At 32.8% G+C, this 70188-nt stretch overlaps 9 protein-coding genes and 1 pseudogene across 12 annotated transcripts; 8 read left to right on the top strand and 2 right to left on the bottom strand.

The window, feature by feature from the left end:
* Positions 1–13096: 13096 nt before the first annotated feature.
* Positions 13097–17578, top strand: LOC129321074 (methyl-CpG-binding domain-containing protein 11-like; annotated as a pseudogene).
* Positions 17579–18713: 1135 nt separating this feature from the next.
* On the top strand, positions 18714–21398 carry LOC129319293 (methyl-CpG-binding domain-containing protein 11-like). The gene is made up of 3 exons (XM_054964312.1): positions 18714–18778; positions 18908–19000; positions 20289–21398. Exons 2-3 carry the CDS (start codon positions 18914–18916, stop codon positions 20895–20897), a joined length of 696 nt encoding a protein of 231 aa, XP_054820287.1. The 5' UTR covers positions 18714–18778; positions 18908–18913; the 3' UTR covers positions 20898–21398.
* Positions 21399–21562: 164 nt separating this feature from the next.
* Positions 21563–23625, bottom strand: LOC129319294 (thylakoid lumenal 16.5 kDa protein, chloroplastic-like). The gene is made up of 4 exons (XM_054964313.1): positions 23101–23625; positions 22608–22747; positions 22002–22074; positions 21563–21790 (listed from the first exon to the last, which is right to left on the bottom strand). Exons 1-4 carry the CDS (start codon positions 23468–23470, stop codon positions 21681–21683), a joined length of 693 nt encoding a protein of 230 aa, XP_054820288.1. The 5' UTR covers positions 23471–23625; the 3' UTR covers positions 21563–21680.
* A 5754-nt stretch (positions 23626–29379) lies between these two features.
* On the top strand, positions 29380–33773 carry LOC129319862 (glucan endo-1,3-beta-glucosidase 14-like). Its single transcript, XM_054964952.1, has 4 exons — positions 29380–29551; positions 29698–29994; positions 30526–31556; positions 33474–33773. Exons 2-4 carry the CDS (start codon positions 29889–29891, stop codon positions 33555–33557), a joined length of 1221 nt encoding a protein of 406 aa, XP_054820927.1. The 5' UTR covers positions 29380–29551; positions 29698–29888; the 3' UTR covers positions 33558–33773.
* A 3106-nt stretch (positions 33774–36879) lies between these two features.
* LOC129320947 (blue copper protein-like) lies at positions 36880–38325 on the top strand. The gene is made up of 3 exons (XM_054966637.1): positions 36880–37132; positions 37222–37575; positions 37678–38325. The coding sequence occupies exons 1-3, from the start codon at positions 36883–36885 to the stop codon at positions 38031–38033; spliced, it is 960 nt and encodes a 319-aa protein (XP_054822612.1). The 5' UTR covers positions 36880–36882; the 3' UTR covers positions 38034–38325.
* Positions 38326–42561: 4236 nt separating this feature from the next.
* On the top strand, positions 42562–44064 carry LOC129319184 (cucumber peeling cupredoxin-like). The gene is made up of 2 exons (XM_054964174.1): positions 42562–42830; positions 43600–44064. Exons 1-2 carry the CDS (start codon positions 42650–42652, stop codon positions 43881–43883), a joined length of 465 nt encoding a protein of 154 aa, XP_054820149.1. The 5' UTR covers positions 42562–42649; the 3' UTR covers positions 43884–44064.
* A 1954-nt stretch (positions 44065–46018) lies between these two features.
* LOC129319719 (F-box/LRR-repeat protein At4g14103-like) lies at positions 46019–47775 on the top strand. Its single transcript, XM_054964799.1, has 3 exons — positions 46019–46966; positions 47113–47268; positions 47359–47775. Exons 1-3 carry the CDS (start codon positions 46019–46021, stop codon positions 47641–47643), a joined length of 1389 nt encoding a protein of 462 aa, XP_054820774.1. The 3' UTR covers positions 47644–47775.
* A 2316-nt stretch (positions 47776–50091) lies between these two features.
* On the top strand, positions 50092–51157 carry LOC129320804 (umecyanin-like). The gene is made up of 2 exons (XM_054966424.1): positions 50092–50396; positions 50667–51157. The coding sequence occupies exons 1-2, from the start codon at positions 50219–50221 to the stop codon at positions 50987–50989; spliced, it is 501 nt and encodes a 166-aa protein (XP_054822399.1). The 5' UTR covers positions 50092–50218; the 3' UTR covers positions 50990–51157.
* A 959-nt stretch (positions 51158–52116) lies between these two features.
* LOC129320805 (umecyanin-like) lies at positions 52117–53797 on the top strand. The gene is made up of 2 exons (XM_054966425.1): positions 52117–52360; positions 52667–53797. Exons 1-2 carry the CDS (start codon positions 52183–52185, stop codon positions 52978–52980), a joined length of 492 nt encoding a protein of 163 aa, XP_054822400.1. The 5' UTR covers positions 52117–52182; the 3' UTR covers positions 52981–53797.
* Positions 53798–53906: 109 nt separating this feature from the next.
* On the bottom strand, positions 53907–56805 carry LOC129320803 (uncharacterized). 4 transcript variants are annotated; one of them, XM_054966423.1, is made up of 5 exons: positions 56372–56617; positions 56156–56270; positions 55951–56065; positions 54871–55782; positions 53907–54257 (listed from the first exon to the last, which is right to left on the bottom strand). In XM_054966423.1, the coding sequence occupies exons 1-5, from the start codon at positions 56470–56472 to the stop codon at positions 54175–54177; spliced, it is 1326 nt and encodes a 441-aa protein (XP_054822398.1). In that variant the 5' UTR covers positions 56473–56617; the 3' UTR covers positions 53907–54174. The 4 variants fall into 4 exon arrangements, with proteins under 4 accessions (XP_054822398.1, XP_054822397.1, XP_054822395.1 ...); XM_054966422.1 differs by having other exon boundaries at positions 56156–56319; positions 56397–56617; XM_054966420.1 differs by having other exon boundaries at positions 56156–56805.
* Positions 56806–70188: the final 13383 nt, after the last annotated feature.

Genomic DNA, 70188 nt, shown 5'->3' with positions numbered 1-70188 from the left:
AAGCTAGCAAGTATATCTCTATCTTATTAACAAAAACATCCATTTAATATGCAAATATCAAGTTCTTGCATTATTTTACCCAAGTTCTACACTCAACCTAGTCCTCTCAAGCATTAATTAAGTGACCCCAACATCTAAATGGTAGTCAATCACTTAGAAGTATTAAGAAAAGAGTAAAATAAATACATATATATCATTAATCACAAAAAGAGACGAGAAACTTAGCGTTAATCCATATAAAGGTTTCAAATAATTTTAAAACAAATAGTTTAGCTACTCATAATCATTCACAAGTTACAAATATATAAAATAATTGGACCCATTTCAGATTACAAGATAGGAAAGGGAAGAAGAATAGAAAAACAAAAAAAAGAGCTCCAAATATTTTCAAAACTCCATTCCCTCACTTTAAGTACTTCTAATGCCCAAACCTTAACACATCTAAGCTCTAAATGTGTCTAAAAGTGAGAAGAATGCATACTGGATCAAGCTCTCAGCATATATATATATATATATCCTAACTAACTAATTTTGATAAATAAAATGCAGCATTTTTTTGACAGCAGTAAAAGTCGTGACTTTCTGAAGACTTTAACAGTTTTGAACTATTTTTGCAATTAACAAAATTTATCCTTTTTGTGCTTGATTTCTTCATCCAAAAGCCTTCCAAAAACATCAACAAAGTTTCAAAATTGCATCTAATCAAATCTTAAACCAAAATAATATGAAATTAGGTTAAAAATATTAAATTAAATATAAGAATACAAACTCAAAATAAAATGCACATTTTCCTAATTTGGGCAATAAAAACATATACAATTGAGCCAAAATAGATTAGAATCTAAAAAAATGTGATAAAATGATATAAAATTTTAAAGATTAATAGCTGTCTTATTCCTATCATTTCCTTTGAGTCAATATATTTCCTCTTTAGAGCAGAGCCTATTAAAGATGAGTCTATTGAATTTATTAATCTCCATATTTGCTTGGGAAGCAAACTTTGATTTACTAAAGATATAGGTCTAAGACCAAGCCTACCAAGATGTTTTGGCAAAAAAAAGAACATTTGTTTGCTAAGTGTATTCTTTTTCTACTGTTAGAAACTTCCCAAAATAAATCCATATGTTCAGCATCAATTATTTAACAAATAGCTTTAGGAAGCCTAATGCAAGATAATTGGTAGATATTAGTAGTAGAAAGCACAGACTTAATTAGTGTTAACCTAGAAGCTTAAGTCATAGAATGAATCTTTCAAGATGCAAGTCGTTTATCAATAGCCTCTAGAACCTGATTAAAAAGAATAGATTTGTCCTTGCCTAAGCCCACACACATACCCAAATACTTTCTAAGTCTTTCATCTAAATTAACACCAAAGAATTCAACCCATTAATTCTTCAAAATAGGATTAGTATTCAAGCTAACCACCAGAGAAGATTTGAAAAAATTAATTTCCTAGCCCGATAAATCACAATAGGTATAAAGAACCTCTTTGACACTAGCAAGGTTCCTTTTAGTGTATTTAAAGAAGAGAAGCAAGTCATCTATATAAAGGAGATGCAACATAGGCTTAGCTAAGTTGCAAATTTTTATACCTTTCTATTACCCCATGATTTGCTATTCAATAATTAAAGCAAACGTACATTAGCTACCATGATGTACAAATATGGGGAAAGCAGGTCACCTTATCTAATTCCTCTAGTTGGGACTATTCTTCTTAAGAGACAGCCATTGAATAGGAGATGATATTCCACTATAGAGATGCACTACTGAATTACATTAATTCATTTAGTAGGAAATTTCATTCTCATCATTAGATCATTAAGTAAAGTCTAGGAAAGTTTGTCAAAAGCTTTTGAAAAATCAAATTTAAGAGCTGCAAGCTTGGTTTTCCTGGGATAAGAATGATGAATTTGATGCATTAAATCCGAGGCTAAGAGAATATTATCTATATTAATCTATCTTTTAGAAATGCATTTTAAAAAGGCATAATCAGATGCTTCAAAATTTTCTTGAACATGTTGTAAAGACACTTAGAGAAAATCTTATATATGGTATTGTAAAGGCTAATTGGTCTAAGGTCTTTGAAAGACTGGATTTAATCTCCCTTAAGGATAAGAACAGTGTGAGTTTTATTGGCTGCTTTAATAAGAAATTCATAATTTTCAAATATGTTGAATCATAGCCATAATACTATTACCAATAGTAGACCTTTTTTTTTTAAAAAAAAAAGAAATCAGCATGAAACCCATTAGGACCAAGTAAGCTATTTTTAGGAAGATTGAAGATTGCCTGCTTAACTTTATCGACCAACAGTGGATGCATAAGGAGATTTTGATATTCATATGAAAGCTCAAGCAAGCAAAGATCATTCAACATTTGCAAAATGAAAGAAGGATGATATTATTAGTTGAAAAGAAGATTTTATTTAAAGAATGCCATTCTAATGCTTGAATTTCCTCTTGATTCGAGGTCTAAGAGCTATCAGACTTCATAATAGAGTTGATAAAATTTTCAACTTTTCTTCGATTCACTAATGAATGGAAAAATTAAGTATTGCATTCCCTTTCCACTGGCCACTTAACTATGACCTTCTTCCTCCAGAAGCTGTAATTACAATCATATAAGAACTCCAATTAATATTGTTTATCTAGTAACTCATTTGAGAGTTCCTTACAGTTATTGCTAACAAGATCATTTGAGAGCTTCAATGTCTCTTTCTCAAGTTCCTTGATTTTGTCAAGAGCGTAACCTACCTTGGGTTTACTTCAATTAGATTGAGTAGCCAAAGTACAACTAAGCTTCTTAATGACTTTAAAACTAGAAGAACTTGAACTTGGTAAAGACCAACATTGATTAATAATCTTCTTGTATTATTCAAAATTGTACACACATAGGTTTAAATCTCCTTATTTTTTGTTTTTTTCAGAGGTGGAGAATAAGATTGGAGTATGATGTGATGTGGTAATTCCAAGAGCTTGAACATTTGAGTAAGGACATGTATCAACCTATTCATTATTACACATGGCCATATCTACTTTCTCTCAAATGTTACCATTCCTCTTCTATTATTAAACCAAGTAAAATTAGGACTTGATTGGTGAATGGAAGTTAATTACTTGAGGAAGAGGCATTCATAAAAAAGATGAGCTCTACTAGTAGAGAGATTAGTACAATTCTTGTTAGGAAAGGATAATACTTGGTTAAAATCTCTAATTAGCAACCAAGGATTTGTGATGAAGGAAGATGAATTAGAAATTCATGACCATGAAATAGATCAATTTAGTGTGACAACGAGTCCATACATAAAAGAGACATCAATTTCATTCATCATGTTATAGCAATTAATTTTATAATGAATAATTGAAGGGGAACAATCGATAATAATGACATTAAAAGAGATGGATTAGGCCACAATATTACCCCCTTCCTTTCTAACTGCACTATAACCAACATTATTATTGAAACTAAACATAAAGAAAAGAACTAGCAACTTCAAATTGAATTTTAGTTTCAATAAGGAAGACAAAATTAGGCACATGATAATCCAAAAGCTGCTTTAAATGATGAACTATTATGATCTTCCTTAACCCATGGCAATTCCAACTAAGAACCTTCATATCCCTTTGGGAAGCTTTTTCTTGACCGCTTCCCTAACCATAACAGAAGTAGCAAAATTTTTCATAACTTTTCATCTTTTTCTTTATTTTCTCTAAAGTGATGGTCACCTCAAGCTGTCTTAGCCATGACTTTCTTGATTTTAAAATGAATTCTCTCATTAAATCTTGCTTTAAAGTACTTGGTAAGTAGAAAGATGCAAGTGATTCTTCTACTACCATTATTCTTCTTGATGAATTGGAGGCTATTCAAAGTTTTAGTTGGATCTCAACTATTATTAAACCTTCTTTACCCTAACAATTGACTAGTGCTTGGATTAATCTCTGTGATAGCCTTGAATGGCCTTTAGATGGTGTCAGCCTCTTTCTCCAGAGCTTCAATTCTCAAAATTATTATTGGCAACTTATACCATTAAACTTGCTAGCTTTTCATTTTGTTATGAAATGCAATCAGTGTCTATCTATCAACCTACCATATTGGACCCTTTACTTTTTCTTTTTCATCCAATTTAAAATGAACAAGATGGTTTATTTATCTCTCTAGAATTCACCCCTCGCTCCAACCACCTATACACCTACAAAATGATATCCACATCACCCCATCAACATCACTTAAAACTCACAATTTTCCTATTGCATCTGACTGACTCTCTAAAAATCTCTCACTTATCAATGCATCATCACTCATGGTTTCCCTTCTATCTAAAGTCCCTCCTTCTAAAATATCAATTCATGTGGAGAATTCATGATTTTTTCTAAAAAGGGTGGATCAAAAGGTAGGCTTGTAACGAGGATTTCCACAGAAGCATGAGTCAGAGGTTCCTCCACATGAATAGATATTCTAGAAAGAGGGACTTCATATAGAAAGGAAACCACAAGTGATGATGCACTAACAAGTAGGAGATTTTTAGAGAGTTGGTCAAATGCAATAGGGAAATTATGAATTTCAGGTGATATTGGTAGAGTGACATAGATATCATTTTATGGCGGTATAGGTGGTGGGAGTGAGGGGTAGATTCTAGAGGGATAAATAAACCATCTTATTTCTTTCTAATTGGATGAAGAAGTAAAAGCAAAGGGTCCACAATGGTAGGTCGACAGATGGAGATACTGACTGTATTTCACAACAAAATGAAAAGCTAGCAAGTTCGATAATATAAGTTACCAACAATAATTTTGAGAATTGAAGCTCTGGAGAAAGAGACTGACACCATCTAAAGGCCATTTAAGGCTATCATAGAGATTAATCCAAGCAATCATCAATTGTTGGGGCAAAGGAGATCTAATAATAGTTAGGATCTAAGTAAAACTCTGAATGGCCTTTAATTCATCAAGAAGAATAATGGTGGTAGAGGAATCGCTTACATCTTTTTGACTACCAAGTACTTTAAAGCAAGATTTGATGAGAGAATCTACTTCAAAATCAAGACAATTATGGCTAAGATATGTTCTTTTTCTTTTACCTTCCTCTAAAGCTCTGATATTTGTGGAAGTCAGACTGAAATAGGAGGCTCAGGAAGCATGATAGTAAAATAAACAAATTCATCATAAGTAACAAAATTGTCTTGTTTCAAGGTGCATTTGGCCATACTGTCCTTCAAATTATGAGGATTCAGTTGCTATTTAGTGATTATGAGAGGTCGTTAAAGTGGTAGAGGTAAAGGCATAGCAATATGATATAGGATATGGTTAATATGAGAGTTAATGGGTGGTTGTGGTAGATGTTATTTTGAGATAATATCAACAACATCAGGGTCTACGAATTTACTAATCATATAGTTAATTTCATCCCAGTTGATATGAGGATGTAGGGATTCATGCCAGAGGTTATGAAATAGAGGATAAGGGGTACGAGGAGGAGGATGATTGAGATCAAATCTATTAAAAGAGTTATCCAAGTTTGAAGATAAAGCTCCATACTTGAAAATGCAAGCTAGGTAATTTAAAAAAATGACATTTTCAAGCTTTACTTCATGGATGTGATGTGTAAGGTTGCCACGAAGATAAGCAACTCTTGTAATGACTCTAGTTCTGTGATTCCTGACCTAGTTAAACCATTGTCGAGCAGATAGACCAAGTTTAAAAACTCATGCAGATGATTGCCAAAATGGTATTCTAACCTATCATATATGAGGTTGAACCCTCTTAAAACTTGATAATTGGCTCTTATATGACATTGGGGTTTAATATGACTAATAGTGTAATAGAAACCATAAAGTCTAAAGGCACGCTCACAAAGGACTTTAACTTAAACTTTATCTCCATTCGTAAGAATAACATGAAGTCTTTGAAAAAGGGGCGAATGAGAATCAATCAAAACATGGACGTAAAAAAAATTCAAAAGAACTAGAATACATAGCAAATCCACATCTAAAGGCAGTGTTTCTAATGGCATCTCACCATACAGTTGCACTAGCACTAGTATGATATTCAAGGGGGAGATTCCAAAATTGGACCCAAAGAGGATAGCTTGCAACTCTTAGCATATATTTTTAAGAAAGATTCAGCAACTAAAAGTGATTGGTAGGAAAAGAGGTAAAATTTTGAGAAAAAGAAATTAGCGCATGCCAAGATCTGAATGAAGGATCAAATAATGAGCAAGGATAAACATCATCTAGCTGACAAAAGTGCCAATGAAAAACTATAAGTGAAGGATTAAGCATTATCAGCTGAGAAGAAACGAAGAGATAGAGCTTGGGAAGGATGAAGAAATTAAAGATGAGTATTAGTACCTTTAGAATAGGCTCAGAAAAAGATCAGACTTAGGCAAAATGAAAGGAAGAAGATCAAATATTATGATGAAATTGGAATATGAAAAATCAAAAAGACTCTTCTCTAAACTTAGAGAGAAGGAAGAGCACCTCTCACTAGACGTGAGAAAAAATCCCCCCTATGATAAATGTGTATGTGGGTGTGTGTCTGTGTGTGTATATATGGTCCTTTGAAACCAAAAGTGAAGGCTTTTTCAAAAGCAAAGGAGCGTGGCCTTTATTAGCCAGCTAGCTAATTGCTCAAGTTGTACCACTTTTTGTTTTGGGAAAAGCAGGTGTGGGAATGACTTGAAGGGCACGATGAACTTGCATGATTCTTCAAAACTTCTGCAACATCTTAACCAGCATATCGGTCGCAGATATATTTAATTCGATCTACCTACTTTTGCATGTTAAAACCCATACATGCATCTTCCTTTCCCTCCGTATTGTATATAATATATATCAAGATAATAAACCTACAGAGGAAATATAGCTAGCTAGATATACATATATATATATATATATATATATGGCCAATACACATGCGTGAGTGTCATGTGAAGGGTGTTCTAATCACACATGTATATAGCGATTCCATTTTACTCTCACGGACCAACAACGCTAGCTTTTCACTTGTTCAGACACACATGGTGCTTCTTTATCTGCACTTGTCTGTTAAGGATACACGCAACTCAAAGCTGGGTTCACGCTACGCTCTTTGTCCAAATGCAATTCTGGATTTTGGCGTTACTATTATAACTTTTGTGTGGGAGTCAGTTCATGAATATATATATATATATATATATATATGAAATCATTTTCAAAAACATCAATGTTAAAAATTAAGATCTAAATTAATGAAAATAAAACGGTAAATTAAATGTGACAAATAATTTTGTTTTTATATATTATATACATTAATATTAACATTGCATTTTACCCTTTTTTAAAAAATAATGAAAGCATTGTTACTTCTAATATGGAAATAATAAAGCATCCTATTAATTTATTTTTAAAATAATGAATAAGATGTATTGTTTATAAGTTTTGAATATTATGACTTATCCGTGCATAGCCTATTGCTTACTATCTAGTTTTTTAAGTAAAATTCAAGTGCAATTTTGGAAGTTTGGATTGTCTTCATTTTAAGTTGGTAATTATTTTGTTGAAAGCTAATTAGTTATTAGACCTGTGATTTGAGGTAAATTCACAAAGAGAGTGTAACTTTCAAATGACTGTTGATTCAACTGAACCTACCTTTTCTAATTTTAAATTTTTTTAAATAATGAATTCCATGATACCGTCTTCATGGAAGATTTTTTTGTTTTTGTTTTTGTTTTTAACATTCTCTTCCTTCCAACCCTCACCAATAAAATGCTTGACTAAGAAGGGGGCCTATCCGTTTGGTCAAAAAAATTAAAAAAAAGGGGCGCTTATCCACGAGAAATGAAAAAATTATTGGATTGGAATGGATTTTGTATTGGCTTTGATTGTCTCAGAGCCTATAGACCCAGTGTATCTGATGGGCCCATAAAGCCCAATTCTTATGTTTAGGCTTTTTCTTTTTGTGGCCCATTAATAAAAAATGGGGTTATATTTAAACTTGAAGTAATTTTTTCCGTGAAGTGGAACAAATTTATTATTAAAAACATAACTCAATCTTACCCGGGTTGCATCCTTTATACTTTATAGTCGAGATTCATGTATTTCTGTGCAAAAATTTTTATTTTTCTCATTTTATTAATTTTTTATAAAATATAAAAAAATCTTAAAAAAAACTCCAGCGAAATTTATAAATCTTAACTTTAGAGTATTTAAATGAGATTGTATGCCTCCTAAGAAAGATCAGGACTTCAAACTTTTTGATGGAAAGATCATACTAAGAAAAACAAGATTGATGTTATTTATATTTATAAATTAAAAATATTTTTTTCCATCAACCTCTATGTTGTGGCGGAAAAGTTTGCAAATAAGATCTTAGAGATATTTAGAGAGATGGACATGGATAGATTTTGAGTAGGATAGAAGCATTCAAGTATTTTTTTTTTTTTTAAATATTGAATTAGAAACAAGGGATTGGGCACAAAATACAATAAAAAAATCAAGAAAAAGAAGTTGAAGAGGAGAGGTCAAAAAGGTAAAGAACTGAATGGGGCTAGTCTTCGACCTAACTTGAAGTCTAATCTCTTTTATAAAAAGAACTCGATTAGGTAACTCATAATTCAGTCTGATTTAATGATAACTCAAAAATTAATAGGACCAAACTTGGTTCATATAATTAGAAGATTAGTCCTGTTACTTTGATATTCACTTAGCTTTTTTTTTCTCTATGAGAGATAATAATCTATTTTAACTTAACAAACTCAATTAAGATAATAAAATACTTATAATCATAATAAATTCATAATAATTTTTAACAACAAGAAAAAATATTCAATTGCAATCCAAGTGGTCTAGATTATTAAATTATTAGTCTGAGAGTACGACCATGTCAGGAACCAGATCTATTAAATTATTAAAAATTTTAAATTATTATTATTATTATTAGTATTATTATTATAAATAATTAATAAATTAATTATAATCATATTAAATAAATTTAATAGGATCAGACTGAATCAATTAGTCCATATGCTCAGTCTTTTATCCAGTTTGATCTAAAAAAAGAACCTAATCTTTTTAATTTTTTCAGTTTTAAAAAATCAGTTTTTAATAAGATGAGATGATACTAAACTTTCTTGGATCAAACTAGATCGAATAGATTGAACGGCTTCTACACAACCCTTAAAAAAAAAAAAGGTGTGACGTGGGGTTGTTTGACGGAGATTAATGGGGTTGTGGGGCCATGGAACTAAATTGTGTGGCTGGTTTCTTGCCTTCCAATTTCTGGCGTTTTCTCAAAACTTCTTGAAGTGTGTGATTTACTGCTTTATTATTATTATAGAATATTCCAGAAAGTGGACAAAAAAAAAAACGAACCTTTTCAATGATGTCCCCTTGATACTGTGAACCAATCAACTCTTTTTATTTTTTCCAAGTTTCTTTAGAAAGATGTGAATGGACCCATCTAATTTAATTTAATATTTTATAAATTTTTCGTATAAATGATCTGAAGTTTCCAATAGAAGCGGAATTAACAAGACCGGAGGATGAAACGTCCCAAAATCAAAGGCCATTTGTCTACTGGCATTTTAATTTTAATGGAAAAGGTTTCTTTTGTCTTTGCTTGAGCGCAAAAAAAGGGGGGTCCCATTATGTGGCTGGAAAAACAGGATGAACTTTTGAAGAATGTAAATTGAAAACAAAATGTATACATAATCATATTTGTATGATTAGAGAATAATACGTTATTAGACTCTTTAGGCGGATTTCTTTTTGTTTTCCCCCTAGTAAAAAGGCAGATCGCAAATATAAATTAATGATAAAGAGAAAAAAAATACTATGTTAAAGATAAAACACGAACATTAGGAGAAGAGAAAATAGCAGGGAAAGTCAAGCCATGTGGATCACATTTATGAACAGTATAGCTATTAAAGTTATCCAAAAGCTTTGCAATATCTGGATCCACAAGAAGTTAACGGCCAAAACAAAAGCAAGCACCCTTGTTGTACTTTATCCTCAAATTCCCAAAGCTATCAACCCTTTCAAAACAATTCAAAGAGAAGTTCTTGATCTAGATAGAGAGATGTTGCGAACACAATAGGCCCAAGAAAAGGTGTGGAGTAATAGCATGAGGTTTGCTGAAAAGCAACTAATCCAACTTTTATTACAGAGAGATAAAGAAATAGCAAGGTAAATTTTTTTCCTTTCCTGAAAAACATGCGTTTACATCTCCTAGTTGACCACATGAGCTTGGTTATGAGAGTAAGAGATAAAAATTCCTCCATAAGTTTTAAATTTATGTTTTTTTCTGTTGTGTCGATTGTTGTTCCACCTACATATAACTTTAAAAAATATGTACTACTCATTAAAATCCATAGCGATCTATTTGATAAGGGTTACCTTACCCGTATGTAAACCATGATTTCATCACATTTGTCACTAATATGGAATTGTTGAATCAAGCTTTTTTATATAATGAAGCACCGTTAAATGTAAATATAATTGATTTTTTTTTCGCAAGACTCAAAATGTTTACCTAACACTCGTTTAGTTGTTAAAATAATATGAATAAAATAAATTAAAGAAAAAAAAAATATAAAATAATCAAAATGACAACAAGAGATGAATCAATCATATTCATGAGAAAAGGGTAATTTAATTTATGAAATTGAGATTCATGAAATTTGTAAATGATACTGTGATTACCTCATTTTATGTTACATGATATTGAATTTCATTGTGTTTACCATGGGAGGATAATTTAGTGCTCATTTGGTTCGATGAATTAAAAGGAATGTAGTGGTAGGAAATAGAAAATAATGTAATGATGTGAAGATGATTTATATGAGTTTGTTTGATATGATATTAGGATTGGTAAAAATAAATTTATTTTTCATATTTAATTAAGTATGAATAAAAGTGAAAGAATGAATCTCAAATGGAAGGAATGCTCGCATTTAATGCTGAACCATGATTCAAATAGTATTGTTTTCATGTAATAAGATGATACCTATAAATAATAAAAAAATGAGAAAATAAAAATTTCCTTAAAAAAATAAAACTCGTTGCCTCCCCCTCTTTCTAACATCCTTTGCAAATAACCCATTTACCATTACCCCTTCATCCTCCACCCTCCACGTGCCACCAACAACATTTATAACAATCTTGTCCTCACCATGCTACGACAATCATGTTCAAAGGGAGAAACAAATCTAAAACAAGTTGGCAATTGGATTTGAAAAATATTATGAGAAGACAAGTGAGCAAGAAAGGTCAATAAAGCTTTGGGGTGCAAGTGATTGGAAAATATGCATGAACTACTAGATTTGCAAAAGACAAGTGAATGAGGTTCATATCACAGTTATGGTTCAAAAGCATCATTGGTGAAAGGTTTATAAGGGAGTGTCACCGACAGAGAAGTATTGTCAATAGAGTAGTATTGCCAACAAATGTTTGTTAAAGATGGCAAGCCGGGAGATAAGGAAGAGCCAAGTGAGGAGGAGAAGGTGAATGGTAACACGAGAGGAGGAAGAACTAAAGGTATGAGTATCTTTTAACATTGTGTAATCCAAATTACAAAGGTCAAGTGATGTACTCCCACTTACATCTTATGACGCAGCCATGGATCCTTCATGTAATGGCCTTTCTTTGACATTGGCCAGACAAGCACTATGAATAATGAAAATGCATCATATGTAATAATGATTTGAAGTATCTAATTGTTCTCTACAAACAACAAAAAGCATTAGATGTGCTACGGATGTTGAATCTCAAAGAATAACAAATGACTACTTAAATGTGAAGATGCAAAGGAGATAAAATAAATGAGTGTTTGATTAATAGATGTGTAAAGTATAGGATAGTAAAGGTTACAAAGATGGAAAAATGATTCTAGAAACTATTTGAAAACACAGAGTAAAAATGCTAAAATTATTAATGGGTGCTGTTGATTGATTGTCCATCCCCTTTTCCTGCAACCTTTTGCTCCTTTTATAATTTTTCAGTTTAGATCATTGCCCCATAGAATTCGCAGCTCATTCACAAAATATCAAGGATTTATTAGCATAGCCTATGAGATTTGTGGTACGATACACCATATCCCCTTAATGGTCTCATACATCTTGTGATCTCAAGTCTTAAGGGCTGATTTAGACTTGTGCATGGCACACTTTTTTCTTTTTAGTTGTAGACCAAGTTACGTTCTTTGGGCCAATTGTGTTTTTGATCTCAATTCTTCTTATTGAATTGATGTTTCAATTTTAGATCCAACACTAACGAGACGGGTTATTAGTTTATTTTAGTTTAGATTTATTTAATTCATTTTATTCCCATCATTTTTAACAACCAAGCGGCTTCTAAATGTAAATGTATTTTTCAATGAGAATTCACATGTAGGTTCCTCACATTATAGTAGATTATTCCCTAGTTAACTCATAAGTAAACATTTCATGTTCATGGATATTAAGAGAAGGCATGATGGTTAAAAAAAAGTATGAAGAAAAGACATATTTCAATCACTCAAAAAACATCTTAATTATTGCAAGAAACTCGGAATTTTTTTTGGCCACAAGAAACTTTGGTTGAATTAATATATAGTGATTGCTCATTCTTACAAAAATGAAAAAATGTTCTTTTTTAATTTTCATCATATAAAAAAATAATATTGGTATCATCCAACATCCATATCGATTTGATATCCAATCAAGACTATATTGGATTAAAAAGTTCAAATTTGTTAATTTTTATTTTTAGAAGTTGACATAAAAACATTATCAATTATCTTCATGAAATAAAAAATAATTATATTTAAGCAGCACTCCATCTCCACGAAACGTAATATTCAATTATGAACCTTCTTGCAGATCAAATATTATTATTTGATCCTCAAATTATAGTATTGTCAATGTCAATGTGTTATCAGTTATCACTATTTTTGCAAACAAAGCAACGGCGACAGATGAAATCTGTGGGACACGTGGCAGCAGAAGAGAGCACTGTGAGTTGGTGACGCTGGTGCTCAACACCCACAGGTGACCGTAGCACCCGGGAACCGAGAAACGCATTCGTGACTCCCCAGCGTGCCCCTCCCAAATTCGCACCCGCTGCTTAATTCTCTTCTCTCCTCGTTATTTATTCATTCATTTATTTTCATTCTTCATTTTTCAGCTTCAACCGCGACCCAATTCACTGAAAAACGAAATTATAAAGCAAGTGTTCTCCTCGGCACCCGGGGCCTTTTCTTTTCCTTCCGAATTTCCCTTTTTTGTGGGGTAAGGATAGGGGATTTTTGGTCTCTTCGTTATATCTCATGTTTTGTGAAAATTTCCATCTGAAATTGTAGGTAAAAATGGCGAGCTCAGTGGAAAAGGAGAGGTTAGCGGGGGAGGAACCTCTCTCCGTGGAACTTCCTGCTCCTCCTGGTTGGAAGAAGAAGGTCCACTTCTATCTCTATCTGTCTCTACTTGGGCCTGGTTCGATTTGACAATTCTTTTATACGGAGATTGACGTTTCTAGTTATAATTCGTTGTGTTTGTGCTCGAGTTCTTGCTTCGAAGTTAATTTCTGACGTGGGCTTGTTTCATTTATGCGAGTTTCGGTCTTTCAAGGCGTAATTTGACGCTTTGCTCTCAGGACCTTAGCTAGGGCATCTTTGCATTTGCTTGGCTCGTCTTAAATTATGGATACTTATGCTTAGAAATTCACATTGAAAACTTTAGGGTTTTCGAGTAATGAATTCGGAAAATTGTCCTGCTGCTGGGTGGTTGTAATCCGTTAGGGTTTTCTAGACCTGCCAAAAATTCCTATGTTGTAAAGCGGTTAGATTCTTAATGTTTCCTGTGCATTTCTGTGATGGACACGTTTTCTACTATCGAAGTGGTTAGATTCTTTGTGTCTTGTACACTGTCGCTTTTTCTTAAACACGTTTACGACAATTGCTTTCCTAAATCAGAAAAATTTTGTAACAGTGCTGCACGTTGGCAATGGAAGGGTTACATTTAGATTTTCTGCATGCTCCACTGCTTGTATCGAAAACTTAGTTTCTCTCTATTATCTCAGAAGATGCTCCGAGTCCGACCAGTTATACCGAAGTTCACTCTCTGCACAGGACTGCATCGAGTTAAATAAGAATTGTTCTATATATTCTAGCTTATTTCTTGGAATGTTCTTTCAACGAACTTTGAAATCTTTGAATTGATAACTGGAATTGTGGCATGAATGGATCTGGTTGCTCTAGATGTAGTGACTGCACCATTCATCTTCATTTGTGCTTGGACATGAAAACTTCAAGTATAGCTTCTCACTTTTTTGCAGTTCTAGGTGCCTCATTGCAGGATAATGATTTCTACTGTCGTGGGCTGTGTTCATCAATTTGGCTTAGTGATATGTCTGACATTTGCGGCAATTGTCTATTTTTATTTTAATTAATAAACAACATAAAATATTTCTTTTAGTAGGTTAAGTGAATTTACCTTTGAGTAAAGTAGTCGTAAATTTGCCAACACACACACACTCACTCTTATACATGGCCATTCATGGAGGGCTAAGAAAGCAGAAAATATCTTAAATCATTTCATGTTTCAGATCTGAGGGTAATTATCATTCTCAGAACCCTCTAATACTATTTACTAAAAGGCTTAAAGCTCCTAATTGAAATTTGAAAGTTGCTGAAACGTTTTGTTAGCCCTAGGATTATCAGTCAACTGTCGATTTTTTTTTTTAAAATACCTGATCTCACCAAAGAAAAAAACAACAACTGAGGCATCAAGTCATTAAATATTGTTTTTGTGACCTTTTTTATTCTTCACTATATCAACTAGTTGTTTAGACTACAGTACTGAAAATATTCAGTGCTGCTGTTGCTTACAGCATTGTATCCTTCAAGCTGATGTGGTTGGAATCCAGGCTTATTGTCAATTATTAAGTCCAAGACTCATGAGATTCTGGCCTCTCAGTTTATTGGAAAATCTAGTATTTTCACTTACAGTAAGTGGGAGCCCATCTTTCAGTTTAATGCAATCTTGCTATGATCAATGCGGTAACCCACTCTCAAATTGTAAATTACACCTTAGTTGATCTTGATCATGCTTAGTTAGCCTTAGATCCTGCACATTTCATTAATATAGTTGTAAATAGACACTCTCTGTCACTGCTAGTGGTGCAATTTCTGTATTACTGTGAAAGTATGTTTTTATTTGGCCCTCTAACTTCAGTTGCGGAGATTAATTTACTTTTATTAAAAAATATTGTATATCATGAATATATTCTCTTATTGATGAGATTCTATATTAGAATCAATTCCTGGCATTTAACATGAATATGCAATTTTTTGCTGCTTGACTTGAATGATTGTTAATAAACCTCTTGCTAGAAAGTATATTGCCTATGATTGTGTTAAAAGCAGTCAAATTCGAATCATTCTTTTTTTCTTTTAACAAAGGAGGTCTTGAGAACTTGGAAGTCGATAGAGGGGAAAGGGCCAAGGGTGTGCGTCAAACCCCTTTGACATCAAGTTCACTTCAATTTTTAAAGACTGAAATTGGTGATAGCTAATAACAAATTAGCTTTGCCATTCAATTCTAATCCCAAATTTTCAGGACTTTCATTATCCATTTCAAATTTTATGCCTTTCACATTTCTCTCTCTCTCTCTTTTTAACATACGCACAGAAGAAAGGAAATTTTATTGTTCCCTTTTATGTATCAGCGTTCACAATATTTTCAATGTCCTGTTTACAAACATTTATTTTAACCTTTTCCTTCTTGTGATGATCACTTAGGTTAATTTAACATCTTTCATCACTCCTTCTCACAATTTGAACATGAGAAACCTCGTTGTGACAGCATCGAAACATTTTTTTGTGGTCAATTCTGGGTTCTTTCGGTGCATGACATTTGTCTGAGCATTTCTATATTGATAAATGGTTCATAAACATTCTGTATCAGATGTGCTGTTTTTTGGCACTTTATGGGCCTAGGTCTATGGTTTTGACTTTATTGCTTGTCTTCTAATTTTGGTTCTTCCTCATCATTTCCCAAGTAGAGCTGAATGGAAGGATTAAAGAGGGAATGAAAGTCTTCTGACTGGACAAGGTTAATTTGGTTCCATGTTACTCTTTTCCTTTTAGTTAAATACTGAATTTGCTACATTGTAATAGCCCATATGATGTTTGGAGTAGTCAATAGTTCTGAGTCAATGGAGAATCATTCTGCCATATTTATAGGAAGACTTCAATAATATGAACTGGACAAAGAAAGAATGAAAGACAGAAAGAAACAAACAATAGATGGATGTTGTATAGAACTTGAGATGCAAATACTTTCGTTTTATGGAAACCCTCTGCCTAAGCTACTTCCAATATAAGATGGCATGCTCCCCGCCCTAGAAACTATTTTATCAAGCAGTCTTCTGGTGATTTTGCATACTTGATGATTTCTAAGTCATTTCTTATCTTTTGCAGTTCTTCCCAAAAAAGGCTGGAACCCCAAAGAGAATGAGATAGTATTCGCTGCACCAACAGGAGAGGAGATCAATAACAAGAAGCAGCTGGAACAGTATTTGAAAGCGCACCCTGGTGGCCCGGCTGTGTCAGAATTTGATTGGGGCACTGGTGAGACCCCTAGAAGATCAGCAAGGATCAGCGAGAAAGCCAAGGTGGCTTCTCCAGCAGAAACCGAACCCCCAAAGAAGCGCAGCAGAAGATCATCAGCTTCAAAGAAAGACGCTTCTCAGGAAGGGAAGGAGGCAACAGATGTGCAGATGCAAGAAACTGATGAACCAAAGGAAGAAACAGTTGTGGAAAAGATGGCTGTGAGCGAAAATCAAGAAGAGAATAGAGAGGAGGTTTCAGATGTCAAAGAAGAATCCCGTCATCCTGTGGAAGATAATAAACCTGAAGAACATGTTAATAGACCAAATGATGAGGAGGAGTCCAAGACTACTGTGGAGAGCTTCCGGGCCTGAAAGAAAACCTTGGCGGGAAGGAGGCTGAGGGTTCTGAGAATAAAGATGAGAAGAGTGAGGGAACAAAACTGGAAGAGAAAACTGAGCAACCTCAGGATGGGACGAAGAAAGAGGATGGACCTGAGGATCTGAAGAAACTTGAAATAGACAACCCAGTTGAGAAACAGATTGAAGTGGAAGGAGGGCATAAAGATATAAACTTCAAAACTGAGGAAAAGGGAGGAACAAAAGAAAACAATGAAGGATATCACAAGGCCAATGAGATAAGCAAGAAGGGTGAAGCAGAGGTCACCGAAAACGTTACCAATGGGAGTGCTACTGGTGAGGTTGGAAGCCCGAGGAATGGGTAATTATTAAGCTTTGGCTTATCCCCTCTCATTCTGACCCCCCATGACCTGTCTTAAGATGACTGCAGCTTTTGTTGTTGTTATTGATCTGATTGTTCATTGAAATAATCACATACAATTATAGAGTAGGTCTATAATGTACCATCCTTCGGTGTATTAGAGAGATGTGTAGCTCTTGGTTCCCCGGTGTAACATCAAGTTGTTGTATCTTACTTGTACTGTGTGATAAGAGCATATGATCATGTAAGTTTCTAACTGTTCCGTTTACTCCTAAAAGTCCAGTTCGCCTTCCTCTGCGTCAGTCTCGATCTATACGGTTAGTCACCCCCATGGATGGAAACTAGCACATTTTTCTTGTAGATGTTGGAATGATGGAATCTGTGATGACTTCCTTAAATGGATATTTGAGCACTGTTGGATGAAAAATAGCAAGTACATGAGATATCTCAAATTATGGCATCAAAATTGCGATTTGCGGTGATGAGGTGGAAGATTTTTTGGTTAATTCATTTTCATTCCAGAAGGACGAGAAGAATTACCCTGGCTCCCTTCCCTCCAAATTCCTTTAAGCTGTGCAAACAGTCCTGTCATGGACGTCCACTTCTCAAATGCACTGGCAGAAGACATAAAAGGCCTTAGACAATGTTTGTCTGAAGAGGAGTCGAGAGATTCAGGTCAAACAAATTAAAGAAAAGAAAAGAGAAAAGCAGAGGAGTCGAGAAACTGTTTGATTGGATAAGTTGGAAAGGATGGGAGGCAAAATTTTTCTCCTCCCTCCCCTACCATTGTCTTTTTATTTTATTTTTATTTTTAATATAAAAAATATTTTTTAGACTAAAAATAGAAAAATAATGCATTTTTATACAAATACATTTTATACATTTAAAAAAATAAAAAGAATTGAAATAACATAGTCGCATATTTATCAAATTTTAATTATAATTAGTTTCTCCCCCCTTCTATTTTGAATAAACAACAATAAACTTAACTCTTCTAAAGTTGAGATTATGAATTTTTTTATATTTTTATTTATTTTATTTTTTACAGAAACATGCTTTTTTTAAAAAATAAATTTCATGAAATTTACGGGATTCTTAATTTTAAAGTATCTATTTCCAATTATAATAATGATTAAAATTCCACTTATCTTCCATCACCATCTTAACCATCCTTTTTATCATCCAAAATTCATTGGTGAACTCCAGCAGGTGGAACAGTGGAAATGCAAATTTTAATTTTGGGAACGCCAAAACACGTTCACTTTTAATATTGTCAACATCTTATCTCTCTCACAAGTTCTTCAAACAAAATAACGTCGCCAAATGAAATCTAGGGGACACGTGGCAGCATAAGAGAGCGCTGTGACCCCCCTCTGCTCAGTTCTATTCTTCTCTTCGTTATTTATTTATTCATCATCCGTTTTTCATCATCCCCAACTTCTTCGTCTCTCTCGTACCCAGATACCTCCAAGACTCAATTCACTGAAAAAGGAAATTATAAAGCAAGTGTTTTTCCTTTGAAGTTTGAACCCGTGGCTATTTCCTAATTTCCTTTTTGGGTTAAGAGAAGGAGATTTTTAGTCTCGTCTGTGTATTTCATGTTTTGTGAAAATTTCCATCTGAATTTGTAGGTGAAAATGGCGAGCTCAGTGGAAAAGGAGAGTTTAGCGGGAGAGGAACCTCTCTCCGTGGAACTTCCTGCTCCTCCTGGTTGGAAGAAGAAGGTCCACTTCTATCTCTCTGTCTTTCTACTTGGGCCTGTTTCGATTTGACAATTCTTTTATACGGAGATTGACATTTCTAGTTATAATTTGTTGTGATTGTGTTCTAGTTCTTGCTTCGACGTTAAATTCTGACGTGGGTTTGTTTTTATTTTTGCGAGTTTCGGTCTTTCAAGGCGTAATTTGACGCTTTGCTCTCTGGACCTGAGCTAGGGCATCTTTGCATTTGCTTAACTCGTCTTAAATAATGAATACTTATGCTTAGAAATTCACGTTGAAGCTTTAGGGTTTTCGAGTAATGAATTCTGAAAATTATCCTGCTGCTGTGTGATTGTAATCCATTAGGGTTTTCTAGACCTTCCAAAAAATTCCTACCACAGGGAAAATCTGGCGCATCAAGTCATTAAATATTGTTTTTACGATCTTTTTTGTTCTTCACTCTACCAGCTAGTTGTTTAGACCAAAATACTGAAAACATTCAGTGATGCTGTTGCTTAAGCAGATGATGTCCTTTAAACTGGTGAGGTTGGAGTCCAGGATTATTGTTAATTGGTAAGTCCAAGACTCATGACTCATGAGAGCCTGGACCCCTCAGTTTATTGGAAAAATCTAGTATTTCACTTACAGTTAGTGGGACTCAATATGTCAGTTTAATGTGATCTCGTGATGATCAATGTAATAACCCACGCTTAAATTGGAGATTGTACCCCTTAATTGATCTGAATTATACTTTGTCTTGTATTCATAGGCATTCCGTATCAGATATGCATTCTTTTTTGGGGAACATTATGGGCCTTGGTCTATGTTGTTGACTTTAATGCTTGTCTTCTAATTTTTGGTTCCTCCTCATCATTTCCCAAGTAGAGCCTCTGAATGGAAGGATTAAGGAGGGAATGAAAGCCTTCTGACTGGACAAGGTTAATATGGCTCCATGTTATTATTTTCCTGAGGTTGAATACTGAATTTGCTAGATTGCAATAGTCCATATGATGTTTGGAGCAGTCAGTAGTTATGAGTTAGTGGGGAATCATCCTGCCATATCTATAGGAAGACTTCATTAACATGAATTGGAGAAAGAAAGACTGAAAAGACAGAAAGAAAGAAAGAAATGATGTATGGATATTGTATAGAACTTGAGATACAGATACTTTTGTTTTATTCAAACCCTCCACCTAAGCCACTTCCAAAAAAAAAAAAGGCGTGTGCTCCCCGCCCTAAACCATTTTATCAAGCATTCTGCTGGTGATTTTGTAAACCGGATGGTTTATAATTAATTTGTGGCCTTTTGCAGTTCTTCCCAAAAAAAGGTGGAACCCCGAAGAAAAATGAGATTGTATTCACTGCCCCAACGGGAGAGGAGATTAATAACAAGAAGCAGCTGGAGCAGTATTTGAAAGCGCACCCTGGTGGCCCAGCTTTATTGGAATTTGATTGGGGCACGGGTGAGACCCCAAGAAGATCAGCAAGGATCAGCGAGAAAGCCAAGGTGGTTTCTGCAGTAGAAACTGAACCCCCAAAGAAGCGCAGCAGAAAATCATCAGCTTCGAAGAAAGATGCTTTCCATGAAGAGAAGAAGGAGACAACAGATGTGCATATGCAAGAAACTGATGAACCAAAGGAAGATACAGTAGTTGAAAAGGTTGCTGTGGACGAAAATCAAGATGAGAATAGAGAAGAGGGTACAAATGTCAAAGAAGAACCCATTCATCCTGAGGGGGGTAAATCTGAAGGACATGTTAATAGCTTTAATGATGAGGACGTGTCCAAGACTACTGGTGGAGAGCTTCCGAGCCTGAATATAACCTTAGTGGGAAAGATGCTGAGGCTTCTGGGAATAAAGATGAGAAGAGTGAGGGAACAAAACAGGAAGAGAAAACTGAGCAACCTGAGGATAAGATGAAGAAAGAGGTGGGATCTGAGGTGCTGAAGAACCTTGAAACAGACAATATAATGAGAAAAAGGTTGAAGTTGAAGGAGAGCTTAAAGATAACTACAGACCCGAGGAAAAGGAAGGAACAAAAGAAAGCAATGAAGGATGTCACAAGGGCAAGAGGTAAGCAAGAAGGGTGAAGCAGAGGTCACTGATAACGGCACCAATGGGACTGGTACGGGTGAGGTTGGAGCCCTGAGGAACGAATAAGATTAAGAAGCTTCGGCTTCACCTCTCTCATTCTGACCCCCTAAGATCTGTCTTAAGATGACTGCAGCTTTTGTTGTTATTTATCTAATTGTTCATTGAAACAATCACATACAATTATAGAGTAGGCCTATAATGTACCATCCTTCGGTGTATTAGTGAGATGTGTAGCGATTAGTTCCTGTGTAACATTAAGTTGTTTCCTGTAATGTGATAAGAACCTATGACCATGTGAGACCCTAAATACTCCGTTTACTTTTACAATTCCAGCTTGCTATCCTCAGCGTCTAATATCTCACAATCTGTATGATTAGTCACCGCCATAGACCAAAGTTACCACATTTTTCTAGCAGATGTTGGAAACTGGGATGGCTTCCTCAAATGGGTATTTTTGTACTGTTAGAAGTTAGAACAACAATAGCAAACACTTTAGATCTCAAATTATGGCCTCAAAATTGCAATTCGCAGTCATCGGGTGGAAGATTGGATGATTTATCAATATTCATTCCAGAAAGGCGAGAAGATATAACTCGGGCTTCTTTCCCTTCAAAGTCCCTTAAGCTGGGCAAACAGTCCTGTCATGGACGTCCACTTCTCAAATGCACTGGCCGAAGACACAAAGGCGAGTTTGGAAGACTCAACATCGTTCTTGGCAACTACAAAAATGTAACGTAGGAAAGAAATCTCAGTGTGCGACCGTTTGATGTATACAATCCAAATAATTTTTTTTTAAAAAAAGAAAGGAGCTCCGGAAGGAATGCTTCCTAAGAGGTAAAAATCAGGTTGATTTCTATAAATTTCAGCATATCTTTTTTCTTGTATGAACTTGATTATTGGTATAATATCATAAAGGTAGATGCGACCCACCTGATGAAATCAGAGATGCTAGTGAAGAATTGAATATATCCACCTCGTCTTTCTCTTCGGGACTGGAGCTCAGCTGCATCATTTTTATCCAGAAAATGTCATTAAACCTCCTGAGGCGGGAGGGGAAAGACAAAAACAGAACAAGATAAAACCCACCAACTTTCAAATAAAGATTATATAACCAAATATCAATATACAATCTAATTTATTGGCAAGTCATGAATAATACTTCTTCAGTCCTTCTTATAAGTTATTTTTACTAATTTTATCAATACCAATGTAAAAAAAGTATAAGGACTAAAAGTGTATAGAATTTCAAATGTGTCCCTATATGATAAATTTAAAAAGTAATGTTATGTTATTTTTTCTTTCTTATAAAGGATAATTTTAAAAATATTTTTTAAATATTACTTAAAAAACCGCACAGTGACTTATGAATGAGACCAAATAAACCTTTTAAAATGTGATTTATAAATGTGATCGAGGGAGTATATTTTATTCACCCAATCAATACCAATACTTGGAAAAGGTGTTTAGTTATTTCCAAATTCTAATTCATTTATATCAGTCCCTTGCTAATGCAGTCATTTTGGACAGTAGATTCACCTTGTTAAAGGCTACATTGGCCTTTTGGACCCAGTCTGTATTAGTGCTTCCCCCAAGAACAGAACCGGCGGTTGCCAGATCATTATTTTCAATGGCTTGGCCAACTTTGCTTAGATTGTACACCAGATCCTGAAGATATTCTGCATATCCATTTCAATTTTGAGCAGTTCAGACGTCAGACATTTTAATAACATGTCCCCTGAATCTGATATATCAGTTCAAAAGAAGGCTTCTTTAGTGAAGTCATCCAGAGGACAACTTACCAGTGTTTGTACTTAGTTCTGGCGAAGATAATGCTTTTCATTCAATTTGATGCGGACCTCAAAACTTACATTGTAATGAAAATGGAGATATCACATGGTAAGACATATCAAACTATACATTGGACCAGCCCATCAATGAATAAAGAGGTAAGAGGGTTTCTACATTCACTTAAAAGTTAAAAATGAAAGACAGATCAAGAGAAAAATCATGTGCGATGGAGGGATTTGACCTTTTTCTTTGGTGGATGAACTGATCACACCTTGCCTCTCAAGTCTCTTCTTTCTGTCCCTCTTCACTTTTTCCAAGAGCTCCTCATCATCGTCTGCCTCCAGTATAGCTGCATTCGCGTCAGAGCTTCCCTTACCAGCAAGTGAAAGTACGAAGTTAGTGAGGAAGCTGAGAGATAGGATTCTTTTGGTGACAACAGGACGATGTAATACCGCCGGGAGGTTCACTGATTTGCAGAGAATGGTTTGCCTCTTGAAATTGCATTTTAAGGGGTAACCATATGCTAACAAAGAAGAGGGTGAGGAAGAAGATGATGGCGATGATGGCGAAAGAATGGGATTTGCTGCGGTGGGGAGAAAATTTGTTGCCATCTCTCTTTCTCTCTGGGTTTTTTTTTTTTTTCTGGGAATTATTGAGAAGTCATGGTCATTTTGGAACTTTTTGAAGATAAGGTTACTGGATTCTGTAATCTGATCCAGTCATTTTTGAAGGTGCTGGTGGGTATTGCACTCTCTCTCTCTCTCTCTCTCGCTCGCTCGCTCGCTGTTGTAGACTAGTAGTTTTTATGCTGAAACGCAACCACGGCCACTATCGCCCATGGTGAAAGACCAAACCATGTCAACGAATAATGGGGGACTTTCCTTCTTACTTTTATGTGGGCCAACGAACAAGGGGGCTTTTTTTTTTTTTTTCTCCCGAAAGGCAACCATGACAAATGATATTATATCCAAATATTATATATCAAAATTAATTGTAATTTAAAATGAAGATTTTTAAAAAAATATCTAAATATCTATTATATATATCAAAATCAATGATAAATTTAAAGTCACTATTTTTTAAAAATATCCAAACACTCTTATATGTACCAAAATCAAATTATGAACCCAAAATCATAGTTACTCCCTCCGTTCAAAAATGTTGAACATTTTTTATTGAATCTCACTCCTAGTAAAATAGTTACCTGCTTTTAAACTAACTTTTTTTTATATTTACCTATACTAAATATCTTATAATAAATATAAAATTACTATAAATAAGGGTACTTTAAAAAAAGTAATAATTATACCTCGAAAAACTAAAAATGTCTTATATTTTTAATATCAAACTCTTTAAAAAATACTTATATTTTTGAATGGGGAGTATCTCATAAGCTATTATTACTTTTTTTAATTTGAATTTTAAAAATTTATCCAAAAATTATATTTTTGGATTCATAATTGATTTTAGCATCTAGAGATGTGTTTGAATATTTTCAAAAAAATTATGATTTTGATTTCATAATTATTTTTGTCATGGATAATGTGTGTTTAGATATTTTTAAAAATTTTAAATTCATAATTAACTTCAATATGCAATTGACGTGTTTAAATATATTTTCATAAAATTATAATTTTAATTTTTATAATTAATTATTACACTTATCCAAACAGATACAAAAGTGATAATAACTTCCATCACTTGTGTTATAATTGGCATAGAGACTTTTGCAGATGTAACTTATATTATAAAAACAAACTAAAAATAGCTCAATATTTATTTTATTATATTTTACATTATGACTGATATATTATATTTGTGAATGATATATTATTGTGTCTCAATAATAAACCACTTGTAGATTTTCAAAATTTCAATAATAAACCCCTTATATGTTAATAATAAATATTTGTATATTAATGTGAACAAGCTACACTTTTAAATTTTCAAAAATTTGGTTAATAGTTTTTAGGCACAAGATTTTTTTGGTCAGTGGGTGAATTTATCCATAGTTTATATTACTAAAATTCATTAAAAATTGTTTCATTTTCAATTTTTGCTTCTAAGAAATACTTTCTCTGGCTCTGATATATGCTCTAATTTTCACATTGCTTTTATCTCTAAATGAAAGTCCTGATATAGATTTCTAGGCATAATTAATAGTGATGCTTGTTTCAAAAATACCTCTTGTAAAAAACATAAATTTTCATCTTTCTACACCCTGCTAAAATAATTATTGCCTAGCGAAGTCTTACAAAATTGTCAAGATTTTGGACTATAAAACTCTTTTTACGGTATGTTTACATATCATTTTGAAGGCACAAACCTAAACCTTTCCAAGCCCAATTTGTATTCAATGCTTGTTTGGCCAGCTTTTATTAAATTGGGTTCTGCTCATCAAACCTGAATCTCCTCAACGCAGGTAAAGATTACTTTTACTAGACTTTTACCAATATCACTTTCTATTGCTGACATCCAAACTTGCACTTAAAACTGACTCTATCAATCACAAGAAGTATTTATTATACGTGAATCATAACTCATAAATGAAGTCCACTGCTCTGTTTCTAATTATTTGGAATACAAATAATATAAAGTAAATAGGGCCATGACCCAATTGATAGCCAGCAGATCAGAAAGGCGACTTTTTTATGCCCATCTCTGTGAGAGGTTCAGCTTTTGATGACGAAACTACATGAGAAAGCAGATTCTGTTTCCTATTCAGAACAAGACACACGTCCTTCCTTTGCCTTTGCTTTAATCCTGTATTTATATTAATATTAAGGAGAATACAATTATTTGTCTCTATAATTTTATTTAATTTTATTTGTAATTTCTGTAATTGTTTATTTTTGGTTCTTATAGAGATTGAAATTATTGAGAACACTGAATCTATAAAGGCTTAAGGAACAAAATTAAAACTATAAAAATTAAAAGTACTGAAAAAACCTAAAAATTAAAAAAAAATCTAATAAAATTATAAAGATAGTTGATGTTGATTATATTTTCTGTTAATGTTATCACCAAAGTGCTTTCCTTTATGGACCTCTCTCAATTCTTAAAGCAATCAACTTGAGAGTGGGATTTTCTTTTTCAAGCATACATAATACACACTCCTTCTAATCCTGTACTTTTTATAAAAGTTTTTGTTTTAATTTTACCTGACAGGTGATGTAATATTCTCTAATAATTCGATATTTTTTTCTTCAATTTTATTAATCAATCATTTTGAAAATTGTAAAAAATGATAATCCCTCCGTTAAAAAATATAAGTTATTTTATTAAGGTAGTTATCCACTTTTAAACTAATCATATCTTTTTATATTTATCCTTATTAAATATCTTACTATAAAGTCATTATCAATAGAAGTATATTTAAAAAATAATAATAATTATATCTTAAAAGATTAAAATTATCTTACATTTTTTAACATTCAATTCCTTAAAAAATACTTTATATTTTTAAACAGAGAGAGTAGATGGCAGCAACCTTTCAGCAGAGGTGATGAGATTTGACTTTGATTATTATTATTTTGATAAATTTAAGAATATAATTTTTTTCTTAAAATATATAAAAAATTCTAAAGATATCTTACAATAATATTAATAACCAACAAAAGTTTTTGTTAACTAGATTTCCTATCCCAGACTAATCCTAACCCCCTATTATGTAATATCAATATTATTAACAGTGACTTCATAAATATCTTAAAAATATTTTTAACATATTTATTTAATATAATTATATATTAAAAAACTCAAATTTAGAATTTTAGGATAAATTAATTTAATTTTTTTAACTAGTTGAATCAATCCCTCCTGGACCGATGTATCATTCAATCTTTAAGTGCCCATTTCTCGGTTTCTTAATCAATATACTCTTTTTGCACCCTTCCCCTTCCCATTGCTTTCGTTATCTCCTTCACTCTTTCAGCTTTATCTTCTTTAATTTACTTTTTGAAAATCTCGTAAATTCTTTTATGTTCACTAAACCACTATACTTACATACTATATGTATTCAATGATGCAAAAGAGCTTTAACACATTCCGTCATAGACATATAATATTATCCAAACAGCTTATGTATTAAGTTATCACTATCACCACTTACTATGCGGTCACTTTTTTGTATGTGAACGCGTGTTGTTGTTTTTTTTTTAAGTACGGAGTGAAAATTAAATATTGGCCCTTCTCTTACGCTTTAATCATGCTCATGTGTTGAGCTGTGAATGGTACAGACAGAGAGTATGATACAGGGTTAATAATCATCATGTTAATTATTTAAAATTAAAATTAGAGAAATGGTTTCCCTGCAAATGATTAGAAGCACTGTTTACCATTTGCAGAAAGCGTTAATTAGAACTTCAAGTAAAAATGTTTACGTTAAAATATGGTGAGTTTTAAAATTATTTGAAAAAATAATTTTAGATATAAAAATAAGTTAAAAGAAGTACGGTGAGATGTTATTAGCATGAAGTATGAACACAGGTGCATGATAAAAAAAAAGTTGGGATAAATAATCATTGAGACAGTGAACAAATCATGATGTGTCACGTCTGAGCTGGAAAAGTAAACGTTTACGTTGACTAACGCTCCTTCGCGGCTGGCGCAGTGTCTGTTCACGTACACGAACCTGGATCCAATCCATGTTTTTACCAATTTCTAAATCCACAGTGGCGATACGTTATTCAAAAGTTTTATATACATATGCAAAAAGTTGAAAATTTTCTGAATACTACAGTTTTTTGATAAAGTAATAACAACATCCAAAATTTTAAAATCAAAATTTTTTGATAAAAAACTTTAAGAAATTTCTTGAAAGTCTCACTTGATCTGAACATAAGGTATTAAATATTTTTTATAATCATTTTCCTAACTATACATCTACTTTACTTACTACTCTCTTTAGAAGAATGATGGATTAAAATTTTAATTGTCATTATTAATATATTTATATATAATGTATAATTTTGTAAAAGATTAAAATTTTATCTAACATTTTTAAAAAATTGCAAAGTACTTACCCACACCCTATATTATGGATTGAGGAACTAGGAAGTATTTATTTGGGTAAAACAACTAGAAAATTTTAAATACTATTGTCAGGAATGATTAAAAATTATGAATTTCAGAAATAAGTTATATTATTCATAATTCATAATTGGTATAATTGTAATAAATTTATATTTTATTTCACAGTTGATCTAATTGATCAATGTTTAATTTCGTTGAAATCATTATAATATTAAAATTAGAAAAAAAAATACTTGAACTTCCTTTCCATTTTATTTTAATTACACATACATTGCTCTGCTTTTTTAAACTTGGGCTAAGAATAGCTAAAAAACACAAACAATTTTACTAGTTTTAATATTTCATTTCCATCCACCCAATTATTAGTTGATCACTAAGTCACATATGTTAGGCTAAAATATCTCTATTTAAATATAAATGTTATTAAAAATTCATTCAAATTACACAAAAATAAAATCATGCATATTTTTATTTAAATTTAAATTTTTTATCTTTGTAAACCTATTTATTTCTTGGCTGAAATAATATTTCAAACACACAAGTAAAAAATTTTAATTTGATAAATTACTCAATATAATTTTTTTTATTTTTATTTAAATTTTGTTAATTTTAACATAATTTTTAAAACATCAACATATTTAATTATTTAAAGTTTTTTAAAATTTGAGAGAGTAGATAGTTATATTATAAGGTCAAATTAATAATTTTAAAATTTTTGATATAATTACAAATAAAAAATTAAGTATTTTAAAATCTCTAATGGAATATTGCAAATAGTGTTAAAAAATGGATTAACTTGTATATTTTGAAAATAGAAAAGAAGTTTATGTAATTTTAACAAGCCGGAAGGATGCCATTATATTTTAGGGAGAATTACTTTAATGTCTGACTCGACAAAATTAATTACTTTTGAGTTCATTAACTATGCTTAAAAGAATTGTAACACATATCTTAATTAATTGTTTTGGTCAACTAAGGCGGCACTTGTGGTCTTAATCCTTCAAAAAATCTGAACATTAACCAGGAAGTTCCCCCCCCCCTCAAGCGATGTTTTTCCGTACAAATTTGTAGCCAGTCCTAGAATGATGTTTTTCCTCACATATCCTAGCTAATTATTAATTCAAAATTTTAACTTGTAAATATAAACTCATGACTTGCAAATGGGATAGAATAAATTAATTCTTATTTAGACCTGACTGTAATTTTCTTTTGAAACCCATTTTGTGCCCATATCATGATTAAAAATATATTAACCATTTAATTGATCTTATAGTTTTAGCATAGTCATAAATTTTCAAATTTTAATGATTTAATCTGTCAGTTCCTACAAAGTTTCAGAATTCAAATTATAAAAACTACTTATTACTCCACACCCAATGCTTGACAAAGCGATCAAATGCCATGCGAAACCTATATTATAACTGACCACCTGCACCCATTAGTCGGTCTGTAACACTTGCGGTGAGAATATCGACAATCAAACAGTTGCTGACCTAATGATTTCCTAATTCATTCCACTTTCATTCATCCAGTCGCTTCCTATTTCTTTGTCATATTTCCATTTAGGTTCCTTAGCAGCCTACCCTTTACTGACCCGCGATTCAAAAACCAGTGCACTGCGGAATTTCACGCAATTTTTTTTTAAATGCTGATATAAAGTGTGAAGTCTCGCCCACTGTCTCTTCCCTTTCCCCCTATCAACATTCGCATTCCATAGAATCGTTGCTGAAGTTCCCTGCTTTGGTTGCTCTTCTGCTTCAATTCATTGTTTAAACTGAGAAAGATCGTTTCTTTGATGTTGAAGGTGGGAGAGAGGAAGCGAATGGAGTAATGGAAGCGGCGAATCTCTAGTTCTTACGACAGCAAACGCAAGGGAATCTTCGTCTTATGGCATGGCATGCCTGTGGAAGAAGAAGAAACAGTGCATAGAAGCCGTTTTGAATCTCGACTCTGACCTTGTGTTGACCCGCTCCACCAGTCCACATACGGCTCTCGATGGAAAATTGTGTCGCCTTCCGCTGTTTTCTTTTCCGGGCGATGACAAGTTTGCGATTGTTTGGCTCTTTCCTTCTGATGTTATTTGTCGTCTTCGCTCAAATTGGTACTTTCTTGCTTTTCTTTTTCGGTTTCAAAGCTTGTAATTGAATTGAAGTTGTTTGGAGTTTTGCTGAGTTTTTCCCCTTTATGTATCGACATCTTTGATTCTTGTGTTGTTGGGGCGGTAGTTTTCACTGAAATTTCGCCTTAGATCGCGAGTAAGTTCTTGTTCATAGTGCTTCTTTGCCAGTTTGATTTCCTTTTTAAATTCCGATAAGCGTGTTTACTTCCTTCACCTGTGACCAGTGACCACCGTTTCTTACTATTGATTATTACTTGAATTCTATCGATCATAGTTCCTATTATAATTCTCTTCCCTTTTCTGAGTATTTAAATTTGAATTGAAGGTGTCAAAAGGGTGAAACTGTTAGTTGATTCCTGTCCTGTGCATCCCCTAGTTTCTAATTTTGCTCATTAATATGCTAGTTCTCTTATTGTCTTAAGCCAACTGACATTGAGTATACTCGTTCCCTGATGTGTGATAATATATGGCCGGGGCATCATCTTAACAGAATTGTCCTCTGCTTGTTTTCAGCACCCAATACTGTGCAAGGATTTACTGGAACTTATGGTATCAATTATGGGAGAATTGCAAACAATATTCCCTCACCAGATGAAGTTGTTACACTTCTCAGAGCTGCAAAAATAAGAAATGTTAGAATTTATGATGCTGATCATACTGTTCTCAATGCCTTCAGTAAAACTGGTCTTGAACTTGTAATTGGACTTCCCAATGGACAGCTGCAAGACATGAGTTCCAACCCGGACCACGCCTTGAACTGGGTGAAGGAAAATGTACAGGCGTTTCTTCCTGATACACGTATTCGGGGGATTGCTGTGGGAAATGAGGTTTTTGCTTCTGACTTTAATTTGTGGGGAGCTCTTCTGGGTGCTGCAAAGAATATATACAATGCTACCCAAAAACTCAATCTGGATAGTCCAATTCAGATTTCTACTGCACACTCATCTGCTGTGTTCAAGAACTCCTACCCTCCCTCCTCTTGTAAATTTGCAGATAATATTAATCAGTATATGAAGCCACTGCTGGAGTTCTTCTCCCAAATTGGCTCTCCTTTTTGTTTAAATGCTTACCCCTTCCTGGCCTACACGTATGATCCAGAGAATATTGATTTAAATTATGCGCTTTTCCAGCCATCGAAGGGAATATATGACCCTAAGTATCGTTTGCATTATGATAATATGCTTGATGCTCAGATAGATGCAGCTTATGCAGCTTTGGAAGATGCTGGATTTGATAAAATGGAAGTCATAATTACTGAGACAGGGTGGGCCTCACATGGAGATGAAACTGAACCTGCAGCAACTCCAATTAATGCGAGGACGTATAACTATAACCTGCGTAAAAGACTTGCTAAGAAGAAAGGAACCCCGCATAGGCCAAAAAATGTTGTGAAGGCTTACATTTTTGCTCTTTTCAACGAGAATCAGAAGCCGGGGGCAGGTTCTGAGAAGAATTATGGACTTTTCAAGGCTGATGGGAGCATATCATATGACATTGGATTTCATGGACTTAACGCTGGAGATTCGTCTCTTTTGTCCATCAAGGTACGATATTTCTTATGAACTGTTTCCATCATCATCCTCCTGATTGTCTTATATATTTTAGGTTTAATGCTGAAAATTTCACTTGATAATGTGTTGAACTGTTGTTTGATTTGAAGCTAAGTTAAAAGTTCTCATAGGAAAAGTAGAGTAAATAAAACAAGGTAATCTGTGTACATTTCCGTGCTGCACTTATTCTTCTTTTTCTTACTTCTTTTATGGTTTTGGGAAGTAGATTTTTTTTTTTTTTTTTGGGGAGGAGGTGGTAGATGGAGAGTTAGGACCGGCTGATGCTTTTTCATAAAAATGGATAAATCTATGAGATGATAATGTAGCTTTTTCAATAGTTTTGATTAGCACATTCTAAACTCTTCTGATTCATGATAAGAGACTAACTTTGAAAAATTTGACTTGTACAAAGTGATTGCACTATTTGTGTTTGGAAACTAGATGGGGGTTCGGCATTTTGCAGATGTAACCTAAATAAGGCTAAAAGAAAATTGATAGTGTTAGAGAAAAGAGAAGTTTAAGAGATCTAATGCGCCAATCGGCTATCTTAGGATATCCCTGACCAGCTGATATTCGTCATATGTGGAATTAAAACATTATGCTGCACGTTGCCAGATATAGATTTCATTTGGCATTTTGTGTTGCGGGCTCTTTCCTTTTGGCTTTATAATGAGATGGAAAGCTCTGATGTATTTATTCAGTCAAACAACTCCACCTAAACAAGACTGATAAGGTGAGATTTCCACAAAAACAGTGAGAAAATAACAAAGAATCAAGAAAAAACAAAACAAAAGGGCTCCCTGGCTTTGGAGAGACAACAGTCTCTTCTTTTTCTTTGGATAGCTCCTTGTTCTTTCTACTCAAGGTCCGTTGTTCAATGTAATTGGGCTCATCATGATGTCCAAAGATGGGTATCAGTTTTGAAAGATAGGACCTGTGATTTAATATGACTGATATGATATTGCTCTAAATATGCTTAATTCTCCTTGATTCATTGTATATTTACACATTCTCTTTTTACAAAACCATCTATAGAAGCACATATTACTTGGTCTTATCACTCAAAGGCTTTCCACCTACTGACCACTGTATAAGAAACAGAGTAAAAATGCACGGATTTCACTGGTCTTTCACATGTTCACACACACGCTCATAATCCATTTGGGGAACTTGGAAGAATGTTGAGAAAACATGGCCTTTTAATTTTCAGAGCCAAACCTGTTCAATGCGTGGATATACTAGAGTTTTTAAGTTAATTTTGTTACATCTGTCTTAAATAAGGCTTAAGGAAAAAGGAAATGTCTATTAGTTTTTCTATATTTCTTGATCCCATTTGTTTTCCACCTCCTCTACCACCTTTTTAGCCGGACAACCACCATGACTCCTTGTTCCTCAGTCTAATGTTCCAATTGTTTTCTGCATACAATCCCTGCGATTAATTCTCTCCTTTTCATTTCCTGCATCACGGTATGTTAGAATATCGACATCTTAATAAAGTGGTCAGTCTGAAATTGTGAGACAGCATTGAAAGTGGGAAGAAATATTTATGAAAAGAGTCCCAACACTGGCTTGAAATTTGAAGCATATACCTTAAGAAAATAAACTAACGTCCAATTGCTGAAGGATGCTGTCTCTTAAAAATGCACTTTATCTTTTTACAGATGATATTCTTCTTTTTTTTCAACTTCACTATATCAACTGATATATGTTTCAATCAAGGGATAGGTGGCAGGTTGCTCCCAGTTTATATGGTGATAAAAAGACTCATGTTTCTTAATCAATTGAGGATTCATCATGCATACACAGTTCATGCAGTTTTAATTTTTCATCAACTGGTATACATATATATATATATATATGCATCCTCTTCATGCTATATTTATTGGTTTCTCTTTGCTTTCTCATTGGCAGAATATTTATGCTCAAGGTTTGTCTAGATCCTACGCCAGGGTATTATTTCTCTCAACTTTGGTACTCCTCCTGTTCTGGAGTTAGAGATCTAACAGCATCAACCTCTCTCTCTCTCTCATCTCTCACGATAATAAACGGGTTTTGGGGGTTCGGCTGGTTTTTATTCCACCCTGCAGATCAAAATCATACCATCTTATGTAATTGATTGTATTTCATAAAGTAATTTCTAGCAATGAAGAATTTTGTTCCTACTCATGAAATCTGTAATTATTTTTCTGTTGAGAAAATTTTCCTTCTTAATTTTCTTACTTCTCGTATAGTTCATCAGTTTTAATTGCATTTCAAATGATATTAGTGCATGGATAACTATTCAACCGTGATGCTTTATAATGAATAGATGGTCTGTTGCCTTCTCGTACATGACCAAATCAGAAAGTTTTGTCAGCCAGATTCAGATTTTTTTTTTCAATTATTATTCATTTTCAAGATGATATGAGTATGTCCTTAAATTTTTGTTGTTTTAGGCAAAACTCTTAATCTTAATGGCATATATATATTGGCTGAAGCTGTCATGTCTTTAAAAGGTCTGTGACCTGTGCATTGATTCAATTACAATAAGCAATTTGCTTAACAAAGGTAGGACCCAAATTCAGGAACGTTGTACTAGAGTCTTATGTTTTAAAGCTATATGGATTTGTTGAGTTTGAATTATTGCAAGTAACAAAATGCCATGTTTTCACCCCCAAGAGTTCTGGTCTTTTAGCAAAGTCCTATAAACGTAGATTGAGGTTTTATATTGAATATCAAGTCAAGTTCTTTAACTAGTTCCTATATTTAAGACATTTGGAAAGATGTCACAAGATTTTTGGAAATCAGACAAGCTGAGATCCACTTCAAGTTGTTGGTTAATAAATGCGTTGAACACAATTAAATGCAAGTTTCTATTCGAACAATCTGCATATAAAAGCAAATATGAAGTCCAAGACACCTCAAGTTCTAGAAGTACTGGTTCAGATTATAACTCAACTCTCTCACGGCACTGATGTCATGCATTTGTTACAAATCAGGCAATATGATAATTTCCACTTATTATCCCGAAAAAATGTAGTTTTCGTGTGTATGTGTGACAATATATTCTGAAAGCGAAATTATTGGCAGGAGCACAACTGTACAAGTCGTAAGGATACAATTGTGGACATATACGTCTGTTTAAAAATTGATGTGCCAACCAGTGGAAGTTGTTGTGACCTATCAAAAAATGTGAATTAATGTTAAATTGTATTGTGGAAAGCTTTTTTGAAGTTATGGCTGCGCGAACAAAATACAAGAGATAATTACGTGGACAGGCCACCATTTTCCAACATTGACTTTAAAGGCGTACTCCATCACATTTTGGTTTTCCTCTATCTTGGCCTTTCCTGCTCGCCCCTTAAAGATTTAAATCACATCTTCCAATTTCACAGGTAATTAATTAAAGTAAAACTCTTTATCCATCCCTCTTACAGTATCTACTATTACAATATATCTCTAATCACTCTATCAAAATTAAAAAGAGATAATTAAATCGTTGACTTTATGTAAAAGTGAAATAAATTTGTTTTTTTTTATTCCATTATCATTTATCTTAAAAAACTTGAAGGTATTACCGTTACTAGCCTAAAGTAATTTAAACCACCGCTGTGTGGCATCATTTTTACCAATGGTAGCTTCACAGATATTTTAGGATGCTTTTGGTACTTTTATTTAATGAGCTGTATGTATTGAACCTAAAATCCTATTATTTAATTTTACTATCCTTGTGTAATGCATTACATATACTCAAATCTGTGAATGCGTGGGTATTGAGAATTTGAGATTGCTGTTTGTCAATGAATACTATAATTAAAAAACTATGTAATACTTTTTCAGTAGGTTTTCAATTGAAACTTGATAATTTTATTTAGTAAAAATATGACGATTGATATCATTAACAACCCTTAAAAAAAATTACTAAAGTGGAATTCTTCCGTTGAACTTGTGAACGCTTTTTGTATCTCTCCACAGAATGTTCCCTCCAGTAGAACGTGGACGAATTGTTTAACAAGTAATTATCATCATCATCATCATCATCATCATCAATTTGTTTGTAAGAACTTTAATTTATGGGTACACACCCGCGTAACCCGCTCCTCGGAAGATAAAATAAAACGAAGAAGCTTCTGAGAAGTACAGCAATAAGTCATTAAGAAATTAATCTGATCTGAGATTAATAAATTAAAATTGGAAGACGACATTTCACAAGAACAACAAAACAAGTTGGACGCATGCAAAGAAAGGGTCTTCACACGGCATTTGAAAATCTAAATAAATAATTAGTACACTAACATAATATTTTGCAGTTTTGAAGTGTACTCTGTTGAAATATGTGGAACTTCCAGACCCTTGAATCTTGATGAAGGGTTGAAGACTTGACAAATAATAGAAAATAAACCATTTTTTTATCATATTCAAATTTTGTGTCAACATCAGCCTTGTTTTTCCACAAAAGGCAGCTATCAAGCAGCAATTTGTCAAAAACAAAAGTAAACTCAATTCATAAACAATTTTTTATTACAATTACATTGCAATATTAATTTATTCTATTTTTCAAATTTCATACAATTTTTCTTGAATTTTATTATTACAGTATAGTTATATTTTATATCTTTTCAGTACAATTGTCTAGAGTTTGACATTAGACTAATCTGAATGAAAACGTTATTGGCACCAAAAGAGGAGGTAACTCTCCTATAATTCCTATACGAGATTTGAAGTTGAGATCTCATATAAAGTGTCAATTTTCTTGCACTGGACTCGGTTATCATTGGTGTCTTATTTTGCATTCCTAATTTCAGTTCTCACAATATACACAGGCCTCTTCAAAGACAATTTATTGACTAAAAATAATTATTTACTCCTTCAAGGCTATAGTTGGTATCAATAAATTGACATGATATTGGAATTTACTCTCTGCTAAATTATTGTGCTTTATGCTTGCGTGTGATTTTGATATTTTGAAAATTAATTCAATGACAAAGCAAACAAAGATAGATGATGATGTGGATTAAAATTTACAAATTAAACCAACACCACCTTGGCAATGAGTCAAGTATATTTTTTTTATTAGGGTATTTGAGGCTATAGGCAGTAAATAACACCTCTGTTAATTGTCATGTTAGCAAAATCTAACATCCTGAATTATTTTTTTGGCATGATAGTACGTATTACTGAATTTAAAATTTATAAAATTGTGAAAGATCACGTAAATAACTTTTAGAACATAAGGATTGGGTAGAGCTTTGAGAAACATGAGGATAATTTAACATTTACAGAATAATTAATTATACTATGCTAAAATCTGTGTTTCTTCTGGGCTTATATAAAGTGGCGCATGGCTTGTATCAGCAGTGACAAGAGAACTTTAAGAAGAAAGAAGACAAGCATAATGGCGAGAAGCATGAAGGTGACGATGATCCGAGTGGCTATTCTCGCTTTATCGTTGTTTTCTTTCTCAGAAACCGTAGCATCCCAGCAAGTGCTCGTTGTCGGAGGCAGATTGGGGTGGACGATTCCTCCGGCAGGCCCTGCACCCTATGATGCTTGGGCCGCCTCGCACATCTTCATTGTAGGAGACATCCTCGGTAACTATCCTTACAATTTTCTGTTTGTTTCTCGAGAAAACAAACTTCGAATGAATGAATGAATTAATCCTTGCCTTTTTTTTTCTCAGTGTTCAACTTCACGAACGGGGACCAAGACGTGGCACGAGTGACTAGAGAGGCGTTCTTGAGATGCAACACGACCAACCCCATCGAAGTGAAGAAGACGAACCCTGCGAATTTCACGTTGAACAGTACGGGAGATTTCTACTTCACGAGCACATTAGACAGGCACTGCGAGTCAGGTCAAAAGCTAGCAGTACACGTGTTAGCTTCTGGACCATCGCCGAGCTCCCAGCCCAAACCCCGAGGACCACGAAACTTCACCGTCGGCGGCGACTTGGGATGGATCGTTCCTCCAGGTGGTGAAATTGTCTACAAATCTTGGGCTCGCACTAAAACTTTCAGAATCGGAGACGCCCTTGGTAGATAGTTCAACCTATATATATATATATATATATATATAATAACCACAATATATATCTTATGAACGTCACTGGTGAAGTAATCAATGTTTTGCGCTGCAGAGTTCTTGTTCATCAATGGAACCCAAGATGTTGCAGAGGTGAGGAAGGAAGATTATGAGAAATGTCAGACAAATAGCAGCATAGCAGTTTACTCGAGTAGTCCGGTGAGGATCGTGTTGAACACAACGGGGGAGCATTTCTACACGAGCACATACCTTGATCACTGTGCCTTGGGACAGAAGCTAGCCATTAACGTCACTTCCAATACTTCTTCTTCTTCTTCCTCCTCCTCTGGGTCTGCTTTCTCTCCTGAAGGTGCTATGCCTCCGTCTACCCCAGGAAGCTCAGCCACTAGGGTTGTCTCCGCATATATGCCAGCCTTCGTAGTCATTGCCTTGGCTTTCTTCCACTTTTGATATTGATTGGTGATACCACAGAATTACAGATTATTTGACACGTGGAGGTTTCTTTTTGTTTTCTGCGTTTATATCAGGTGAGATCACATGTGTATACTATATAGTTGTTGCATTTACTTACAGTGAGATTTTAGATCCATTCATTGGATTCATCATTTGATTATAATTTATTGTTACTATGATGTGTGTTTGGATTTTGAATAGGCCAGATTGGCTACTCCTCCTTATCTTAGATGTAATAAATCCTGTGATTCTACATATTATAGATAACAGAGTTAATTTTTTCATTGTATTGATGATTATCTTCTGCAAAAACTTTTCACCATGCCTATGCATACGCATTTGCGCACTATATTTCAAATGAATTTGAATTCAATGACTGTATTTAGTATAAGCACTCCTGTACTATTTGAATTGTTAAAATCCATATCAATGATTCTGAATTTACACAAAACTGATGTTAGTATTAATAATATTTTAGTTTTGACAAGGTGAGAGCCTAATGTTATATCCCACATCGAAAAGAATTTGAGACAGTTCTAATTATATAAGCAAGTGCACTGCATATCCAAATAAGCTAGCTTTTTAAAAAGAGAATAATAGCCTAATGATAAAGTGTTATTAGTGAGTCTCTCTAGTGGGCTACTAATGACAAGGGCACCACGAATTGGCTTGAGAAGTTGTTATGCCTCACATTGAAGAGATTTGGAGAAAATCCTCACTATATAAGCGGATATGTTGCACATTTTATAAACTAGTTTTTTAGAGAGAAAGTAATGGCCTGTGACATAGAGGTAGCTAGAATATAATAAGTGTTTAGTTTAAATTTTTTGGGTAAATAGTTTTAAACTGCTTTGATCTAACTAAAAAAGGCATATTTTAATCTAGCTATATAGAGGAAAAATTATATTTATTTATAATTAATAAAATTATAACAATAATTTTTAAAGAAACATGCAGCGCGCATATATATAGAAGAAGGAGAAGGTAATCAAAAGTGAGGGCTTCTCTCTCTAGATTCTTCTAGATAGTCAACACATATGACGATGAAAAATAAAAAAAATAAAAATATATTTAATAAGAAAATGAGATCGATGAATGTCTCATTTTAAAAAAAAGTTCTTTTTTTCCTATTAAACATTACATAAAGATTTAAAAAAAAAAGAAAATGCATTGGATGATCTATATAGTTCATAATAACATCAAAACCCAAAGAAAGTTTGATGAAGTCCAAAATATTAACATGGAGATTTTGAATAGAGACTTGACAGATCAATCGACATATTTATTTTGGCTTCCCTTTGTCGACGATCCGAAATAAAGTTCCAATCTCTTGAAATCATATGCTTAATATATCATCAATCAGGCTTGATCACTCGAAGACAAGCGGTATTTTCTCTATTCTAATGATCATGTTAGTATTGGTTTTCATCGATGGCTTGATCATCACAATCTCTTTGAGGACGACCTAATGACTTTTATATGTTAAAACTTGGGAGGAAAATCCTGCGAGTTGGCGTTAGCAATTGAAATCTGCATAATTATTAAATACCTAAGGTATGAAGTTAGGGGTAGTTGAGATTTTTTTTTAAAAAAAAATAGAGGTGCAAGAGAATTAAAAATTATAATTATAAACAAGGAAAGGATATAAGGACACATCATCAACTTCATTTTCCAACACATGCCTTGTGCAATTCTTCTTTGGGGAAAATCATACATGATTGACCTTAGTTTTGATGCTAATTTTAAAAGCTATGGCTATTGGCTATTGGGGAGGGTGTAATTTCTTTACTTCATCATACCAACATCCAAATGCCATGCTTTGATTGATTCCATCCCAATGCCAAATCTTACTCCTTTCCTAATTTTCAAACTTCAAGAGGCATCTAGTGCCTTTATTTCTTCGCTTTTCACCATCGCACATCGTTTTACTGTCGACAAATTCTTCTCTCTCTCTCTCTCTGTTTTTTTTTTTAATCCTTTCAACTATTCGTTATCGTTATCGTCCTTAAATGTCCAACATAGAATATAATTAAGGTTGTTTCTCGAAGTTATACATATTGATATTTTCACTTTTTCTCATTAATTAATAATTTATCGCTGATAATTATATATGATGGGCACCTATAAGTTAAAGTTTGGGTATTATCCTTTTCTGTCCTCAATGTAAGAAATTTTAATCCTAAAATGTAAGACACAAATCTCATCACCTGATCTTATATTAGAGGGAAGTAAAAAAAATATGCATTCTTATTCCCATTTCAAATTATGCGAAGGAAACCATCTTTCTCTTTTTAAACGTTGAAAAGAACTTAACTAAGTCGTACAATTTAATACTGACTAATTAATAATTAATACCGTTTGAAGTTTGAATTTTACAAATAAAAGTATCATAAAGAAAATTTTACACCCATTTGAATTACAATCCAATTTAAATTAAAATCAATCGAACTTTAGAAAATCCGAAGGCATTCAACCAAAAAATTAAATAAACATGATCCTTGTCAACTTAGCAAATTTCCCATATTTTGTGTCTATATTTTTTTAAAAACTAAATTGAAAAAAAAATAGCTTAAAAAGGACGAGAGTTAAATGGGCTATAAATCCTCCCCCCAGTCGCTTAGTCCGAAGAACATGTCCATTGGGCTTAAGACCTTATTAGGCCATTCTCGTGTGAAAGTCCAAATGATGACTTTTGCTTTTAACTTTTTTAAAAAAAAAAATAATAAATTGCGGGTCTTTCTATTTTTTTATTTTAAACTAGGGCATTGTAACTAATTTTAATTAGGTCCTTACAGTTTTATTGATTAAATATATTAATATCTAAATATTAAAGTATATGAAAAATTTTATTTTATAATAGAAATTAAAATTTTTTATGTTTTTATTAAAAGATTCTATAACTCTGCAATAAATTACATATTTTTTACTACTCACAATTTATGTAGTTAGATTATGTTTTTTTGAATGTCTTATACACATACACACTTTTCATAAAAAATTGATAAAAATATAAACATTGTATTAAATCAATTTTTTTAGCTAAAAGTATTAAATCAATTTTTCTATAAATTTTAAAAGCATATTTGTTTTAAAAATTAATAATTTATCAATAAGTTTAACCTTCAAAGATTAATATATTTAATCTATCAAACTATGAAGACTTGATTAATATATAATAAGCTACAGGAATCTAATTAAAAATTGTTTTAAAAAAGAGAAGATTTTTCTTTGCAATATAGCCACGAATGGATGCGAAAAATTTTGTTTTAAGTTTTTTATCATTATAATATATGATTTAGAATAAGACGTTACATGGCCAAAAAAAAAAAGAAATAAGACGTTACAGAAAAAGAAAGAAATCAAGGAAACGTTAAATTAGACATTAACATAAAATATTTCTTAGTTTTCTTTTCAAAAAAGACTGTTGGGTATTTGCCCATTTATTCTTTGTCCGATAATACAAACCAAGTCATCAATAAATTAATTTTTCAGGTGATATGAATCACAACTCAATTTTAAACAATAATAAAAATTTCGCAGAGAAAGTTCAAAGAAAGCATGTTACAATTTACATCTTTATGAACATATATTTAAAAAAAAAAAAGAGTCGCAGAAGCTAGAGGTTAAAATAGTCAAGGGACATTTAATTTTAACATATAGACATGGAAACGTCATTCCATCGTAGAGGTTAACTTGTTTGACCCAGGCAAGAAAAACACAAGTAAGAATTATAATTAACGTGTCATACCCTTGATTCACGATCTATAAATTAGATTAACCCAAAAAACAAAAAAAAAGAAACAAAAAAACAGATTAGCTTCCACACTAGCTATCTAAAATCTTAAATCACAATTCGCGTTAATATCCTGACGTTGATAAATTTCAAAAGTCTTGGTTATCATGTTCTCGTGTTAAACTTTTACATCATCAAATTTCTCAGTGTTACTGTTCAAAGAAGCAACCTCGAACTTGTAAACGACGCGGTGTTATTTTGTTTTACTTGTCCCTTACACATATTATAAAAATTAAATGTGCACTATTAGGTTCAAAATGATTTTGCAATTCAACTCTGGCTCTCATTTTTTATGGTCAAGTCATATTCACCTCTCTACGCGCCTAATAGCTTCAAATAAAAGTCGAACGAAAGACAGATTAAATGAACATCTGTGATTTATATCAACTCAAAATGCATTTGAAAGCAATGCGTTTGATAGAATCTTCTGAAAGAAATGGTGTAATTGGTCGTACTTCCTAGATTACAAAATATAAATAGAATATAGAAGAACGTCTTCTAGAATAGAAGAACAATCAAAATGCCCAGTGCCATTAATAATTTCTAGAACCCGAAAATATCGGACCCAAAAATAAAAAATCCAAAATAAATTAACCCGATTAATTACTAGGCAGGCAGAAATTAAACTCGTTCAACAATGGTACCTGATCTCATCATTGACAAATCTTAATTCCCAATGAGATGAGAAAGCTCCATCCTGATCCTATATATATGTTGTTTGCTCCAAGCTCACAATCTCATCGTCTTGAACCTGCAAATTAGAAGCACATCAGAGTTTCAAGAAACAACCGACAACCTGCGCAACAAAGATTGCTAAACAATGGCCAAGCACATGGGTTTGATAGGCTGCTCCATCGTCGTTGTGCTGTCTTTATTATTTGCAGCATCCGAGGCGGCACGATACAACGTTGGCGACAGCTTTGGCTGGAGCGTCCCTCCCAATGAGACCTTCTATTCAGACTGGGCTAGCTCCAAGACCTTCATCGTTGGAGACACTCTTGGTATGCTTCATGTTTATTTATTTATCTTTTTCCAACATTCTTTCTTTTCTAGCTAGCAGCCTATATTTACTAATTTTTCTTTTTAAAATGACGATTATGTACTTCATGAACCATGTTAGTAGACAAGTGTACAGGGCACTTCATATTGGTATGGGTATATAGACTTCTAAATTGCTAAAAGAATACAACACATTGGATTTGAAGTGCGTCGTCTTTTTCACTGTCCTTTAACGCTTAAAATCTCAGCTCTCCATTTCATTTAATGGTCAGAAAAATTTCATCTAATTTCTTAAATGAAAGGCTGAGATTTTGGACATTAGAAGGGCAGCAGACGCCCAAATCCCAACACCGTTACTTTCTTCTATGCTCTATTTTTATCACAAGACATCTTAACATTAAAAGAAGTACATGCATGATTCTTATTATAATCAAGTACTAGCTAGTAACTAGATTTTTTATATTATCCTTATTTAAAATCATTAACTATAAGAAAGAATCTAACGTAAATTTTAAATTTTTTCAGCATTCTCTTTTCAATATATAATGCATGGGTTTAAATACGGAAAAAATAATAATTTTTTAATTTTAAAATAAAGGCAATGACTTAATTACTTCATATTAATTTTAGTTCAATAAGTTGGATTAGATGGCATGCTCACTGCGGTTTTATACACGCATAGATTCTTTGATCACGTGGCGGTGGTTCCATGATAGTAATAATTAATCATTAAATGATGTGTTCTTCTGGTGTTTGTGGTGAATGGATCAGTGTTCAACTGGACTGGAAACCAGAACGTGGCTGATGTACCAATGGCGGATTACAAAAACTGCAGCACCGACGCGATCACGTTCACCGGAAGTCCGAACAGGACGGTGTTTATGATTACTCTGTTGTATCCTGGGCCTCGCTACTTCATCTGCACCGTCGACGATCACTGTGCAAGAGGCCAGAAGTTCAGTATCAACGTTGAGTGGCCATTCTCTTCCGGTCCTTCTCCTTCAGCTCGACCACCATCTTATTCTTCTGCTCCGTCTCCATCTTTTGGGGTCTAATTAGTTCTCAGTATTTCTCTCCAGTTAATTAGACTATGGCCGTCTATTTAATTTCTTCACCCGCATTTAGGTTATATATTTTATAGTTTATTTCAATAAATAATGGATGTACTGATACGTGGGTGTATATATAGTTTGAGAATATTATGTTATGTTAAATAAAGCAGTTGGTTGTGATTCTTGAGGCTAGCGAGCAAGAGAGAAGAACTACTTCAGAATTTGTAGTTTGCATGCAATTTTAAAGTCCTCGATTCACTAAACTTGAACCCAAAAAATAATGACATGCAAACTCATTAGTGTAAATCGGTGCCTCATGAGTGAGTTTTGCTCTTTAACACATATTACCAGATATGAGCAGCTGTATACAATATGTATATCTGATTACATTTTGCTACAAATTCTTATAAATCTCAGCTCTGAGGTGAAAGACCTAAGGAAAAAAAAAATCACATCTTTCTTTCTTTGTTTTTTTTTTGGCCAAAAAAATCTTATATTCAACACACGAGAGAAATATACATGATAGTGATAACCATGCAACTTGATCAGTGAACAATGCCTAAAAAAAAGGTGCCTAAAGCCATAGTCCATACACACATTTTATGACGCAAAGTGGGAGTAAATTACATATGGAAGTGGATATATTCAAGCAAGCGTCATATATATTCTCAAATGAGAATGAATTACACACATTTTGTCTATCACTCCCAAAACATGACACAAAATATAAAATTTAAACAAAAAAAAAAGTCCATAGTCCATAGCCCATGCACATTTGAAGCAAAAAAAAAAAAAGTTGATGGGATATGAAAAATGAGAAAGTCACTAAAAGCTAATCATGTGAGTGTGGCACAGTGACTATCTCTTTTCGTTCTTCAAGCATGTAATGGGAGATATGATTCCTCGCTTATGTGAATGGAGATAACTCTATGATCAATCATTTATTTTTTTGTGAGAGATTCCACGATGAAGGAATTAATTATTACTAGATACCTTGGCCAACAAAAAAAAAGAAGTCACTAAAGGCCCAGCCCAAGAACAGATGGAGAGTCAAAAAAATTGCAATGGTATTCCCCGCCTTTTCCCACTCCCTTTCCCTCACTTTCCAATCCTAATCGGACTACTCAACCTGCCCCGACCTGCGTTACTCCCACTCCATCGTCACTCTCTCAGGTTCGTAGCCTTAGCCCTCTGTTTGACTCGAAATTTCGTGGTTAAGTCCTTTAGCGCTCCATATATTCGATTATTTCATAGCTTCGTAGAAATACTTTATTGAGTTACGCTCTCCAAATCAATCGGTAGTGTACCAGAAATTGGCGTACAAGTTGGATTATTCTCTGTTAGATCATAACAATTTTTTGCGCGCATCACAATTTTCGTTCATCCGTCGAATGTTGCAGCAAAATAAAATTAGTTTGTGCGTTCTTACTATTAAATGGCAAGGTACCTTTCATTGTTATCCCGACAGTATGATTTCTCGCATTGATGTTCTTCGCTTCTTTTTTTTTTTTTCACTTTTCCCTTTTTATGCTCCCTTCTCTTAATGCCTTAGTGTTGATTAGATTTTAATCATATAAATAAGAAAGGGGGCGTTGATGAAGCTCTGCTTCTTCATTATGATTCAACTCCAAATATAATATTTGTACGTGGATCGTTTGCATGAAACTTTTGGAGATGAAAATCTGTAGTGAAAGCCGTGATGTCGACATTCCTTAACTAGGTTATGAATCTGATTATGTTTAATGTTTTTATATTGGAGTTTTAGGCACTTGTCTGAAACTCCATAGTCAAATAATGGTACTCCCTTTGACTAAACAAGTAGATTCCGACCAGTTTAATTTTCTAGATTGTTACATTTAATGGTGGATAAGCCCTGAATGTACTTGTAATAAAATATCGTGATGTACATGTAACTGCCATTGCGTTATAATTTATTAATGTATCAATTTACCATCAACCTGAAAGCCAGACTTCTATTTTGTCCATTAAGGGGAAGCTGGCTTCTGATCTCAGCTTCTCATTACTTCTATTCAGCTGCCGCTCTTTTATTCCATTCATCGCTTTAAATGTATCATACCGATTACTGACATATTTTATGTACTATTTTCTCAGGAGTGGTGACAGTAGGAAAACGAATCATGGACAGTTTAGTGACGTCACCTGATTCTTGTAAGCTTTGCAGACATGATGTGATTGACAAAAAAGAGGTGATTAGCAAATTACCTGATAGCCTTCTTCATCACATTCTTTCTTTTCTCTCAACCATAGATGCCATTCGAACCTCCGTATTAGCAAGAAGGTGGAAGTTCTTATGGACATACTTATCTGACTTTAATATTGAAGTCATGCTGTCAAGTTCCCAAAAGAACGAAACTCAAAAGCAGATGATAAATTACCTTTTCAATCAAGTAGACACAATACTTGAAAAAGCCAAATTTATAAAAAAGTTTCGTTTTGTGGCATATGGAATTCCTGTTGATGTCGACCAAGCTAATTCTTGGATCTTTGCTTTGCTAAAGCATAAAATTCAGGAGTTGGAGCTGTCCTTATATCTAAGATCTTCCTTTCCGCTAGCCAATACCTTGCCAGTCCCTACCTCATTGAGTATGATGAATCTGGAGTTTGGATGTGTATTAAAAGTCCCTACTTGCATCCATTTCCCAAGCTTGAAGACCCTGACACTTCAATACATAACCTTCATAGACAAAACATCCGCCCAACAACTTTTCTCTAGCTGCCCAGTCCTCCAAAAGCTGACCTTGTGTAGTTGTGACTGGAAGAATGTCAGGAATGTCAGCATAAAAATTCCGACCTTGACAACCTTAATCATTGAGGACGACTTTAGTCGAGATGATTTACTCAATTGTAAAGTTACAATCGATGCCATAAATCTTGTTTCTTTAAGTTGCACAAACTATTTGAGCATAGAATTTATCCTAATTAACTTAACTACCTTGGCTTATGCATACATTGATGTCTCAAATGGCTGTTCATCCTTGGCACAATATGCTATTTCTCGGGCAGTAGAACTTTTAAGTGGAATCTGTCATGTCAAGTCTCTCGTACTCTCAAAAGATACTCTTGAGGTATGTCTACAATGATACAATCCCCCTCCATTCACTTTAATGTTCATGTGGGAGCTATGAACAATATTGCTTTACATGGGTTCTCCAATGATGTTTCAAGTTTCCTTTGAATGACAGTAATCAACAGTTTTTATTTTATTTCGTAGATTCTTTCACGCGCAGAAAATCTCCTTATGCGCCTTCCTACATTCCATAATTTGATTCATTTTAGTGTGGATCAAGGAATGTATGACTTCACTGGCGGAGCTCTGATGGACATTCTTGAAAAGTTTCCTAATCTGGAAGTTCTTGACATTGTTGATGTACATCCTGTATTATTATGAATTTGATGTTTCAAGGCTAAAAATAGTGTAATTTCCGTTCATGAACTTGTTTGTTGGCTCTATATTTAGGGATTCGACCCTGATTTCTGCTTGGATGGGGAAGCTTGGACGTTGAGCACAGTGCCTCATTGTTTAAAATCTAGTCTGAAACTGGTTAGCGTTTGGAATTTTTTTGGTGAGGTGGCTGAGATGCAATTGCTTGGCTTTCTGTTGAAACATGCGACCAAATTGAGGAGAATCAAGATGTTCTTTGTGGGGTGCTTGTCAGCAGATTTAAAGAAGCAAGCAGATATCAGCAATCAATTGCAAGTAATGCGTAAAGGCTTGGCAAGCTGTGCAGTTGAGTTACGGTAAAGCTGAGCAGAAATTCTGAATCAAGGATTTCCTTTTTTTTTTTTTTTAATTGGGTGATTTCAGTGTTCCGGAATGGACTCAAATCACTAAAGGGCCTTTAGTCTTGGGCTGTGCTTTTTCTGGGTACTTTCATTGGGCTTGATCTCATGTGATATGATGATTATGATCAAATTTGAAATTTAGAAAATGTGTACACAAAAAAAGACAGTTTTCTGAGTCTTGAAAAACCACCATTTTAGACAAATATTTCAATATTAGATTAAAAATATTGATAGTAAGAAATTAAAAAAAAAAACTGACTGTTCATACATTACTAAGTTGTTCGGGAACATTTTTTTACAAGAGGTTAATAATGCGAATATTAAAATGTATTTGGGTATTGTGAAATATCTCATGCTTATTACACTTACATATGATCCTATGTGTGAGGTGAGTTTTTAATTTCAAACCATGGTTATTTTAACATTAATGCTGCCAAATTAGTTTACCAAATTTTTTTTAATGTCATATCACATGTTCAAATATATCAAAGATTGTATATATTTGATATTTTACTGTGTATTGAATATGATTGCTTCCAATAATAGAATATTTATGAATGATAAAAAAATACTAACCATAATATTTAATAAGAAATGTTTTGATCCTCGATAGGCCAAAAAGTATTTGTATTCCCTCTTGATTTAGTGTTCTACTTTGCTTCTTTCCCAAATGAGCCAGGAAAATTATCTTCTGGCTTCAGTTAAGTATAGCATTTTTAAAATATATATATATATATATTATATAACATAATTCAAAACCATTTGCAAAGAATCTGTATCCATATTACTTCCTTTGGTTTTATTTATAGAGTAGAGAGAGAAATTTTTTTGTTCTATTTATAAGTTATATTAAATTTTCATCATAAATTTTTTTTACCCTCCATTAACTGTTGGAGAGAGAAAATATGTTATTGAAATGTATATATTTAATAGGAGTAAAGTTAAGAACTTATTAAATTTCAAAATAAAGTTAATAAGTTTTAAGAATTTTTTTAATACTAATAAAACATATTAAAAATAACTTACAAATTAAACTAGGGGAGTGTGACTGAAATGGAAGAGTAAGCCGTTGAAGCAACTAGCTTATCTAAAATATGTTCAAAAGCTTTTACCAAAAAAAAAAAAGTTCAAAAGCAACCTCCCCATCTTTAGAAATAAAACTTGTCTTGATCTTTCTAGCAGCCTAAATAATGCTACTAAACTAGTTTGAAAAATTAGGGATGAGGATGTGAATAGAAACTAATCCCAACAATATATATGCATACATAATAAAATTTATAACAAGCTCCGTTATAGACAAAATGTATTCATATAAAACTAAACTATACATATATATATATATATATATATTCTTTGATTATATTAATAAATTACTTTCATTATGTTTCATCAAAATTAAAAAAAAATTAAATTTCATTAACTATATTAAAATTTAATAAATTTTTACCTTGACAAAAAAAATTATTTTTAATAAAAAATTTAGTATTTAATAAGAGAAAAAATGTAAAAATAAACATAAAAAATAATAAAATATTTTATAAATAAAATTAAAATTAATCTTCTTTCTAACGTATAAATAGAATCAATAGTAAATGCAGCTATAATGATTGACTTGTCCGCCGCCCAGGTACATTTTAACTTACGGCTTGGGGAAAGTCAATCACTCGTAAGGATTAACATGTTTGGCGCCCACCAGAAAAAAATAAAAAAAGAAAAGAAAAAAAGTCAAGATTGAACCTCGAAAATACCCCTAACTATGATTCACGGCGTATACTAGACTTTTGAAAAAGAATAGCATTCCCATCGTCTCTCTAAAATGTTTGATCATAGATCTTAACATTCCAAACATTGACCATTTTCAAAAGTCTTGGGTGCCCTGAAAATCGCCGCCTTGCCATGGCCTTCTTCATCTTCAATTTCATCTGCGTTTATTAGTTCAAAGAAGCAACCAGCTCGAATTCCCAAACGACAACGGCATTACCATGTGACCCCTCCTTCCCATATTCCTATAATTAAACTGTAGACTCCAAGTTCAAGTTTTTTTCTTATTCAGCACGGAATTCAATTATCTGTTCTCATTTTTTTTAATAATTAAATCATTCCCGCTAGTATGTAACCAAACAAAAAAAATATCTGGTTGAACCTTTTTTTTTTAAAAAAAATTTAATCATCACCTTCTCACACCCAGTAACTTCAAATAAAACCAGAACTGCCCATATGAATATGGGATTACAGAAAGGACCGCCTCCTTAGAATAGAAGAATAGTCAAGTTGCCTCTCCGTGTCTCATTGATCTACAGCACGTAATAAACTTCATCCCGTTTTACCAAATATGCTTAAATTCGTTCAAAAATGGTACCTCATCATCATTGACAATTCTTAGTTCCCAATAAGCAAGGGAGCCCCATCCCACACCTATATATATGTTGTCGTTAGCTGCAATCTCAATATCCCAACCCATCGTCTTAAGCAGCAACTAAACTTGAGAACAGCAGTTTCAAGATACAGTCAAAACACCTGCGTAACAAAGAAGAATGGCCAAACGCACTAACTTGATAGGTTGCTCCATCATTGTACTGTCTTTATTATTTGCAGCAACAGAGGCAACACAGTACAGTGTTGGTGGCAGCTTTGGCTGGGACATCCCTCCCAATCAGACCTTCTATTCAGAATGGGCTAGCTCCAAGACCTTCTTCGTTGGAGACTCACTGGGTATGCTTTTATATTAGTTTAATTTGATCTTTCACCCGCATTCATTTTGTTTCTGAGCTATAAAAACATTAAAACCTTCATAATAATGATGACTCTCAAAGCATCTATTTACTGCAACTTTTTCATGTAAAATGTTAAGACACTCGTGTGGAAGCTTTTCACTCGTGTTTATGACTTATAAAACAAAGACACACAACACTACATGCATGTTTATGATATGTCGGCATTATTATATTGATGTTTTTCTTCTCTTTCTCCTGAATCAATCAGTGTTCAACTGGACTGGAAACCAGAACGTGGCGGATGTAACAATGGCTGACTACAACAACTGCAGCGCCGCTAGCTCTTTCACCGGTCCCGAGAGCGGGACAGCGTTTAGGATTACTCTGGTTCGTCCAGGGCCTCACTACTACATCTGCACCGTCGATGATCATTGTGCAAGAGGCCAGAAATTCAGTATCAACGTTGAGTGGCCATTCTCTGCTGGTCCTTCAGCTCAACCTCCTCCCGTGAATTCTGCTCCAATCCTGTCTTATCGCATCTTGTCTGCATTTCTCTCCACCATGGCTGTCTATTTCTTCAGCCGCATCTAGATTTATAGTGATTCAGATAATTAGAGGCCAGACGAGTTCTTTGTAATGTTCGTTAAATTAATGTCTAATTCTTCCATATGTTGAGTGTTTTTCTGGCTAGTTTCAATAATGGATGTACTGCTATGAGAAGTTTGAGAACTTAAAAGTTCAATAAAGCAGTTGACATTACTTGATTGTGGTTCTGATTGATGAAAATAGGAAGTTGTCTTCAGATTTCGCAATTTCCATGCAGTTATTACCGCTGGGTGTCTGAATCTGAACCGGAAAATTAGTGGCATGCATGAGCACTCGTTGATATAATTTGATACCTTATTATGACATGTAAAACTGCAAACTAAAATGAATTTTTCCAAGAAAATTTCTCAGAAGTCTCAGCCCCATGTGACTATTAACCCTTAAAAACCAAGAGTTGAATTTAGGAAAAGTAAGCGTCACGGTTAAGATTGTAGTTGTCATTATTCATAATAAAAGTTGTTATTTATTATGCTGAATTTGTCATTAAGATCTAATAACTGAAACCAAGTTGTTATTTATGAAAAGCAGTTGTTACCGCTAAACTTACAATTATCATTATCAGTTATAATCAAAGTTGTAAATTATTCCATGAAACTTGTCAATAAACTCTAGCGTAATTAATATCAAAAAAGGATCTAAAAACTCCAGTGTAATCAGTTCCTGTTATAACACTTAGATGTCAATACCCTGTTTCAGTAGTTCTGATAAGCCATTCTCTCCTTTCTTTAATCATCTTCACGTCCTCAGACCCAATAAATAACTTCAAATAAAACCAGAACAAAAGATATGAATATGTGATGTTTATCGTACTCAATGCATTTGTATGTAGCAATGTGTTAATAGAATCGACCTGGTCAAGTAAATTTGGTCGCACTGCCCATATGATGACAAAATTTGGGATTAAAAAAAAAGAAACGCTTTTTCGGCCAAAAAAGAGACGTCTTTGAATAGAAGAATAGTCAAAATACCCGGGTTTCATCTACAGCACCTAATAAAATTATAACCAAAAATGCTGACTCGTTCAAAAATGGCACCTTAGAGTGCGCGCGCGCGCGCGCGCGTCTATATATAGTTTGCTGCAACCTCTCAATCTCCTCATCTTGAAGCAGCAACATAACTTGAACGTTCAACAGAGTTTCAAGATATAACCAACCAACTACGCAACAAAGAGAAGAACAATGGCAAAACACACTGGCTTGATAGGTTGCTCCATGTTCATACTGTCTTTATTATTTGCAGCAACAGAGGCAACAGAGTACAATGTTGGTGGCAGCTTTGGATGGAATACCCCTCCGAATCAGACCTTCTATTCAGACTGGGCTAGCTCCAAGACCTTCTTCGTTGGCGACTCACTGGGTATGCTTTCTATATATATATATATATATATATCTATTTAAAAATATTTCACCACCACGCATCTTGTTTGAGGTATCAGAACATTAAAGCCGTCACACGATGACTGACAAAGCAGATGTATTTTCAACCTCTTTTTCTTGACGTTACTTCACGGAAAATGTTAGACTCTCGTATGGATGTCTTCCGCTCGTGTTTAGGATTTATAAAACCAGGACACACTGCATTTCATGCAAGTTAAAACGCCACATGTTTGTAATATGTACGGATTATTGACGTTTTTTCTTTTCTATCTCTTGAATCTGTCAGTGTTCAACTTGACTGAAAACCAGAATTTTGCCGATGTAACAATGGCCGATTACAACAGCTGCAGCACCAACACGGACCCATTCGCGGGCAACGGTCCGAGCAGGATAGTGTTTACAGTTGATCTCTTGCATCCAGGGCCTCGCTACTTCATTAGCACCGTCGATAATCACTGTGCAAGAGGCCAGAAGTTCAGCATCAACGTTGAGAAGCCATTCTCTTTTGGTCCCTCTCCTTCAGCGACACCACCTTCCATTAATTCTGCCTTGTCTGCATTCCTCTCCACCATTGCTGTCTATTTCTTCACCCGCATCTAGGTTTATGGTGATTCATATAATTAGACACCAGAAGTGGTCTTTGTATTCGTTGAATTAAGAGAAAATAACAACAACTAACCAAAATTTATTTTAGTCAAGAATCACTTATTGTTAAAACTCAAATGATACTTATTCATTTAAGTTAATCTTTTATCAACAAGTATACATTCGAGTTTTAATAACTCATTTTAAATTGATAACAATCCATTCAAACTTTGACAACTGATTTTAAATTGATATAAATTTTAATTGGTGATCTTGATTGCTATTTTCCTTTAAATTAATGTCTAATTCTTTGATGTGTTCAGTGTTCTTCGAATTTCATTAATGGATGTACCGCTATAAGGAAGATTGAGAACTCAAGTTTGATAAAACAGTTGATCACTTGACTGTGATTCATGAAACTGGAAAGAAGTTGGCTTCAGTATCACATACCATGACCATTTTCAACACCATCTAATCACAACCCAAAGAGAGTAGAGATGAATAAAAAATAAAAAAATGGATTTTATACAAAACCATGTGTTTTACTGTCCCTTTCTCTTAAATTCTCAAGACAGCAAACTTCCGCAGAGAATGTAAATTGGTCCATTTTCAAAATGGGGTATCGATCCTTCAGCGTTGCCTTTTACGCCTCTCCTGGATCCATTGTTAGTAGTAGTTACTCGATTGACAAAAACGACATTTATTGTCCCTCTCGTAATTAATTGTCTTTCTCTGTTTGATAAAGACTGATCAAGGGTCGTCAACTGTACTGGTACATGCATAATGCTCTTAACCCCACCAAGGAAGGACACCGCTCTTCGTAGATACAGCCACATTTAGCATACTCAATAAAATGCTGTAGAGGCTAATGCAACTCACAATGCGGCCTCCGAATGTAAAATTATACCCATTGCATTTTAATTCCTCAGAACAAATGTAAATTGATCCCACTTTAAGGGATTATCTCAGTACGTGTGTCACAAGTTACAAATTTTGAGAGACTAATTTGGATAAGAAAATAAATCTAAGGACTATACGTTTTCAATTATCAAATAGTATATTTACACAAAAAGTCAATTCTCAAAATGTTGGGACCAAAAGCTCTACGCAGTTAATCCCTCAAGAGCCATTTCAGGTTCTTGTCAATTCATTGAAACATTGTCTAAAAACCACCAGACTTGATCAAACATACTTTAATCAGACTGAATGTTAAGTGTCAATACCAAGTGATGCTGTTGACTGCCTGTGGTCCAAAGCAAGGTTCGGGCATGGACATTGAATAGCCACAAAAGCTGGAAAAAAAATTCTAACATTGGTTAAGTACCAAACCCTTCATCTCCTCCTACTGATTTCCCAGCAGAAGACCAACGATTGTGCCCCCAACCGATTTATTTAAGGTGGGCTTTTGATGAATAAGAAGGATAAGATCAAAATTTCATAACATTTTCATGTCTACTAGGTCTGTTTTATTTGCCTCCAGATGCAATTTTCATGCCTTCATTCAAAAATTGTCATCTGCAGCTAGAGCTGATCATGTTTCGATCGGCAACATAACTCAATCGTAGGGTAATCCATAACTACTTGGCGACTGAAAAAACAATACAGGGCATGCCCCTAACGTATCTGCAATATTAAGCTGTCATACGCCTTCCATGCATTAAATATGATCTTTTCAATTTTCACTCTTGATCGTGAGTTAACAAGATATTTAAAAAAGAAAGATAAGGTCTTATTTACAATTCACATTTGCGGCAATGCATTCGGCAACTCATTGTCAACTTCTAAGATTTTTCACAAACAGGGCTACATATATAGAGAGTCTACATAAGTGGATTCAGCAGCATCTAAGATCATCTCGAATTGCAAAAGCATATATGCTACAACAGGAAAAGACTGTCTACAAACCTGGCCCCTGGCTTCTCTCAGGAATCTGGTTGGATGGGACTCCTAGCTGCCGGCAAAATTGTCCATCATCCCCCTCATTGTTAAATAAAGGAGCCTTGCGCTTCCGAGAAGTTGCCTCCAAGTTCTGATATTCACCCTCTGTATTGCATCTTGTATAACTGCAGTCAAAGGTATTGAAACCCGTCCCTTTAGGATAAAAGCAAACCTCCTTATTTGTCTGCAAAGACAGATGACTATACTTGTTGACCTCCTGAGAACTTCTTAAACTAACACAGCCAACATCTTCAGTTTCACGTGCTGAACTTTTGTCTCTGTTGGAACACGGATGCAAACTCAGACCCAGTCTCAAAGATAAATCACATTCCCTCTCAGGTGGCGTCTCCTGAATCTCAGCATATTGGGATCTGCTATAGGAGAGTTTTTGCAATTGACCAAAACTGGCTGGCTCTGGGATCGGCGTGATAATCGGTGTGCCAACAAAGATTTGATCAGATGATGTGTTTTCTGAGGTCATCTTTAGCCCAGGTTGTTTGGATTCATACTGAGTTCCATAATACAAGGGATAAACAGAACCCAAATTCATAGATGGGTTGGTTTCCATTGTCAATTGTTGGTGACGTGCAGCAGGAAAAGTATCTGAGGAGGGATAGTTACATGAGCCCATCAACCGATGATTTTGCTGCGCAAGCTTACCAGAATCCGATATGGGAAGTGCTGAAACAGCAACCTGAGACTTTGCTAAGTCTAACGGATTGCCAGACTGAAGAGTTGAAAACTGAGGGCGTAGTTCCACAACAGCCTTAGGAGATCCAGGAGCTGGTTCTTGCGCTCTTGGGGATAGGTAAGTTCTGGGGTTATTGTGCCTTTCGCTTCTTGAAGCTCTTACAGGTTTGCAGCCCAGGTTAAGTGCAGCTGAGAAGAGAACATTCATCACTAGGAGCTCAAATTTACTAATATTTAGTAAACATTCGTTTTCAAATGACATAAAAATCTAACACGGCATAGTCCCAACTTTGATAAAAACTGATTCAGAACGTTCGAGAACTGGATCCGGAGAAATGTCAAGAAGGAAAATAATACCTTCAACACACGGAGGCAAAAGCTCTCCCGTTTCAGTACTCTCATCTCTCCGTATGATAGTGTTAATGGCATCATTCAAGCGCTCCCAGAGCGTATCAGGATTCAAATACTCTGCCTAAGCAGCCAAATTATGAAAAATTCAGGAAAGGAGTATGCAATGCAGCAAAAGATCTAACAATCTAAACGCATTTTCTAAACATAAAACCTCCGAATTGGCTTTGGAGTACATGATTTCTTCTGCCTTGAGAACAACCGTAGGAAGCTTCTCCTGCCATTCCTTGTTCTTCTTAGTCGCAGAGCTGTGAGCCTCGTTGACGACCCTAATCAAACACGTGGTGGGCAATCGATAAAATGCATAAACTTGGGCAGCTGAAACATGCAAAAAAATCAGAAAGCAACGAAAACGGAGACAACCCAGAACCTGAAAATCTGCTGAATGATGGAACCTCTCATGGGTTGGTGCCTCTCGCTGTGCCAAGCTCTCCTCACGCACTCGTAAGGTCGAGGGCCTGGCCTTGGCATCTTGAAAAGCAGGAAACTTTCTCCTGAATATGGCAGAAACAAAGGCAAAATACCACAGTGCTATTGCTATGGGTGGTGGGTTTTGCAGGGTTTTCTTCTCCTTTCTTGTTGCCCCTTTGGCTTTCTGTGTGTTGGCAATTTCATTCCCTAAATTGTAATGGGACTGTTTTGTTTGGGGGCAGGAGTAACAAAAGAAAAAGGGGAGCTTTCTCATTCTTTTGTTTGTCTTCCCAAATAATTTAGTGAGTTTACCATAGTTTGATTTTGATGTTCAATTTCAATCTCTTTCCTTTCTTTTCTGTGTGGGGTGGTAAGGGAAGAGAGAGAGAAGGGGGGTGGGGGTGGTGGGGGGTTACTGTCAAAAAGTACCTGATAATAAAGTCCATTAAAACCTTCTCTGTCATGCCATGAGCTATACGATTACATGCATGTCATCTAATATTCGTACAACCCTAAAAGAAAATGACAAAACCCTCTCTCACATCACCTTCGCTATAAAGCAAACCCTAGAGAATCCCGTTCACTCCCCTCCTTAAATATTCTACGTTACTGTTAGCCTGACTGATTTACCTTTCTCTCGATTTCTTTTTCTATTTTATCCTTCTCACAGATTCTCTTCTTCACAATTTTATGTCTCTCTCTCAGACTCTCACATTCCAATGAACTGTTCCATTTCAATGCGATGCTTCTTTTCTGATGTAGACATTCTTGTCGTTTCATCTGTACAAGTCTCTCTCTCTCTTCACTCTCATCTCAAGTCCACTTCGAAATCATCCCATCAGGGGGTCTCCCCAGGACTGCTGCTTAAGGGATATGGTACTGTTTTCTCTTGATTCCGCATTTGTCAGCTACTTAGCTTATCCAGATTCATTTAAACTAACGACTATTGATTACCAATTATAATTAATACATAACAATTAGAAAAGGACTTAATATATTTATAAAAAGCGGTTGTAAGATATTGATAAAACGTCAATACTGAGCTGTTGTTCAAAAGTCACTGACATGTCTGAGATTGGACAACAGTATTAAGGCCTAACTTGTGAAATTATTTTCAAGCATTTTTTTCTGTCCTTAAACCAGGCTACTCATCATATATTTGGGGAGAGTTTTCCATAAAGAAAGATTTGTTAATAATAAAGAAATTTAATCCAAATCGGTTGACCTAACTAAGTCGAACTTAGTGTAAACATATAACATCTTTTATTAATGAGCAATAACTCACTGTTAGTGTAGCTTTGGAATATACAGTAATTTGCTGGTCCTTGCGGGCACACTACTCTATGGCTTCTGTGCAAAAACTGAAAAGAGAAATTTTCACCCCTAATACTAGCTATATATATATACACCTAATACTAGCTATATATATTATATAATATGCGCATCAAAGTATCAAAGTCATCTTATAACATTTAAATTAAGTCACATTACTCATGATTTTTATTTAATATGAATAATTGCTTATCTAATATCTGCCCCCCATTTATTGCTTGAAGCTTGTTTTGTCCTATAATTTTAATTATTCATGAAATTTAGCACTCCCTCTGTCCTCACATACACGAATATTTTTTATAAATTTATTTTATCTTTAAATATAAAATATGTCATCATATTTTTGAATAATTAAATAATTTTGTCATTGTCTAAAAAAAAAAGACATTAATTGCGTATTATACCCACAACTATCATTATATTAATTGTGACATTATCAGGGATAAAAATAAAAAATTATTATAATTTTATATAATTTCAACTAAATAACAAACTTTTGATATAAAGAAATTCAATTAAGACCACCTTATATATGAAGATTGAGGAGTACATAGTTTCCTCTAAAATATCATAAAGGGTTAAATTATTACTTATTCATTTACAAAATGCAAGATATTTTTTTATCAAAATTGAGCCCTTTATAAAATAGTTAATTGTTTTTAAATTCATATCATTATATTTACTCTTGTATAATACTCTTTCTAATACTTTTTATAAGTTATTCTTACAAACCTCATCAATACTAATGTAAAAAAGTAAAAGGAATAAAAGTGTATAAAATTTTAAATATATCACTATATAATAAATCTCAAAAGTAATAACATATTATTTTTTTTCTCTTGGGTAATTTTTAAAATGCTTTTTAAATATCATCTAAAAAGTTGTACCGTAACTTATAATTAAAACCAAATAAACATTCTAAAACGTATCTTATAAATGAGACCAGAGAGAATATGTTGTTTCATTTAAAAATAAAAATAAAGTGATTTATTTATTACAATACTTTTAAAACAAATATTAATTACACTTTAAAATATTAAAAATATTTTGTATTTTTTAACACCCACCGTATCAAAAAATGCAAGAGGAGTAGCTATTAAGAATTAGACAATTATGATGCTTTTGTGGCGGTTCTGAGTTGTAAATCTTGGAATCTAGATATGTAACTAAATTATATTTTAGGAGACTGAAATTACAGGATGGACTTTGCTATAATCAACAGATCCTCTTTGAAATTGAATCCGCCAAAGAATATCGTAGATGCAGAAGCAAGCTTCTCGTATCTCTCTCTCTCTCTCTCTTTAAAAAATATATATATATGACATGATTCGTCTGACTAAATAATGAACAAAAATGACATATTTTTATTATTATAAAAGCGAGTATTACAGGAAAAGCATGACTCCAAGTTCAAAATTATCTCATTTTTTACATAAAAACAATAATTATGTTGAATGAAATGATCAAGCTGTTAATTTCAGTTCAGTGGTTTAGATCGATGTGGAATTATTTTCCAGACGATCTAAATCAGCTGAATAACAAAAGTTTATTCAAATTTGTTATAAAAAAAAAAAGTTCACCGAAGCTCAATTATCTGTTCAAATACGAGGCAAACAATAAACAAAACCCTTCTAATCGTTTTTAAATATCAATTCACGTGTCACCTCTAAGTCAAGCGACACTTTGAATATTTATTTATACGCACACAGCTATTTTAGCGTGAAGTTATTATTAGAAGTAGTTTTTACAAGACATCTTCTGTGTTTAAAGATGAAAACTCAAAACGTGGGAAAGATATGTGGTTTTAGCATGACAAACGCCTAAAGCTGTACAAAAAATTGGATGTTATTAAATTTTAGCTTAACTTAAAATTTGATTTCTTTCATAAAAAGAATTAAGTTAGATAATTCAAAGTTCAATCTTATTTCATGATAAATTAAAAATTAATAAGACTGAATTTGGTTTATAGAATTGAAAAATTAGTTTTATTAGTTCAATACTTATTTAGATTTTTTTTTTTTTTCTTTATGAGAGGCAATAATCCATTTCAACTTAATAAATTCAATTAAAATAATAAAATCACTTATAATCATAATAAATCTAAAAAAATTTTAACAAAAAAAATATTTTAATTACAACCTAAATGATTTAAATTTATAATTTCAACAAAACAACACTCAACGAATTTCAACAACACTACAATATAACAGTAATTTAAGAATAAAATCAATAAATCTTCATACAATCATCTTCCTAGGGTAAATTACACTCAAAATATTTATTAAAAATAAATTAATTATAATTATATTAAATAGATTAATAGAATTGGATTAGATTGAGTGGTCTATATGATCAATTTTTTGTCCAGTCCGACTTAAAAAAATAGTTTAATTTTTTTAATTTTTTGATTTTAAAGGATCAATATTTATAAAGATTAAATAGGTTAGGATTATCTTAGATTGAATTGAATGGGATAAAATTAAAAGATTTTTACACAATCTTACAAACGCATATTGTGAATTCACGTGAAAATGGAGGAGGATGACAGTATATGACAAGAAAGCTACGGTGAAGAGAATTTTAACAGAGCAGCGAGGGAGGTTAGAGCATCCACTATCCAGCAATTGCGCACTTTCAGGTTTAGGCTTCCATTATGAAGTGCGATGCTTGGCTTTGGGCACATCCCAAATCATTGTTTCATCTCTCTTAAATACTTAAGATTCTTAAGCTTCCCCAAGTACACACGAGCGTGCCCTTATCCTCCTATCCAACACGCACAACAACGCTCTCTCCCTCTATCCCTCTCTCAGCCAATGCCTGGTTGCCTACCTAGGGACGGGTCATCAAGCACTCGTGGGAATGCGCTCCCTCTCTCTGTGCACACACAGCCCACGCATGAACACTCTCAGAGTTACAGGTTATTTTTATTTCTCAAGTACGTGAGCATCTTAAATTTAATTATTTTCATCAATTTTATCAATATTAATATTAATAAAAAAATATAAATAATAAAAATATTTAAAATTTTAAATATATCCATATATAATAAATTTAAAAAATAATATTATATTATTTTTGTTATAAAAAATAATTTTAAAAATACATTTTAAATATTATTCAAAAAACTATATCATAATATATAAATAAAACTAAATTAATCTTGTAAAGCATTATTTATAAATACGATTGGCGGGGTATCATTGATACCCCCTAAACAATAAAGATTTTGACATTTTCTCACAATTCATTCATTTATTTATTTTTATTAAAAATGTAAGGTATTTGTAATCAAATTTTAATTTTAATAAAGTAATTATCTACTTTCAAATTAACCATATTTTTTCATATTTATCCCTATTAAATATCTTATAATAAATATACAATTATTATTATTAGGGAAACTTAAAAAAATATAATAATTATACCTCGAAAGGCTAAAAATACCTTACATTTTGTAACATCTAATTTTTTAAAAAATATCTTACATTTTTAAATGGATGGAGTATTAGTGAGTCTCTTTTGTTTTTTTTTATTATAAAGTATTAGTTAAGGGTATTTTTGCCATTTAATTCTATCCTAAATGATTGGCGAGCGCACTAAACTCAAATATTTTATATTAAAAAACTGTAATGTGGGATTTAATAACATAAAGAGATGGTGAGAAAATAACAGAGTAATGAGAGAAAGAATTTTTAACTTTAAAGAATATAATTAATTTATAATTAAATTTAAAATGTTCATTGATCATTCAGATAAAGCGAGAGGAAAAAATAACTATTAATCATGTACATTAGCTACCACATCTAGTTGCTTTTTCGGATGCCACTTACTTTTCTCTATCAAAATTCATATGGATGATGATCGCGTTGTGATGCATCTGTGTCTAGAAATGAGAATCACATAATTGAAATGTGATGAAAGGGATTGAGTGAGGAATATGACGATGAAGAGGATGGATTGGGAAGTGGGGATATGATGGAGTTGGGGCATCTAAGGCATTAAAGATGGAATGGTGAGCAGCCATGTGTAGGGTGCCAACTTTTATTTTGCTTCCCTTTCGCTATTTTTACAGTCGCCCCAGGGCATTCCCGCGTCGTCCTCTCCTCCTCCTCCTCATCCAAACACCTCAATGGAGTAAATTTTTACATTAACACAGTATACTACTTCATTTACATTCTGTCCAGTAAAAAATTAAAGATGCATTGTATTTCACAAATAAAATCATTAAAAATAGTAACATATAGTAAAATTTTATTTGATAAAGCATGAATGATTATAAGAATTTTTCCCCACTCAGCTAGCTGCCATCACTCACCGATCTCATTATTCCAAGAATGTTTACAAGAAATTTTTACAAATCATCCAATGTCATCTCATGTCTGGACTAGTGGAAGATCTATATTTGAATTTAAATTTGAATGAAATTTATTATTTGGGTAAATAAAATTTTACGAATTTGAATTTTATCAATCTAACTAATTTTTTTTTTCAGTTACTTTGAAATACAAATGCTTAATCTACATCCTGATTGCACTAAATATCAATTATCCTCCTTCAACACCACCTAAACATGCGAACTTAAGTCATACAAGAATGACAACTCATTTTTATTAGTATAAATTTTAAATGGAAGATGTTAAATTTAAATATTTAGTCCTTTAATTTTATATAGGACTTTATTTAAGTTGTTTAATTTTATAAAATATTTTTTAGCCATTTAACCCCAATATCATTAGCTTCATCACTAATTTTTTATTCAACTTTTAAATATTGATAAAATATTTTTAAACATTGATATATTAAGTTTAATTTTGTAAAATAATAATTATTAGCGCACAAAAAAATTATTTAAAAATAACGGTAGTCAGTTTGGATGACCGAAATGACACTTTATAAATTAAATGATATGCATAGTTAGAGGATTAAACATATACCAAAGCTAATTTAAAATCCAATTCTAAGCACGTCAATCCAAATTTCATCAAAACATGTAATTTAATTTATATATCATCATGTCATTATTATTAGTTAATAACTAGTGTGGCTTTATGTTATACAGAAATGGAGAAATGAACTGTATCGTTCATGAAATTTTTATATAAATAATTCCTATTTATAAAATTAATCTGTGATAAAAATGTTTAAAGCAATACTGAACTGTATAATAAAAGCACGATGAATATTGTGGATATATTATGTATTGAGAAAATGATAATAAAATTTCTCCAAAATATATAAATGATAATTTAATCTCTCAAAAGGACTTTTATGTCATCAATGAATTTATTTAAATTATTAAATTATTCTTATTAAAATAAACAATTTACAAGTTTTGTTTAAATATTTACAACTTTTCTTCTTATATTCACAACAATGCAATAGCAAATAAAGAATTTAACATGTAAAGTTACGATTTGCTGTTGTATTGTTGCGAATATAATAAAAAAAATTGTGAATATTTAAACAAAATTTGTGAATTATTTATTTTTAACAAAAATAATTTAATAATTTAAATAAATTCATTGATGACAGAAGAATTCTTATGAACTTTAAAAAAATTATGGTATTTTAAGGGATTAAATTATCATTTATATATTTTAAAAGATTTTATTTTCATTTTTTCTTATATATTCTCATTTCTCCAACGACAAAGTGAAAATATTAATTCTTCTTTCTTCAACGAGTTACATAATTAGCTATACTTTATACATATTAATAAGCTTGCACAGTGGAAATCAAATAGTGGCCCTATACGTGCAACGAGTATATGCAAGATTTCTCTTCATTATCTCTGAAGGCTTAATGATTTTTAACTTGAATATGTATGAGGCAATAAAACTTGAACATGTTTTTAAAATGACACCTAACAAAAAGAATTGGTGTCTTAATACTACACATTTTACAGAAGAATTGTTATATCAATATAGATTGCGTGTTCGAAAGAAAAATTACAAGCTCTAAAGATCTCATATCACTCTTTCAACATCTTTTTTTTTTTTTTGGGACCAACATAACTCTGTCAACATACTTATTCCTTTTTCTGGTCTATATGTGATGGTGCAAGTCCCCGTCAACATCATAATCGTCACTGTACATTTGATCGAGGAGAGAATCAATCCCATGGCAAAAGCAGCATCAAAGCCTGGCTGAAGGCCGAGCCAGAAAACTTCCTTCCCTAGCATGACATTCGTTGGGGGTTCCACCCTTCTTTTAATCTCATCCACACATTCTCTCGATGTATCATCCAACGGCGTGATGTAAATCTTACAGCACCATTGGGGATAAGAACAGTCGATTTGTTACTCCTCGCCAGGATCGCAGTACAGTAGCACAGTCACGCTCGACCGTCCAATTATGGAAGATCGATACATGCTAAATATGGGGCTCTGTTCCTCTGTTTTCTCTGCAACGAATCCTTCCGATCGTTGATGTAAGGTTGGCTTCTGTATTCCATTCGATGTCAACGAATAGAAACATATGCTTGCTTTTCTACTTTATAAGAAATATGCTCGCATATAGTACATGAAATTTGAAAAGATTGACGTTAACTCTGCAAGTTGCAGCGAGTTGAAAGGTTATCAAATTCATGTCAATTGGTTGAATTTGACAATTTTTAAAAATATTTACATTGTATATAAATTATCATTAATACACACACTCATATATAGACAAGTTTGTCATTCGGAAAAATAATAAATAGAAAAAACTCAAACCTTTTACACGTCACGCAGTATAAATTGACCTGGAACACATGGGCAATCTCCATTATCGCCAACACAGAAGTCCATAAACAATGAACAAAATCAAGGACAAAGCCGTGACTTGATTATGAAAAGTTGAGATTAAAGAATCAAAAAGTATATATATTAAAAAGTTCGTATGATTTTGAAAATAAAAAATGCATAACACTTCTTAAATTGCAAGCTGACGTTTTGAATGCTACAAAAACATTTTGAATTTATTAGACTCATGAATAGATATGTCAATATAATAAATATTTAAAAAAGGTGATAACAAATTTCGTAATGATTTTTTAAAAGAACATTGTTCATGATCAATTTTATAAACTATTCCAAAGACCAGTTGACCAAACCAGACTGATGCATGAGAGAGGGCCAAATTTTTTATAAAATAAATACATGCATATCAAGGCATTGAAAATCAAACTGCCTATTAAACAGGGCAGGACGGGGTCGAGGGATCAATTCGAATTAAACTGATTATAATAAAATAATGTATTTTTTTCATTATATAATGAATAATAAATATTTTATTAAAAATACATAAAATTTATAATTGTATACTTTTTTTTTAACCTGACAAATATCATCATTATTTCACTTTTATAAATGCATAGTAGACTTACTTTACCTCTTTTGACTTTGCCTTCACGCATCGAGTCACAAATTTGGGTCTTCATGTCTTTCTTTCTTCTTTCTAACTTTCCCTTCATTTGTTTCTCTTCATGCATCTTTGCTTAATTTTTGAAGAGAACGCACACAACACAGCATCGAGCACTTGAGCAACAGTGCAACACTGAGGGACTAGCCAGAAAGGTGAGACCCATAATGGACACTGGACGCTGAGGAACACCGAGGGATGGGGAGAGCTTAGTTGAGATTTGAGAGCGAACGGAGAACTAGAGATGAGAAGCGAAGAGGAGGAGGAAGAAGAAAGTTTGGATGAGTTTCACAAGCTTCTATCTTCTTCTTGTTTTTTTTTTTTTTTCAATTTATGAGGGTTAAAAAATCCAACCTGCTTAACATGTGGGGTTAGGCAGGTTGATCCAGACTAATTTTGGGTTACATGTGTTCACTTAAAATAAGAAAACCAAACCAAACATATGGCTGGGTCATTGGTCCGATCGGCCAGTCCAGTCCAGTTTTGCAAACAATGATATATATATATATATATATAAATATAATTTTTAAATATTTATTTTAATTATTTTTTGAAATAAAATACGTTTTCATTTGTCTTTAGATATTGATGTTTTAAACAAAAAATTAAGATATATAATGATAAAGTTTTATTAAAAAAAACAATACATGCATTGAAAATTGATTGCTTGACAAATTTAAATTATTATTTACTGATATTATGTTCAAATTTGAGTGAAAAAACATTAATGCATACTTATACAAATAGATAATTTGTATGATAATTAATTCGTTACTGTCTAATTAAAAAGATTAACATGTATATACATGTTATAAATATATAGTATTTTTTTTCTTTTTGTTAATAAAAATTTAACACCAAAAGACAAATAAATATAACATATTTTGTTTCTATTTAAACATGTAAATATAAGAGACGGATGTTTATTGAGTAACACAGCAACACACAAAACAGTCTGTGCTAGTGTCATTACATTGCTTCCTGGAGGGATGACTAACTCACTGGACACGCATGTATAACCTGAGGTTCTGGAGTTTGGGGGGCCCAGGGACCAACGCGGGTCCGCCCCTGCCCAAGACATTTTTTTTTTCATAATCTCGATTTACTTTTGTCCACATAAATATATGTTAGGTATTAAGAACATCCATGTCACTAGTCATTCTCACTAGCATGCATGTATATACAGACACAGTATAGTCGTGTATTTATCTAGTATCTAATAGAGACTGGACTGAAAAAAAAAAAAGTAATATGAATATTAACTCTTCAATTTTACTTTAATTCAGACTGCCCATAACACGCTTAATTAAATGTAAAACTTCACAATATAAACAAACAGAACTTCGAGGTTTATACACGGGGCTTCCAATATTGATTTAGCTGAATTCTTTAATTATATGAATGAATGAATGGATATGGAAGCGTTTGATGCTTCAGCCACGAACAAAATCACGTAGGGCGCCATGGCAATTACGTTTGATTATTAAAAAGAAGTGAAATTAAATGAATTAAAAAAAAGTAAAAATAAGATGATAAAAAAGAATAGTAAACTGTAATTATAAAGAAATGAGGTAATTTAATTTATGGAGTTATGAATGATGATTCATAAATTTTTTGAAGGTGTGATGATTTTTATATTTATAATGTATATTAATAAATTTTATCATATTTACTATGAAGATGGAAGATATGATTTAGTTTATTTTTGTGTTGATTTTTTAATATATTCCGTTCAATTCCTTTTTAGTAAATAAATGTGACCATAATTTTTAAAAAAATTCATAATAACTGATGGGAATGAATTATTAGTTAACGAAGAAGAGGGATTAGGGAAGAAATTAAATTAAGAAATATGATAACCTCACGAAGGAGGGTGAGGAGGCAGGTTCCAGAGGCATCTACGAGAAGAAGCTGGTGGTTTTGGTGAGAATGACGTCCGTAAGATTCGAAACGGAAGCGAATGCCGCCGTTTTGGTCGTAGGCGACGAAACCGTCCCCTGAGAAGAACACTGACGTTTTGTGAAAGATGAGTTGCGTTTCTTGTTCGAAGCTGAACTTGTCGTCTATCACCACCCTCTTCCTCATCCCTCTCTGATCTCTTCTCATGATCTTCTCCTCTCTCCAAGAGCTCTGCTTTCTCATATAATTAATAGTACGATCATGAATTCCCACCACAAGATTAATTGATGGAGACAAGTATAGCTCAGGCTTCGCAATAACACTGCTTCCAATTCCATCAACTATAACCAAGTGGGTCTTCCTTTTGTACGTATATGGCCATACGGGAGACAATAGTTTCCACTTTCCCATGCATTAATTGATTTCCTGTCCAAACAACTCCCAAATTTTGCAAGGGGCGCGCGCACACATATATTGATTGTATTACCATTTTGCCCCTCTAGCTTTTGTGTGGGCCTGTAGTCTCAAGCCCCGATTTGCTAATAGAATATAATGAAATGAAGTGAGTTGAAAAAAAAAAAGTAAAATAATAATAATAATAATAATAATAATAATGATAGATGACCACATTTTTAGGAAGGAGAAGAGATTTGGTTTACAATTTAAGAATCATGATATATAAAATTTTTAAAAGATATAATTATTTTATATTTGTAGTATATATTAATGAGTTTTATTATATTTATTATGAGAGAAAATGATGATTTAGTTTATTTATATTTTAATTTTTTAATACATTTCATTTCATTTTTTAAATAATCAAAGAAAAGTATTCTCTAATTTTTTTTTCTGTGTATTTCGTGGCTGTAATTTGATTACTCTACTATATATGTGACCCGCATTATTATATCAATCAGTTGGCTAAAAATTGTTGTCACGGCCACGTTGTTTGTTACATTGCTGAAAAACGTTATGTTTTGGCCTCGTGTCACTCATCACTTTTTTTTTCTTTTTTAAATATATAGAGTCACTCGTCACTTCTCATTGTTATATTGATTTTTACATTTGATATTGGAAATGTCAGAAGTAGATATTAGGTTGAATTGTATCAGACATGCACCATACCACACGTAACGTGTTTTGAATCCAAAACCTGGTTCCGAGACAGACAAATAATATTTTCCGCGTGAATTATTGAATTGAAGTGTGTAGACATTCAAAACAAATTATATACTCCTTCTGAATGTTTTTAACCGTTTTATATATTTAAAAAAAGTTTTTTATATTATAAAAAATACTTTTATTTTTACCCTTACTTTTAAATAATAATACAACTGTATTGAATATTTTTATGTTAATTAAAAAAATAAAATTAAAAAATAATTTAATTGTTATAAAGTGTTATATATTTTAAATTAAAAATTATTTTTAAAATGTATCTTATAAATGAAATTGAAAGGAATATATTTTTTATTTGCCAAAATATCTCGAACATTTACGAGTGCGGCTCGGACCCACTGTCACTGTGTAGTATCACGAGAATGGTTGTATAAAGCTAAATCAAAAGTTCTTGGCCGTAAAAACAAATTGTATATTGAGAGAGATTCTCTGATTATTTAAGTTCATTCATATGACGTGACTTTGCGTATTTATTTTCATTGATGACGGTTAATTAGCTGTATTTGAATTTTCCACCGATGGATTTTTTTTTTGGGGGGCCAAAATTCCAATAATGGCCAAAAATCAACCTCTCCGGCTTTCTGTTAACACCACGGAGAGGGGGTCTGGATCTTTTAATAATCCTCTTACTTTGTTCCCCAGCTTTTATCTCCACCGTTAAATTAAGTAAAATGATTGGTTTGGATTTAACTATTCTTTACCAAACAAAATTAATGATTCTATAAAATAATTATCATATAATAAATAAATTTAAATGATTAACATTTGACCTACGTAGCTGTATATCATTATTAAAATTTTTTATTTATTCATTTTACTGCAGTTGACATTGCATAGGTTAAATCTTAACATTTTAAAATTATTTGTTTATTTTACTAAGGAACACTTGGTTTGATTTGATGAGAGAATTAAATTAACTCATATCAGAATCTCAAGTTTGAGTCTTGAGATGCATTTACAGTCATGTTAAGTAAATATGAAAAATATATTTTTGAGATATTTGTTAGGTTGCTATTAATAATAATGATCTCATATTATAAAGTTTGGATTGGTTTGGACATACTCCCTTTGATCCTGTATATCAGATAGCTTTTAAAAGAATAATTTAATTTATTTTATAAGTCATTGATTAATAGAATTGTTTTATTTTAAATTAACATTTTTAAATTATCATTGAAAAGTAAGAATGAGACAGAAAAATAATATTATATATGATTTGTTTACTTTTTTACTTTTCACTAGAATGTTATGTTTGAAATTCACTTATTTTTATTTTGTATATTTTTATTATATTGATATTGATAAGACTAATATAAATAATTTATAAATAAAACTGGATGCACTATTTCTCATCTAATTTATTGGAAAACGATAATTAAAAACCCTTAAGAATATTAATCTCAATTAAAAATTATAAAATTTTAAAATTTCAACAAAGGATCATTGGGATGAAAAAAATATAGTTTGTCTTAAATGCTCTTGAGATTTACTAACATGAGATGATATTTACTAATGCTATTTGGAGATTCACTAATTTAACTTGAGAAAATTGCTACTGTGTGTTGTGAAAACATGAAACCCTATTTGATAATTGATTATTTAATAAAAAGTGTCACTTAAAAATTTATTAACCTAACTTAAAAAATTTCTAACATATATTGTAAAAATATAAAATTTCACTCGAGAATTAATTGCTTAACAAAAAGTACAACTTGAGAATTTACTGACTCGACTCGAGAAATTTTCTAAAATATATTGTAAAAAAATAAAATCCTACTTAAAAAAATTGTTTAACAAAAAATAACTTATTCAAATTAAGATCCACTAACGTGAGGTAAGATTCACTAATGTTACTTGAGAATTTACTAACTCAATGTGAAAAAATTATTAACATATATTATGAAAATAACATAATTAAATTTTTTTAGGGACATCTAAAACAAACTACATTTTTTTATCTCATGA

The sequence above is a fragment of the Prosopis cineraria genome, unplaced genomic scaffold (genome assembly GCF_029017545.1).
Source record: "Prosopis cineraria cultivar Desert tree isolate PC_DT_omini unplaced genomic scaffold, ASM2901754v1 PC9, whole genome shotgun sequence".
Taxonomy (NCBI): domain Eukaryota; kingdom Viridiplantae; phylum Streptophyta; class Magnoliopsida; order Fabales; family Fabaceae; genus Prosopis; species Prosopis cineraria.
The sequence above is the reverse complement of the archived record's forward strand: the minus strand, read 5'-3'. Positions and strand labels throughout refer to the sequence as shown.

What these genes read in the sequence shown, in the direction of transcription:
- LOC129319293 (XM_054964312.1), top strand. Translation starts at nt 18,914, where the DNA reads ATGGCGAGCTCAGTGGAAAAGGAGAGTTTAGCGGGAGAGGAACCTCTC. An exon ending in CTCCTGGTTGGAAGAAGAAG is followed by an intron (nt 19,001 to 20,288) that starts GTCCACTTCTAT and finishes GGCCTTTTGCAG; the next exon opens with TTCTTCCCAAAAAAAGGTGG.
- LOC129319294 (XM_054964313.1), bottom strand. Translation starts at nt 23,470, where the DNA reads ATGGCAACAAATTTTCTCCCCACCGCAGCAAATCCCATTCTTTCGCCA. An exon ending in CCAATGTAGCCTTTAACAAG is followed by an intron (nt 22,075 to 22,607) that starts GTGAATCTACTG and finishes AAAATGATGCAG; the next exon opens with CTGAGCTCCAGTCCCGAAGA. An exon ending in AGCATCTCTGATTTCATCAG is followed by an intron (nt 21,791 to 22,001) that starts GTGGGTCGCATC and finishes ACATTTTTGTAG; the next exon opens with TTGCCAAGAACGATGTTGAG.
- LOC129319862 (XM_054964952.1), top strand. Translation starts at nt 29,889, where the DNA reads ATGGAAAATTGTGTCGCCTTCCGCTGTTTTCTTTTCCGGGCGATGACA. An exon ending in TGTCGTCTTCGCTCAAATTG is followed by an intron (nt 29,995 to 30,525) that starts GTACTTTCTTGC and finishes GCTTGTTTTCAG; the next exon opens with CACCCAATACTGTGCAAGGA. An exon ending in CGTCTCTTTTGTCCATCAAG is followed by an intron (nt 31,557 to 33,473) that starts GTACGATATTTC and finishes TCTCATTGGCAG; the next exon opens with AATATTTATGCTCAAGGTTT.
- LOC129320947 (XM_054966637.1), top strand. Translation starts at nt 36,883, where the DNA reads ATGGCTTGTATCAGCAGTGACAAGAGAACTTTAAGAAGAAAGAAGACA. An exon ending in CATTGTAGGAGACATCCTCG is followed by an intron (nt 37,133 to 37,221) that starts GTAACTATCCTT and finishes TTTTTTTCTCAG; the next exon opens with TGTTCAACTTCACGAACGGG. An exon ending in CAGAATCGGAGACGCCCTTG is followed by an intron (nt 37,576 to 37,677) that starts GTAGATAGTTCA and finishes TTTGCGCTGCAG; the next exon opens with AGTTCTTGTTCATCAATGGA.
- LOC129319184 (XM_054964174.1), top strand. Translation starts at nt 42,650, where the DNA reads ATGGCCAAGCACATGGGTTTGATAGGCTGCTCCATCGTCGTTGTGCTG. An exon ending in CATCGTTGGAGACACTCTTG is followed by an intron (nt 42,831 to 43,599) that starts GTATGCTTCATG and finishes TGAATGGATCAG; the next exon opens with TGTTCAACTGGACTGGAAAC.
- LOC129319719 (XM_054964799.1), top strand. Translation starts at nt 46,019, where the DNA reads ATGGACAGTTTAGTGACGTCACCTGATTCTTGTAAGCTTTGCAGACAT. An exon ending in TCTCAAAAGATACTCTTGAG is followed by an intron (nt 46,967 to 47,112) that starts GTATGTCTACAA and finishes TTTATTTCGTAG; the next exon opens with ATTCTTTCACGCGCAGAAAA. An exon ending in AAGTTCTTGACATTGTTGAT is followed by an intron (nt 47,269 to 47,358) that starts GTACATCCTGTA and finishes CTCTATATTTAG; the next exon opens with GGATTCGACCCTGATTTCTG.
- LOC129320804 (XM_054966424.1), top strand. Translation starts at nt 50,219, where the DNA reads ATGGCCAAACGCACTAACTTGATAGGTTGCTCCATCATTGTACTGTCT. An exon ending in CTTCGTTGGAGACTCACTGG is followed by an intron (nt 50,397 to 50,666) that starts GTATGCTTTTAT and finishes TGAATCAATCAG; the next exon opens with TGTTCAACTGGACTGGAAAC.
- LOC129320805 (XM_054966425.1), top strand. Translation starts at nt 52,183, where the DNA reads ATGGCAAAACACACTGGCTTGATAGGTTGCTCCATGTTCATACTGTCT. An exon ending in CTTCGTTGGCGACTCACTGG is followed by an intron (nt 52,361 to 52,666) that starts GTATGCTTTCTA and finishes TGAATCTGTCAG; the next exon opens with TGTTCAACTTGACTGAAAAC.
- LOC129320803 (XM_054966420.1), bottom strand. Translation starts at nt 56,686, where the DNA reads ATGAGAAAGCTCCCCTTTTTCTTTTGTTACTCCTGCCCCCAAACAAAA. An exon ending in TTTGCCTCCGTGTGTTGAAG is followed by an intron (nt 55,783 to 55,950) that starts GTATTATTTTCC and finishes TTCTCTTCTCAG; the next exon opens with CTGCACTTAACCTGGGCTGC. An exon ending in TGAGAGAAGCCAGGGGCCAG is followed by an intron (nt 54,258 to 54,870) that starts GTTTGTAGACAG and finishes TTTTTTTTCCAG; the next exon opens with CTTTTGTGGCTATTCAATGT.